This window comes from Poecilia latipinna, unplaced genomic scaffold (assembly GCF_001443285.1).
Source record: "Poecilia latipinna isolate Pla-1442-1.1 unplaced genomic scaffold, P_latipinna-1.0 Scaffold85, whole genome shotgun sequence".
In the NCBI taxonomy this organism is placed as follows: domain Eukaryota; kingdom Metazoa; phylum Chordata; class Actinopteri; order Cyprinodontiformes; family Poeciliidae; genus Poecilia; species Poecilia latipinna.
The window spans coordinates 105,528-165,634 of NW_015112701.1; the positions used below are offsets into that span (position 1 = coordinate 105,528).

The 60,107-nt window shown below is 40.1% G+C and overlaps 4 protein-coding genes across 4 annotated transcripts in view; all 4 read left to right on the forward strand.

The window, feature by feature from the left end:
* The first annotated feature begins 3,935 nt into the window (after nucleotides 1–3,935).
* Nucleotides 3,936–4,659, forward strand: LOC106939169 (late histone H2A.2.2-like). The gene is made up of 2 exons (XM_015021477.1): nucleotides 3,936–4,033; nucleotides 4,144–4,659. Exon 2 carries the CDS (start codon nucleotides 4,151–4,153, stop codon nucleotides 4,565–4,567), a length of 417 nt encoding a protein of 138 aa, XP_014876963.1. The 5' UTR covers nucleotides 3,936–4,033; nucleotides 4,144–4,150; the 3' UTR covers nucleotides 4,568–4,659.
* A 2,271-nt stretch (nucleotides 4,660–6,930) lies between these two features.
* ppp1r37 (protein phosphatase 1, regulatory subunit 37) lies at nucleotides 6,931–44,874 on the forward strand. Its single transcript, XM_015021488.1, has 13 exons — nucleotides 6,931–8,695; nucleotides 24,359–24,456; nucleotides 31,953–31,998; nucleotides 33,572–33,672; nucleotides 36,712–36,831; nucleotides 38,476–38,626; nucleotides 38,777–38,932; nucleotides 39,575–39,687; nucleotides 40,494–40,635; nucleotides 40,735–40,901; nucleotides 41,807–43,166; nucleotides 43,249–43,329; nucleotides 44,165–44,874. Exons 1-12 carry the CDS (start codon nucleotides 7,942–7,944, stop codon nucleotides 43,323–43,325), a joined length of 3,285 nt encoding a protein of 1,094 aa, XP_014876974.1. The 5' UTR covers nucleotides 6,931–7,941; the 3' UTR covers nucleotides 43,326–43,329; nucleotides 44,165–44,874.
* A 5,336-nt stretch (nucleotides 44,875–50,210) lies between these two features.
* LOC106939185 (zinc transporter 1) lies at nucleotides 50,211–56,613 on the forward strand. Its single transcript, XM_015021502.1, has 6 exons — nucleotides 50,211–50,430; nucleotides 51,667–52,332; nucleotides 53,637–53,882; nucleotides 53,974–54,233; nucleotides 54,966–55,153; nucleotides 56,099–56,613. The coding sequence occupies exons 2-6, from the start codon at nucleotides 51,675–51,677 to the stop codon at nucleotides 56,412–56,414; spliced, it is 1,668 nt and encodes a 555-aa protein (XP_014876988.1). The 5' UTR covers nucleotides 50,211–50,430; nucleotides 51,667–51,674; the 3' UTR covers nucleotides 56,415–56,613.
* A 3,178-nt stretch (nucleotides 56,614–59,791) lies between these two features.
* mrpl28 (mitochondrial ribosomal protein L28) overlaps nucleotides 59,792–60,107 on the forward strand; it is a 6,313-nt gene continuing 5,997 nt past the window's right edge. The window contains exon 1 of the mRNA XM_015021512.1: nucleotides 59,792–59,947. The gene's annotated coding sequence lies outside the window, so the exon portion shown is untranslated. The remainder of the gene's footprint in view (nucleotides 59,948–60,107) is intronic.

A 60,107-nucleotide genomic window follows, 5' to 3' on the forward strand; every position in this document is an offset into this window, starting at 1 on the left:
CTCCACCCCCCTAGGGGGCGCGCCCCACAGTTTGGGAACCTCTGCTCTATCATAACTTTTATATTAAATTCAAGTTGTGAAAGGGACCAGATAGGTTCTTGTCATAATTTGTATGATTTGGCGGTGAGGAAGCAAAGCAGACAGGACCCAGGATGAAGGTGATGATGAAGAATTTTAATGAACAGCTCGACAGTCCAGTAAACAGGCAGCATGGCAGAGAACCAAACAACTGTAGAGTTAAGACTGAATACTTGGAGCTGACGCCGACACAGGACATAACCAGTTCTACTGTGACGACTAACACTGACAGACTAACGCTGACAAAGACGAGGACCCGACAAGAGACAGAGACAACAGGTGGGCTTAAATACACACGGGGGTAATCAAGGGAACGAGAAACACCTGGGAACAATCGAGGGCTGACAGGACAACAGAGACTCGCAAGAAACAGAAGCCAAAATAAACGCAGCGAAAACCCAAATCCTCACAGTTCTTCCCTCTAATACTTTTATATCTTAGAGTGTTAATGGTATCGGTGTAAATTAAGAGTAAATTGTTTATGAACAAAAGAGTGTTAAAAGGCGGCTGAGTCATTCATTGTTGAAAGACGTTAATAGCCACAGTGAATTTCCATCATGATGTTGTCACCTTCTGTGTAATATCACCCAAGAAAATTGGTCGTAACTCATAGATCTACAAAGGCTGTAATATGGAGTAGCCTGCAGTCACTGAAGCAACTGTTGACCCTGGATGGAGCTAAACTGAGTTTGTGGAACAGCTTGTTACATTGTAGACGACCCTAGAAAGCACATCCACAGATGAGAAATACTCTGCTGCTGTGTTGACCAAGTCTAAATGTCTAAAACTTGAAGTCTGCAATCAGTTTTAATGAAGCAGTCGCGAAGTGGTGCTTGTTTTAGCTCAACTGTTTCCTTAGCGAAGGGCTTTAGTTGGAAGTCGTGGCGTCTGGTTTTGCCTTCAGTATCTGACTTTAATGATAATTTTTGGCTCAATTCTTTGTCCTCCTCTGTTCTTGCTTTCATCTTCAGTCTGCTCTCAGCAGCAGAACGTAGGCCTCAGTGTTAGTAGCTACTGTTGCTAATAAATACAGAAGGCCTTCAGGCTTTATCCAGACACAAACCCTCAGGAGAACTGTGTGAAAACAAGTGGTTTCCCTCAACGATGGCGACTGCCACGATGAAAAACTGCAGCTTGCAGTCTAATTCACAGGTCTGGTCCCTCAGCTGGGTGCAAATAAATTCTGTCAGGAAACAGTTCAATGTGTGTGCTGGCAATATCCGTTTCATAGTTGAAAGTCAGGCCGATGTGCGCCGGTAGCTAGCAGCTCGTGAGTCCCGTCCCGTCCCGTCCTCCTCGTGTGAAGAGGATGTTGAGAGGTTAAACAGAATCACATTCAGTCTGTCCAAGGACGACCTGCTGGGAAGGTCTTTGCTTAATTTGTCTTCCTGCTGCTTTGTGATTGGCTCCTTGCCATACTTTAAAGCGAACACAAACACTGAGAATGTCTCAGGCTTTCTCCTCTCCGCCTCTCTGTTGCAGGCCACTGGGCGCAGAAGACAAATGAAGCATCGGCTTCGATAAGAGCCCCTGTTGTTGCACGGTTGGGAAAATAACTTGATTTACTTTTTTACCTTGCTCTGCTTCACATTTTCAAATGACATTTCAACGTGTTTTGTGCGACAAATTAACACAATGTAGTGCATAACTGTGAAGTGGAGAGAGAATGATGAATAGTTTTTCGCAAACTTCCCCAAGGCTGAAAAACTCGATGATGCTACTTGGTCAGGCTGGAAGGAGAGCATCTATGAACATCCGTTTTTATGTCCTGAAGTGGTTTAAGTTTTAGACTTTCTTCGATCTAAACCTTCCCATTGCTGATCTGGCTGTATGTTTAGGATTATTGCTCAACTGGGATGTCAAACCCAATCCCAGACTCACATCTATTGCAGCTATCATTCCCATTAAGGGTGATGTGTTTCATTTGGTTTCTGCCTCCTGTAACCTTTTTAATTTGGGGGTTTTGTCCATAGAGTTCAGATTTGATCTTATCTGATACATGGTTTGTGGCTGAAAGAAAGATGTTTTAAACTTTCCTTTAACAATGGTTTTCTTATTTGGACTCTTGGGGAAAAAGGTCTGATTTTGTGAGTGTGCAGCGTAGTTTTCTTAAAATATATCACAATCAAGAATAAAAGCTGTCCTGCTTATATTCTGCCACCTGAGCTGTATGCCTGTGCAGCTCCTCCAGAGCTGCAGTGGGTTGCAGAGCAGCAACATTTCCTGTGATGATCTACTCAGTTAAAATAAATAAACTGTTCTATAAATATTAACTCGACAAAAACAAGCTGCGGCCTACTCATTTGCTTTTTTGGATATCTTTGCTGAGTTGAATTTACTTTTTTAATTAAGTCAAACTGATATGAACCTCAACTAAAACAAACATTATCTGAGGAAGCTTCAAATTGAAGTATATGATTATATATGAGGATTGTTTTAAAACAGCGACTAGAGTAACCCTAAACAAAAGGATTCCAATGAGGTTTTCTGATAGATTATGAACAGTTTTTGAAAATAACAGCCTTTAAGCAGATATTAAACATACTTTTTATTAAGCTCATATTTCTGTTGTGAAATGTTTTGATGCAATGTTCTAATCTTAAACGTCGTGGTTTTGTTGGCTGCACGCTGAAAATCATTGTTGTTAACATAATTAAAAGACTTAAAACATCAGTCTGTGTTTAATTAATCTATATGATGGGCTTCACTTTGCGAATTGTGTTACTGGAATAAATTAACTTTTCCATAACGTCAAATTTATTGAATTAGCCTGTGTACTACACTGCGCAGGAGATGACTCATCTTTGCAGCAAACAGCTGATCAGTAAGTATATCACATACTCAGACACAGCAGACCCAAAGTCCAGGCTCATGACATCAATGAGTGTAAATTTATAAGTGATCAATCTTTAAAGCAAGACAGATGTAACAGAATAAAATAAAGAGAGTGGACTCGGTTAAAGATATGCGGCTCAATGCTGCCATCTACTGTTGGTTCAATCTGTAATTACCTGATTGCACATGTAAAAGTCAACAGATCCAAGCAGTTTATTCTGCAACGGACTGTTTTGTGATGTTTGTTTGAGTCAATAATGATAGAAGTCTGAAGATACAATTGGCAAATTAACAATTTATTAACTTAGCAATTTACTAATTGCGTTAAGTTGAAGTTGTTACAGAGTTGTGTTGGTCACTCTGGAACAACAGCAAGCCAAAACTGACCCAACAAGCGTTCACAGGGGTCAAAGTCAGGACTTCGAGGACGTCCTTCCACCCTCTCCATTCCTAAATTCTGGAGCTGGCCTCTGATAAGGGTCAATGACATCTTGCAGGGTGGAATCTGGTCCTTAAATGGGGTGGCCACAGGCTGCAAAATAGCAGGATTACTTCACTCTGGACTGAAACTTTCTCTTATAACAAGAATCTTTAGTTTTCCAGTGATGGGGATGCCGTCCCACGCCATCAAACTGCCTCTACCAATAGTTTTTTGGCTCTGGCAGAGAGGATTTTGCAAGATTTTCTCGGGTACAGCTCACATACTTAGCTGTGCTGCCCTTTCCACCAATACATTTTCCTTAAACTTTCCCCTGATTAGTTTTTATCGTGCCAACAACAAAAACTAATCAGCCTAACACAGTTTTCCTTAATTTATGTCCAGAGTTAAGATGCATTTCAGACAATACTAAAAACCAATGAAAGTACAAAAACTAAATAACATAAATGTGAAACATCTCAGCGTCTGATTTGCATCAGCTGAGTTACATACAGTTTCTGTTCACACTGTTGGCGAGAATGCGCAGCTTTTATGAATTCAGGTTCTGTCAGTTTGAATTGATTTTTTTAAATCACCTTCTTTAAGTTTGCACAGGTGTCAACAATCAACTCATTAACTTGGTTGAGATAAAAGGCACTTTCTGGGTTCAGTCTGTAGTTGAGTTCTGTGGAAGTGATCCTGGTGAGTGAGTTGAGTATGAGTGAATGATTTATAATAGGATCTTAAAGTTGTTGAAGAAACAGTTTGAGGTGTGTTTTGATTTCTGAGCTCTTGTTGTGCTTTGAATCCAGCTTAACGATGTCCGGCCGAGGAAAGAAAGCTGCGCCCAAACCGAAATCTGCGGTGTCCCGTTCCTCCAGGTCAGGACTCACTTTCCCAGTGGGTCGCATTCAAAGGCTGCTCAGAAACGGCAACTACGCGGAGAGGGTTGGCGTCGGCTCTGCCGTGTACCTCTCGGCCGTCCTGGAGTATCTCTGCGCTGAAATCCTGGAGCTGGCTGGAAACGCCAGCCGTGACAACAATAAGCGGCGCATCGCGCCACGCCACATCTTGCTGGCTGTGAAGAACGACGAGGAGCTCAAAAACCTGCTGGCTGGGGTCACCATCTCAGAGGGCGGCGTGGTGCCGAACATTCAGGCGGTCCTCCTACCAAAGAAGACCACAGGTCCAAAGGAAGACGCAACCGCCAAAGCTGTCCAATCTCAAGAATTTTAACTGTGGCAGCCTGGGAGTTTTATTTTAATCAAATTTGTAATGTTCTTAAATTTTATATTTGAACTTATTAAAGCTTAACCTGTTAAACCTCAGTTTGAAGAGCTATGTCCAAAATATTAAGCCTGAACTAGAAATGACTCAAACTAGTTGCATATGTTCTAATATAATCCAGCCCACAGTGAGATGCATAGTGTTCAGAAACTTGAATTGTTAATGTGTTGTGGCCTGTATGACTTTAAGCATGATCGACTCCAGCCCATACGCCCTCCACCATGGGAGGCGATGTGGCTATTGAACAGTGTGCTACAGCTAACCTTGTGAAAAGGTGACTAGGGCACAGACTGCTTATGAGGTCTGGAGGTGCTGCATTAAGTGCCAGGGTTTGAGCTACAGAAAACAGATTGCTCAGTGGTTAAATATGGGTGGAGGGCTATTGTGCATTTCATTTGGCACTCGGTGTCCCAGAGTAAGGAGCAGTGGGGCTGCTTGTGGTCCAATGTGACCTTTTCACAGTCTGCTTTAAACTGCCATGACTCTTGCTGGTGTCTTTCAACTCTGAGTACTCTTTGTAATTTTTAGCACTTTGTACGCTCTGATGAGCTTTATGGGAATACTCATTTCATTTTCCAGCAGGACTAGGGACCTGCACCTCCCCCTGACAAAATTACCAAAACGTTTGCCCATATCATATATTGGCCTAAAAAGGCATGAAATTTCATAGTGAGGTGTGAGACTCTGTCTTCTAGGGACCGTTAGATGCACCAAAAAGGAAAAAACACATTTGGTAAGCAGCTGATAGAAATGAAACACAATCTAGACTGGAGTAAGAAAAGTGTCATAAAATGATGCTACATTTAATTGCCACACTGCATGTGTCTTACATACCCATCATTGTTTTTGTCAAAGCTTCTCACTATTCTGGACAGTTTACTCATCTATTTCTGAGGTCACCAACTTTTTTGCAGCTGAGTTGTACTTCATGGGCACCAACTAAGTAATATGAAAGGCTGCCAGTTTTGAGTTTAACTTTTGAATTGAATTATTGGAATAAATTTTTTAAAAAATTGCTGCATCAGTACATCCCTCATCTGGTTAATGAAGTTTATATTCCTTGGAAGATTTCTAAAGTCATATTGTCGTCTTTCATTCTGAAGGAGAAAAACAAACCTTGCAGGTCATTAAACTTAACAGGTGTTTTGCATCAGCGATCTAATACGGCAAGTCATTGTAACATATAATCAGCCCAGGCAGCTCTCCTTTTTTTCACTTATCAATGTTTCTTTTTTTAATGTGGTACTAAAATTTTACATTTATTCTTTGAATGGGTTTCTTTTTAAAAGCTTATTTCTTACATTTTTGTCCTTTATTTTCCTGTGAAGAACGTTGAATTTGCCATGTGCTTGTGTGAAGTTACACAAACTTTTTGTCAGATGTGGGTATTCACTAGTTCAGTAATATTTTCGGAAAAAAATAAGTACTTTTGGGAATGATCTTTTTACTGTTACTTGAGAATTAATGTTATACAATGTTTACTTTAGCAAAAGTTCTGGCTACTTTACTCACTGCAGGTAATTACAATGAATGGAAAACAAAGATATTTTAGCCAACAATGCACCAGACACAAAAACACACTGACACTTTATGTTCATTGAGTTTTGTTGATTTTACTGAAGCTTCGTTGTTATTTGCCACCTGCAGAGCGTCTTTGGAGATAAGGTGAAAGAAAACAGTACATATTGACACTGGAACTACCTTACCCTATCACTAGCTGTTATAATAATTTGTTTTGAAGAGTTTATGCTAACAATACCATAATTACAAAATAACAAATTCAAGCTGAAGTAATATGTTTGCAAATCAAATAATTTGTCCTGTTTGAATTTATTTTGTAATTTTGTTATTTATACGTTCTATTTTCTTACTAGTTTAGTCATTAAAATATCAGAATTTGCACACAAATGTATATTTTTCTGACTGATTATATATTGTTTAAATATTCAGCCAAGTGTTATAATCAGTTGGCTGAATATACAAAAATAACATTTTGTACATGTTATTTTCATGTACAAAATAACATGAAGAACATGTTTTTTAAGTGTATTTCTTACATTTTTGTCAATGTTATTTCTTACATTTTTGTAAGAAACACAAAAATGTAAAATTGCATTCTTACATTCTTACAAAAAGGTAAGAATGCTATCTTTCTCCTAGATAGCATTCTACTAGAAGCATGGCGTCTGGATAATTTGATATTTTTTGTTGAAAGTTGAAACGTTTTTAACTTAGAGGAGCATTATTATGTGATACAATTGCATGCCATAACTAGTGCGTGAGCTAATCGTACCTTGTGTACGTGCGGCTACGTGCTGACGTATGACGAGTGCACAACAAACAGTTGTTGGACTTCAACAGGCTAGCGAAGGAGAACGTTGGACAAAAAAAAAAAAAAAAACAGGCTCAGCTGACTCCTCCCGGAGTTGGAGATACAGCCGAGAGCTAAATGGTGGGAATATAGCGGCCATAGTCTTCCAACCGTAAGCACCGGTAGTCCCGGCGCGTTTCCTGAGCGCTGAGCTTAGCCACCGAGGCATGTTCATTGCTCGGAGTGTGACGCCTGTTTTTTCCGTCGCTGCTACCGCCGCCGCTGGCTGAGGGTTGTGATGCGAGCAGAGAGAGTTGCGCCACGACAGAGGGTGAGACCAAGATCTGCGGAGGGAATATATTTCATCTTCTTGTCACGGAAGAATGAACTTGGAGAAACTGTCGGGTCGGTGTAAAGAAGCAGGCATGCTACCCTACTCGGGCCTGGACGTCATTGTTGGACAACAACTTTAGCAAGCTAGCAACGCGTTAGCTCGCTTTAATTCACGTTGATGACTTGGCTCCGTAAGCTCCCTGAGCGACCTGTTCGTTTTAGTAGATTGGCCTGGCCCTGTTTGTTCCTGCTAGTAATATGCTGACGACCAGGGAGACATTATTCGCCCTCCAAACGAAGCAATAAGATAGGACTGCCAGAAATTTAGCGCTTACCTGTGCGTTCATAGTTAGGCTTTATAGTTTGGTTTATGAACAAGTGCAGACAACAGTAGCGTTTTGCACGGAAACAAACGATTTCTTGTTAAATGACATTTCAACAAAATTGCACTTTATTTAGTTGGCTTCTGACATCATTTGACGGTTGTTTGTTGAAGTATATTATTTCCACATCGAAAACAAAATACAAGCATAGATGGATGGATGTTTCTCACGCACTTGAATGACCAAAACGGGGACTCATCAGCTTTAAAGTAGAGAAAAGCTTGTCTGTTCCAGGTGGTCACTGTCTTACCTGCTGACCATACGGTGCGCCACAGTTTCCAAGCTGAAATGTAAACATGAATTTCGAAGAGCAGCGTCTAGATTTGTGTAATGTCAAGACAAAGGCCAACGTGGATGATGACCATAACACTACCAACAACACAGAAGCAGTCACCCCTCGTATTTCTGAACTGATGACAGACAGCGACTTCGAGAAACAAACCAGTGTTCCCACAGAGGCCTCTGAAACCTACCTTATGCCTCAACTCACTGACAATCTCCAGACAGCTGAGGAGGACAACCAAGACACACTGGAAATTGATGAAGTCAATGGAAATAAAAAGAGCTGTGCCCAGGACACCCCTGCTGTAGATAATCCCACTGACTTGATCTCGTCTAACGATGAGCAGCACAAGATTGTTATAGAGGAGGTGGAGGAGGTGAACATGAAGGAGGACAGGGACAGCAACTCTGCACACACTGCTGTGGAGGCAGGGGACGATGGCGTGGACATGGACATCGGGGTGGATCTGAGCCTGGATGAGAGCGGGGTGCTGGAGGCCGAGTCTGCGAACGCCACGTCCGTCTCAGACAACGCTTTGGACTCTAAGTCCAGTCCTCAGGACGTCCCAGCCGGCAGGACAGCGGAAGGCCAGGCAAATGCAATCCAGACGTGCAGCACCGAGGCGTCTGCCGCTGATCAAGCGGGACTGTATCCCTTGGTGGAGGAGGGGGAAGAGAAACACAAACAGAGTGGAAAAAGGGTGACATTTCCTTCAGGCGACGACATCGTTTCTGGAGCGGTGGAGCCGAAGGACCCCTGGAGACATGGTAGTACTTGTCATTTTCTGCGTGTGTGTATGTGTAAATTAACTTTTCTCTTTGCTGTGCTGTCATTAAGGACGTTTGAGACGTGTTGGTTCACCAGGGACGTAACTAAGGCGCACAACTCGGTCTTTTCCTGACTCATGCCTTTGTTGTTGTTGTTCTTGAAGGTTCCTTTTTTCTTTTGGAGACTTTTAAGAGAACATTTTCTCGATTTCAATTTCTAGCTGATTAATTGATTCATTTGTAGCATTTTTTATTATTATTATTATTTAGCTCCAGTGTATTTAGCTATAATCTCTTAGGCATTTTATATTAATATATGCCAAGGATTTTAAGTTAGGATTTGAAAACCACTCAGATAAAAAAAAAAAAAAGTCAGTTTAAGATGGCACCAATGTAGCTGTTTTTTTTTTTTTTAATCCAGTCGAATAGTGCACAGGGTGAAGCGGCTCTCTTCCTTCGTCTCTTTGCTGCACACTGCCAATCAGCAGGCTGAAAGAACACTGCTACACTTTGTCCTTCACAAAAAGAAAAAGTTGGTTGTTTGGGAAAGTTTCCAGTTGTAGAAAAACATTCCTACTTCTATTGTGAAAACTAAAGAAACACTCTATTTAGGATAGCAAAGTTTCAGAGGTACAGTTTTAAAACTAAGAGTAGCTTAGCTTATAAACTAAGCTACATTGCAGCAAACTACAATAATCAGTAGGTTTTATTTTATCAGGAATGAAAATTTAAATAAATAAAAAATTAGGTTATATTACAGATTTCCACTTAAACATTTCATGACTGCACTCTGGGAATCTCAGCTAGAAAGATCCGGTTCAAAACGGATCCACCCAGAGTATAGAACCACAATCATCCACATGTCAACAAAGATTTGATCATGTTAATTTAAGGTCAGATTAGAAAGCTGTTGGGGAGATTGTGGTGGTATAAAAAGATTTATTCATGACCATCATTAGGACTGAAATGGTTAATCAACTGAGTCATGATCAATCAATTGTTGAAGTAAGTGTTTAACTTGTTCTTAACTGGAGTATATACATACTAAAAAAAGGTAATTTGCTGAAAATGACAACATAGTAGTAATTAAGCCAAAACTGGACAAAAATATATAAAATTTGCCTTTAGGTTGAAAAACCTTTTTTTACTGTAAACCTATTCCTCCCAAAACTCCTAAAGTTATATTTTTAGCTTCACCTGGTTCAAATTCTTTAAGAAAAATCTCCTATTAATCTCCTTGTGTTATCCAATTATTAATCCAAATAAAAATAATCATCAGATTAGTAGAAGGCATTTTTTTTAGCTGCACATGCATCCTTTACTACAAATGATCAAACTACACGAGGGCTTTCTATGCATTTTAGGCAATAATATGTTTTTCTTGTATAAAAAAAGAAATTTCAGTATTTGCATCTTCTAATTCGTTGAATTAAAAAAATCTACAGAATGCGCAAACTTTTTTTAACCGATTAATAATCAGAATAATTCCTTAAATAATCTTTAGTTGTAGTTCTAATCAATATTATTGTTGCCCTACTATCACGCAGCACTAGCTTAAGATGCTCTTTCGCATATTTAACATTGTCCGTTAAAATTTTGACGGCTCGATGAATGCAGTAATTCATCCCAAAGAGGTGTGTTAGTGTGTTAGTCTTTGTGTGTTTCGTCAGAGCTGCCGCTGCTTTGTCAATCCGCTGTTTAATCCTCAGGTAGCACCCGAACCCCCACCCCTACTTTAAACAACTTCTAATAGATAAAGAACATAATGGGTTTTCTGGCTTTGCTGCACTCAGAATAGCCAAAGCATAACTCCATATCCAAGTATGGCGGTGCGGCGCAGTGAGCGAATCCCTCCACTCCTTGAGGTGTGCCATTTTACCACAGCAGGTTCCTGTTTGTTCAGCGAATGCACACTTTGGAAAACTCTGAGGATGTGGCACTGCTTTTACTTAGACACATAGGGAACCCAGTGTGTGGTGTTACAATGAAGGAAATCTTCCTAAAAGGTTTTTGGAGGGAATTGCTTTTGTGTGTGTGTGTGTGTGTGTGACTTAATTATTCTCTATCAGAGAAACTATTTTTTTCTAGTCAATTTGTACATTTTGTCTTTATCTTAAGCTGTTACATGCTTTTGTTTACTTCTTTTTTTTTTATATTTCGGACGCTGGGTCCGTACACAGGCAGCAGGACAGGCTTTGTTTTAACAGTAGCTTTACAGTGGCCAAGCTGGAAATTTGTGTGTGTGACTCACATGTTCCTTCATCTGTTGTCAACAAAGGACACCATTTACTAAACAGCCTTCACAGGCCTAATGTGTAAACTGTTGTTTGCTCACGGTAATGTGACTGGCGTTGGCATAGTTACACACTTGGCCGGTTTAAGACGATCGCGTACGGTGTCGAGCTCACCGCTGACCTCACGATTGCAGTGCGTTTGTGACCTCCATCATCTAGAAAACACAGTCAGGATTCGGTTTGAAATGATCAAACAGAGAAATACTTATCCGTTCATCGAATCACACGTAGCTCCGTCTGACTGTGGATTCGGCTGCAGTGAAGAACTTTAGCATGTTGAATACATGCAAATAACCCTGCTGCTTTTGAACGGTTCAGTCCAAATCACGTGGCCGGCTTCGTTTTAAATTAAAATGCCGGTTTCCTGAGTGTGTTGGAGCACAGTTCATCCCTTCACAAGTTTTTCTGGCCTTGTGTAAAACAAGACAGACCGTTAAATATCTCGCACGCTGAGCCGCAGCGCTGGATGTTTTATCAAACACCTTTATCTTGTAGCTGGTTTAAGTTCCAAAGTTCTTTGCGGCCGAGTGTCAGTATGAAGGCAGAGAGTCAGCTGACGGCTGTGAAGTCGGTCACGCAGTGCCTGGCTTGCACTTTTTACTGAATGGAAAATCTATAAAGTTTAGGAAATGTCATGTAAATACAATAAAAGTTGTACTAAGCTCATGGGGAAATCGATTTAAATAGTAAAAGTTGACAAGATGTTATTCAGGGATAGTTTGATAAGTTGTTAAATGCATGTTAAGCTTGGGACGTTTCTACCTTCTTAAATATGCAAATTTCTGCCTTTTTTTGCCGTGAAGTGAACTGAACAGAACATTTCTGTAGGGGAATATGTCGACCAGGATTAGTTTCTTTTACCCGGTACCAGTTCAAGTCATTTAAGAACAGGCATTGTTACAAAGCAAAGGTTTTAATAAGCGACGTTACTTGCTCATGCTGTTGATGTTTTTCTGTTTGTCAGTCTGCTGAAGCGTTTGGCTAATGCTAGCACACGTCTCCTTTCTGCTTTGATGCGACTTGGACAATAACTCGGCTCATATCATATTTCACTGCCGTTTCAGTTAAAAGTTACAGGAAGAGTTGTTCCGCCTGATGGTTTCTTTACTTTGTTAGTTTTGTCGTAAAATTGTGAGTCTAGTGTTTCAGCTGCTCTCTCTGTCAGAGGACGGTTAGCAAAGTAGGTCGAATGACAGACAGGAAGATGCAGGAGCCTCCCTCGTTCATTCACTCCAAACACTTAGATTGTTAGATAAAAACAAGACTTGTTTGGTCAATAAGATGTGATTGGCCTACAATAAAGCTTTTAAAATTTGTGCACGTGGGAAAAACTCTGTCACATTTTAAAAAATTGTAAAAAATAAAAAGCAGAATCAACAGGATCCACCGGGGTCTTGATATCCATTTGAAAATGGATTAATTGGTACATCAGATCTGGACTTCCCTACTTTTCTGAGTTCTTGCCTTTATGTGTCTGAGAAAACCTCGCACACTTTGTCATAATTTGCAGCCATCTCACAAAGTGTATGGAGCTAACTCAGAAAATATTAGACTTATTAGCAACCAGTTACTGCTAACAGCTGGAAAATCACTTTAATGTTGTCTTTGTATGTTAAAACAGGAATGGAGAGGACAGTAGCTCAGATTAAAGGAATAAAATCTCTTTTATGCACCAAAAGGAAAATTAGGGCAGCTATCAATTTCCAAAATTTATATTCCTTTTATGGCTAAGTGCCAATATTTTTATAATCAATACACTGAAAAAAACCGACCAGACTTCTGGCACAACATCTGTGATTCAGGAAACAAAACCCCATCCCGTCGGCGTCACTGTCACATGTCCAAACGCATAACAGTGGGTTTCCCACAGCCTGAATCATGCACACAAACAACTACAACAACTACAACATGTACATAAACAACACCTGGTAATATCAGCCTGGTTTTACTTATCGTACCAATATGTCACAAACATGACTAAGTAATTTTATCAAATGAAATGTTTTCTTCTTTTGTTAAGGCTCTTTTAAATGCTACCTAGCTATGCTAGTTTTTGATATGGTTTAACTGGTTTCTCCTCTGTATTAATCTTCAGCTAATGTGATGCATTTTGATCGGGTTGTCACCAACAGACTGACTTTTGCAGAGTTTTACCAATCTTTATTTCTCCAGCTTTACGTTCTACATCTGGAGGATGTCCTGCTTTTATTACAGATGGGTTTGCTATGTAACTTCAGAAGAATTTCACTAAAATAGCTTCTACAGTCATCTACTCCAGTTAAATATTTAAAGAGGGTTTTTTTTAATGATTTTAATANTTTTTAATGATCCCAAATCTTTTTTTAATGGTTTAAAAAACCATTAAATTTAGAGTTTAAATAATCCTAAATAATCATTAGGATTATCTAAACTCTCTGAAAGCTTCTGTGGTGTCAGTATACTTTAGCACAGTGGCACAATAGACCCGTTTCAGATCCAGCTTCGTTGGCTCCCTTCACTATAAGATCCTAGTAAAACATAGCAAGTTTCTGCTGCGAATTCTGGTTAAAGAATTAGATTGGTATGAAGAAGCTGATGAAAAGCAGATATCTTGCTTTATCTGAGCCATAAAAGGAGTTTCTGGATGGACTAAACTTCATCTGGGTTGCCATTTAAAATAAACACTTGGTTTAGCATCTCAGGGGAGCAGAAGGAAGCAGCTGGGGTGTTGAATTTCCATGCCCTCTTGGTACTCTTGTTTCCTGCTTTGTTGTCAGGGTTTGTGTTATCAACAAGCTTAACATGTGGGTGTACAAGGGGTAAAGACTAACAAACAGCGCCACAGGTAGCATTTGTTCCCATTCGCTCCCTAAAAAGGTGAAATATGTGCGGTTATTTTCTTCTGAGTTGCTTTATATTCTAGAGGTTTCTTTTTGTTGTTGTTTTTTTCCCCAGTCTTCTTCAGTGGAGATCTGAGGGCTGTTTGTTCCCCAGGCCAGGGCAAATACTGCATCATATCCTGAGATTCCTAGAATTCCCTTCGCTGTTTAGTTCCCCGTCCTTTTCCACTTCTCTTCCCAGGTTCTTTCACCGCTTAAAACAGCTTTAGTTTGCAGTGCTAGTTCAAACCATAAAGGCCTTAACCGCAATGTTTCCTTGTGAAAATGCAAAATCATTTCTTTTTTTATAGCACAAAGTTTATTGTGTTTGATCTCGATTAAGTCTCGTTATTTGCAATCAAAGCAAAGCTTTCACATTGATAGCTGATTGTTTTACAAGCAGCAAAACTCTCGGGCCGACATCCTCCCTACATGCCATGTAGGAGCAAGAATTCAACTTTTTACTCATGAAATGTTATGTCCCTTAAATGTGATTTGGTATAATATAGCTTGAAGCAACACAGCGTCCCTCCACCTGTAGCAGCACATTGCTAAATAATCTGTAGAAACATCCTGGAGGTCGACTGGATAATCCATGACAACATAAATGCACGGAGGAAGTGAGAACCATTAATGTAAGCTGCTTTTGCTGCTTAAAATAAATAATTCCTAACTCAACTTCTGCAACATATTGCAGCAAACTGTTGATAAATTACCTGCAAGCTTGAAACAAAGTGTTTGTCTGCCAATGTTTGAGGAACAAAAGCGCCTGCTGATGATATCAGCAGAGCTGTTCCTCTTATTTGCACCTTACGTCTATTAGGCTTATTTAACTAACCAAACAGCACACGCATCTCTGTTTGTCTTCTAAATGAAAGAAGTGAGCATGTGTGTTTGCTTTCTGCTGAAACCTGCCCTTTGACTCCAGGTTCTTCAATGGAAAGTTAAAAATGCAGTTTGACACAGAAGGAGGCCGCTTGTTGTTTACCGATGGAGCTGCCTTCACGTCTGAACTTTCTGTCCTTGTCAAACAGGAATACCTTGCTCTTCTCTTCCCTCATTCCAGCTCCTGTGGAAAGCTGGAAACTACTGCAAACTGAACAAAAACACTTTAACACTGGAAAATAATGTCAAGCAAACTGTTGGAAGTCACTGAAGAGAGTTGTTTAATCTAGTAAAAACACTTATGAGATGTAAAGGGTTTTTTATGCTAATATTGCACATGCATGTTTTAACCCTTAATACCCACCTGTAACGTCTGTGTCTAGATTCGTCCTGAAACAATTAATCATGATGAATCAATTATTAAAACAATAGTCAATCAATTAAGTCATCCATTACTCGGAGTATACAGACTCAAAAAGGGCATTATGCTGAAAAAGAAAAACGGTAATTAAACCAAAACTGTACAAATATGTTTTACCCAAGACTCTTCAAGTGGCACAGTTTTAACTTCACCCAGTTCAAATTCACTAAATGTTATTTCCCTTTAGGCAATAAAAAGTTTATTTTCTTATTTAAAAAAGGAATTGCATTTTAATATATTTCTAATGCATAAAAAAGGTTTAAATGATTAAATGAAAAAACTGTAGAATGTACCAATTTTTTTTTATCAGATTGTCAGAATAATTGATAGAATATACAATTATAAATATATATTTGTTAGTTGCAGTTCTATTCTAGATATTAAATGCAAGAAGCCAAATCCAGTGTGGTCCATGCTGAACATGAGTTTTTCTCAGTTTATATATCAATCCTTTATTTCTCTACTGTAAGCTGAAATTACAATCCAGGGTTTGTATTTAATTACTCTGATTACGCAGTTTTAATCAGCATCTCTCCTGGACACAAACCATCACTGCATCCTTTTGTTTATTTATTTTTATCTGACTCTCAGTCCGACTCTCATTTTGCATGCTGGTACAAATTCTCAGCTCAGTTTTTTTCCCACACTTCTGACAAACCAGTCAGCTGGCTGCTACGTGTTAATGGCGCTGCTGCCACAACACGCGCCACAACAAAGAGGTGCGAAATGACAGCAAACAGGGCTGGAGCATAGGACGGCTAGGCTTTTTATTCCCGCTTTGAGGTCAGAGGCTTTTACTGCTTTTGTTTTAGTCCCAACTCTTCCATAGTTTTGATAAAAACATGTCGAACCAGGCTGCACTTTTTAGTAGAGAAAATTGAAATGACTGCATATCCATTGAGAGGCAGATATAAATACAACCTTTGTGTTCTTTTCTTTCACTAGGGAACAGTCTAATTTACTTAAAATGCACAATGGCACAATTACTGATTCCCCTGTTGATACTTTATGCAGCCTCCCTTTGCCAATAGACCAGCTCTGATCCATCTCTCATAACATTTCACAAAGTTGGAGCATACGAACAGGGGTATTTGACTATTTCTGTTTTCATAATCTCTAGGTTGTCCAAAATCCTGGTTCCTCTTTTTGTGTCTGAACTGTTTCTGTCTTGGCTTGGACATATGTTTTGGATCATTATCTTTCTGAAGACAGTAATTATTACCCTGCTGACATGTCACCGTTCCAGCCTGCGCTCTGTATCTGATCTTCCTTGGTGGTGCAAAATTCTTTGAATTGTTGGAAAATCTTTTAACACCGTTTCCTGTCATCATGGTTTTATAAATGCAGTAATCAACTCAAGGCAATCCCCTTAATATAGCCTCACTAGAAACAGGTGGTCATACTAGCTGGTTAGCAAATCACTGTTTGTTTTACCCCAACAATATTCTCTGCTGACACCTCAACTGTTTATCTGCACAGACTGCAAGTGTTACCTCCGGGAGCGTGTCTGAGTTCACCACATTTTACGTCACTACTTGAGTTTATGAGCAAGTCCATGCAGGATTTAGGACTGCAGCATACAGTGGGGTGAAGAAGTGTCAATGTTTCACAACATCAGACCAATTAACATATTAGTCGAGTACTAAATGGAGCTTTTAAATGACAGTGTTTGTTAAAGTTGCAGTGTGTAGCTTTTATTAAGGATATTTTTGACATATTTGTTAAAACTCTCACCATAGTGTGACTGCATAATATGAGACAGATAATCTGTGAATAGCGCAGTCTTTCTCCTCGTTGTGCTGCTTTTGCCGTATGAAGAAATGCAGCCAACTCGCAGTCAAAAGCAACCAATCAGAGCCAGGAGGAGGGTCTTGGCACTGTCAAACAACATTATGAACGAGATGCTACGTGTGTTAATGGCGGCAAAACAACTCGCCGTTACTCGAGTTGCTAAGTATGCTAACTATGTTAACTGTTTATAGCATTTATGATGGGCTTTGGTGAAGTGGAGAAGCTGCATCAGAGCAGGGAACTGGGGGTTTAGGGTCAATCAGGCATGTGTGCCTGTCAATCAGGCACACATGCCTGATTGACAGCGTTCAGTTCCTACTCCTAACTTTGGTTGTTTCTAGTTAGCACTGGGTGACCTTTTTTTTTTTTTTTGTTTTTCCACAAATGATCTGTCTCATAGTATACAGTCACAACGGTGTGAGTTCTAACAAATATGTAAAAAAAAAAAATAAAAAGCTTAACGTTACATACCTTAGCTTTAATGGTGCCTACATGGCTCTGTGTGATAAAGTGCCTCTGAAACCTAACAACTGGTTGGGCCACCTTTAGCATCAATAACCCCAGGCAAATATTTGTAATAACTAAAACTAAAGGTATCCAACACTTTTTAAATTTTACTCTAAATGCGCACAAACATTTTTGCTGTGAAATACTGGGAACTATTTGTTTTGGTCCCCGTAATCAGTAGGAAATATCTGAATATGTGCAGTCAGAGCCAATTAAACAATGATCATTCGAATCAGTCTCTGACCAATTAACCTGTGCATGACAAGTCGACCTTTATCAGTGAAGCAAAAAATAATCCGTAATAGATTTTAAAATAGTCCACTGTGTGAGTCAAAGTCAAGTCAAAGAATTTGATCAATCTCCCTCGGGAGAAATCTGTTTGTCAAGGAACAACACGAACGTAGCATTTACTGAATCTTTCCACAGGATGACCATTGTCTTTATGTACAGGTGGTGTCTGAAAATAAGTAGACTTTTACCTTTGCTTGTTTGCTCTGTGTTGCTCAAGTGAAAGAACAAATTGTTTTCCTGTCTGTTAAGCAAAGGGAACGAATGAGTGATGAAGGTAGAAAAAGGAGGTCGAGATGAAGAGACTAACAAACGTGCTGAAACTGGGTCAAAATGCAAGCTCAACATTTAGGAAAACCCAGGTGTGATTTGTTTTTCTTTAAGAAACTGGTTTTAGATTGAGTTGTCTAAGATGTTGGAGGTCTGAAGGATGGCAGTGCCTTCATTTGACAGCTTCCTTGAGGGAAAGCAGATTGTTAGCTCTGCTTTCTTATGTGAAAAGTTACGAATTTCATGCTTACACAGGCCCCCGAGGTTTGGCTTAAACATCAAGCGCCTTTGAAGAACTTCATAATGGAGTAATTAGGCCCCTTAGGTGTTCTAACACTTCTTTAGATGTTTTTTTCATAAATGCCTCTGTTCGGCATCCTGGGGAGGGAGATGTTTCTTTCTATTAATTTGTACTTTGCACACATTGATGTTTCTTTGTGTAACATTTGATCACATATCAAACACTCCTCTCTTTTTTCACTGGAAGTGTTCTTCTTAAGAGTAGATATTAAGACCTTTTCTATTAAAAGGCGTTTAATTAACAAAGTTAGGCTTAAACTTGTACGTCTTCTTTTGATCTTCAACTTTAAAAGATATGTATAGACGTAGAATAAATGCATTCGTTGCCCTCTTTTCAGCTAGTTTATGCTTTTTGTGTGTGTGATAATTTCAAAAAGGTAAGCATTCCCTATGAATTGCCCCGGCAGCACAGCCTTCGCTTCCACTGTTGTCTGACACTGCAGGGCAGTGGGATGTGATGAAGACTTTGAGCCTGTCTTACAGAGTTGTCAGGTTTTGAAGGAGATGTTTAGCATTTTTATCTGACAGGCTCTTAAGTTTGCTGTTTGATTACTTGTACCTGCTTGACAAGAGTTGAACATCATGATTTAAGACGTAAAGTGTAAAAAAAACTAAAATAAAGTAAAAATATTGATACTTTTAATCTAGTGAAAATCCTAACAAACCGGGACAAAAGGTTCTAGTGACAACATAAAATAATAAAATGAGTATAAAACTTGTGCTTATAATCTTAATGAAAAGTTAATAATGGGGATATTTGGGCAGTAGCTTGCTTGATACTATGCTAAACTTTATTTTAATAATAAAATAAAGTTTATGGGACTCCCATGTGGGTGCATGACCATTTTTATAATAAAAAAAAAACACCTAGCTCGTTTTATTGGTAACTTTTCAACAGAAAACAGTTTTATAAGCCTGGCGGGCCACCAGGCTTTATTTGTGCTCCCACCAGGCTTAGCATTGCTTATTTTCTTACGTTTTGTTTTAATGGTTGCAATTTTTTAAGACTTTATAGTTGGTGTTCAGATATTAATCTTCCGATTTTTCAATGACACATAATTATCAAGTGATACTTTCAAATTTCCTGTCAACTTTAAACATTTTTTAACTCAAAAACATGACAGGCCGCTGGATGAATGACTGCTGAGCGCCCCAACCACCGGCCTTAGCAAGTTTTCTTGCAGTGTCTTCATGGATAAGCTTCAGCAGTCACAATAGTGTAGTTCAGTGAAAACAAACGGATGAATACGTTACTCGGTCGCAGTTTTCTGAGGGCAAAATATCCATATCAATAACATAAGTGTGTTAGCATACAGTGACTACCTCCTCTGAAATTAGCATGATCTCACTGGAGGAGTTATGCAAGCGAGTTGAGGTGTGGAAGGTCAAAGGATGGGCTTTCTAGGTCACATTGTTGGTTCAGCGCTCTGCCTCCTGAACATGTGCTTGTACTTGTTGCAGCTCTGCCTGTTATTCAGGTTGAGTAATTGATTTAAAATTTACGACTGTTAAACCTCCCCTGTCGCTGGCTGTTTTTTCCTCGCCCTGGGACATCAGCCCAGCTGGTTCTGGTTTCATACAGGTGCGGTAACTGAAGTAGCTTACTTTTACTACGCTGTTCTGACAAGGAAGTATTACAGTCAAGTACAAGAGTCAAAACACACAAACACAGCGCATCAGAGAATGAACATGTTGTTTATACATGTTCATTCTCAGAATCTGAGGGAGCAGATTATTTTTAGGAAACAGGTGAGCCACGATGCCCTCAGTTCAAATTTAAGCATGAGTGGATTGATAAAAAGCTGGCTTTGTTTTCATACTTAGGTTTGTTTGTGCCCCAATTTGTCTCTGAAGAGAGAGGAAAGAAGTGTTATAAAATGCTTCTACCCCCATATGCACTGAATTGCAAGGAATATTTCAGATTTATTGGGTTTTTGCTTTATTTTCGCAGCAAAACACTTTGGATGAAACTAGTTGTTGCATAAGGAATATGGCAATTATAACCAGAAAATCACAAATGAGACTGTGCACTTCAAAGAAGAGTGGCCCAAAATATCCCTATGGGGATTTAATCATCATTTAAATTAAGTCATCATTTAATAATTACAAAAATTCAAAATAATATTGAGTCAATTTTATCTATTTTTTTCTGTACTCCTCAGTAGGAATGTATGATATAAACCTAAAGTTTTATCAAAATATTTTTGTGATATTTCTTGAAATTACTCTTAAGCATCACAAGAAATTGTAACTTTTTTTTTTTTGCTTATTACATTAAGCTTTTTAACATTAAGCTGCTGATAACATTTCATATGTTGGATCTTAAAACCAGAGTTGTTTTTGCCTCCCATTGAACCAAAAAGAGGAAACTTTAAAATAACTAAAGTAACAACCTTTGGTCTTTGCAGCCGTCATTAAAAATGGTCATCACTTCATAACTCACTTTTATCACATGACTTTTTTTCTCTCCCCACCGTGGTTTATAATAATTACACATTTAAAAACATCTTCACTGTCGGTGTGTCCTAATTTACTCGGCACTATAAGCCCTACGCTTCAGGACTTGCTCAAATTAAACACCATTACCCACAATCCCACATTAAATTTCACTCTCTAAGGAGTTTAGTGGAATTACTCTCAGACGTTGACCTTTGTGTGAAGCAGATAGTCGGTGTGTTGCCAGCTGGAGACTGTGTCCCTTCTGCTACCTCTGAAGCAGAGGTTTGGCCATCTGTAGTCGTCTGTCTGCAGGAGTACATCATTTGGCACATTTGCATTGCTCCATCTTTAGTTTGTGTCTCTGGATTTAATCTCACTAATTTCCTTACTACATCTACACGTGTCTGTGTTTGCTGGCAGTAATTCTCCACGTCAGGATACGAAGGGAGAAACATTTGTGTAAGTTTTGCCTGTTCGTTTCCCGTCGCAGTGAAAATTCCTCGATTTTTTTTTTTTTTTTTCCCAACAAACATTGTGGGAGCTCAAAATGTTTGTGGGTACGTTTGTGCCAAACTGGCCAGCCCTCGTCAGAAAAGCAGCGGTTCTAGCCGTTAGCCCTGCACAACCCAGTTCACCTCTGTTGCACAGACCGCGGTTCAGGCAGCTGCTGCTGTAGCGCTGTGGAGAGCTGCCAGCAGCAATCGCAAACACAAACAAGATGTAAAGATGTGGCCTGTCGGAGGTTTTTCTGGGTTAGAGCGGAGTCGTCTCTTCTTCGGTGTCCTCCGAACCGGAAATACCAATGTGGCGAAACATCTGACCTTGAATCTTTTACAGACACAGATTTTATGTGTTTTGCTTGGTTGAACTTTTTGTTTCAGATGGAGAGAATATATGCATATTTGCCTCAGTTTGTTTTATTTATCACATGCTTAATGAAAAGTAGAAACTATATAGAGTTTGGGTACAGATCATAAAGGTCAAGAGGTCGTCCTTTACTCAATTTCCAAAACCATGATTTTAAAAGGGTGAAATAAATGCTAGTTTAACTATTCTGTGACCTCCTTCTCTTACAGTCACTTAAACAAGACCAATACTGTGCAACCTTCTTGGTCTGTGAACTTGTTTCCTGTCTAGATCAGGAGTCTGCTTCCTGTGCTGTTCGTTCTTTCAGCCTCGTTTTTGTTTCATTTTCTGATGTGGAGTTTATTTCCTGACTCATTGTTGTGTTACCTTTTAATCTCTCTGCCTCTGCGTGTCGCCGGCTCTCGATCTGTGTTTCTAACGACATAACCTGGCTCGGTAATTCGGCCTTCCTTCCCTCTCTGCGTGCCTCATCACCACTCCCCTCCATGCATGTAGCAGCAGCTCTGAGCAGAGTGCAATAAAACAAAGGCAGAGCCAGCAGAAATGCAGACAGCAGTTGTAGCTCAGGCTTTACTGATTCTGCACTCTTTCAGCTCTTATCACTGACTTCGGTTGGCGGTGATGTTTGCTTTTTCTTTGTTTTTAAATTTGGAGGAATGGTCATACGCCACGCTCCTTGCACTCTTTTAACATGGTGGCGATGAATCATTTTTAGATTAAATGATCTGTGCTCTTTGCTTCTATCCTTCTCTAATTAATAAGCTGCATGAAAGTTACAGTCTAGTGAGCATCACACACACTCCACCTCCGAACCCCACCCCGTCTCAGGAAATGTTTACTCACACGCTTGCTCCACAGCGACGCTGCACAATAACACTTTTCCAAGGACACTTTGTTCGCTGGAACGCATGAACTGTACAGAACAAATTTAATAGACTGCTTTCTCGCGCCACAGAGCTCGCTCTGTATGTATTTCAGAGGTAAAATACTAACGCAGATTGGCATTAATCTGGTATGTCCTGCCAAATGCCCATTTGAGTGAAACATAACTGCCACAATTAAGCACATATTTAAACTGTTAATGTGGCATTCAGTGATTAAACCCATGTTATACCTCTGTACTGCACAAAAAGACACAAAAATTTAGAGTCTTGTCTCCTAGTGAAGCATTTCGTTGAAGATTACAGTGACTTGCAAAGGTTTTCCTTCTGAATTCCTACATGCATCAAGTTGTGGCTTTAGGTGACAGACAAAGGAGCATTCATGGCAAGTTTTCTTTTTTTATAGCAAAAATATGAAATCTGTAAATCTCTTCTTCAGTGGGAAGAGTTGATGTGAACATGGCTGGAGCTAAATACTGAGAATCTCTGAAAGAAAAACCTGGAAGAGGATTAAAATAGTGGGCAATGGTCCTAAAAATGCAACCAGCTCTACGGTCTATCTTCCCAAAACCAATCTGGAGTATCGCAGCGTTACTGGATATAACTGACTAATCCTTTTCTTTTTTACATCACCACCAAATTCAGCAGCTTTCTCATTTGTGTGCCAACTAATTATGATTTTCCTAGAACACAGAAAACCAGAGTACAAATGCGGGTCTTGTGTTTCCCCGATTTCACGCACTGCAGCATTTTTTCCAGAATTTGCTTTTAACCAAAGCGCTGGGTGATGAACTTAACGAGAGCCGCTGCAGGAGAGCAAGGAAACCAGTGATGAATGCTGCTGAACAGTGAAGGAGACAAGTTTCTCACCTCTGTGAAATCAGATTGCTGACTGCAGCAAAAGTAAGATGCACGCACACACACACACACACACACACACACACACACGCAGTCAGTGCTGAGTGTGTGTGCACGCGTGTGTGTGTGTGGAGCGTGCTCAAGGAAACAAAGACCATAATTATTCTCCTGTTTTTGTCAATCAGCTCAATTGGCCTCATGTTTTTAAATTTATGTGTATGGATTTGGGCTTTCATGTCTGTCTGTCGTGGGCTTTTATTTCTTCTTTCTTTTATTTTTTTTTCCCTCCTCTGCATGAGAGCCTCGCTTCATCCATCAGCAGAGCCTCTCAGCCAGAACAGTAGCTTTGAATGTTGCCCAGTCATCTGACTGGAGTTAGCCTCTGCAACAGTCTGGGATGGCAACTGCACTTAACCCACACAAAAACCAAGAACAATACCTCCTTTTTGCAGCTTTAAGTAGGGGGCACCCTGAGGTGGGGGGTGTGAGGAAGGGGAGGGTCGTGTTTTCTGATCTGTGTCAGAGCGGAGTGCTCCCTCAGGCTCAGACACAAACAAGTCGCAGTAAAACAAAGTATTTTCTTTGTGTCTCAGTCCCACACTTTATTTTAGGGAAGCTTTGGTCGAACAGGAGTTGATGATGATGATGATGAGTAGCATCAGGGTGTGCTTGGTGCTGTTCAGAGGCTACATAAATGTTTCCTAGATCTTTCTCACTTAATTAAAAAAAAAAGTGAATAAAATACAGTCATAGTAACACTTATTTGTATTTGAAGCACAGCTTTATAACTAAAAGGCATTAGATGTCCTAATGGTGTCTCCACAGCCATGTTTCTGTTTCAGTACGTTAGTCTGAGCTCAGTGTTTCTGTGACTTTCACAACTGTTAAACATTTTAAACACTCAAATGTGTGCAGAGAATCCAGCCATCCTTATTCACTTTTCTGCCTTCTTGTTAAACTTTTTAAAAAATATATTTTTTTTACCTTCTTGTTGTGTTTTTCAGCTCAGAATGTGACGGTGGAGGAAATCCTCTCTTCCTACAAGCAGGCCTGTCAGAAACTGAACTGTAAACCTGTCCCCAAAGTGCTCAAACAAATACAGGTAAGATGCAACAAAAGGACATTTAGTGAATGGCTTTTTATGTACAAATGTTTACTAAATAAATTGTAAATGGGGGGGTGGGATCTAAATGGTCTAGTTCGACTAACTTATTTTGTCGCTTGCACTTGTCTTGCAAAAAAAAAAACTCACCTAGGAACTAGTAACCTTTTTATTTTATTATTTTGTGAGCTGTTCACCTTTGTTTTTTGCAGTCCTTCACGCTGCAGACGGAGCAGCTATAAAATGAGCTTTTCCTTGGAAACATAATGAGCTCAAACATCTAATCTTGCTCTGTAGGTTGTTTTGCATGTGATCCCGTCAAGCCGGGTCCGCTTTGTGCAATTGTTGCAGGCAAAAATCATTCATGGTGAGCGAATCAAAAGAAGCTCTTCAGTCAACCAAGAGCAGATTTAGACCCAAGACAACCGATAACAAATATGAGGCGACATCAGAAAATGTTGCTTTCTTTTAATCCGTAATAAACACAAAACAATCCCCACCATAATAAATACTACTGCATCAGTACATCTCCATAACAAATGTAAACTTTAACTAGTTTTTTCATTTATTTATTTTATTTTGCCTGTTGGCTTGCTTTGTTTTCCAAAACACAGACTACAGAAAATATTTTTAAAAAGTAGTTTTTATTTCACTTATCCCGTCTGTTGTACGACAGAGCTTTAGAGCCAGGCTACGAGAAAATGTCCGGTCTTAAAGATTATTTTGTTATTTTGACACTTAATAACAAGTGTGTCACAGTTGACATCTGTAATGAAGTGAACGGAAATATGTCGGGTATATCTGAAGAGACATAGAAGATGACTAACAAAAGAATCTTTACGACTGTATTTTCCTGAATTTCTGTTACCAGAAAATGGTCATAATATCGGCAGAAAAAGGATGCAATTTTACCAGAAGAAAATGTCTTAAAATTACTGGAAAATTTTTTTATTTTTTCTAGGAAATATTATGAGGATCTGATCTTTCTGCAAAATAAAATTAACGTATTTTTCACACTAAAAGGCGCATCTTCAATGAGTGGCCTATTTTAAAACTTTTTTCATATACAAGGCACACCGCATTATAAGGCTCATAGAATAGACGCTACAGTCCGAGTTGCCACCCGTCCCGACGCGATTTGTTCCGTACTCTACAAATGTGGATGTGTAATAAAAAAGAAATGGTCCCTGAGTGCTTTATATAGTAGGTTTCACTCACGGTGTTGCGATATTGTGTCCAACTGCTTTCTGGGTAACACAGACCATCCTCCGCCTTATAGTGCGGAAAATACAGTAATTGTTTGCACAATCGTTTCAAAATCCTGCTAGTGATAATTTTGTTTGTGTTGGATGTCTATTAAATATTATCTATAAAGCTTATACCAAAGAATGATTTCATAAGATGCTCCACATTCCTCATTGAATTTTTTGTTGTTTTAGTAGTTCTCATAAAATTACAACTTTATCCTGTTAGTATTATAAATGTATTCTCCTAATTAAAATAGTTAAGCTTTAGTCTGGCCCTAATATTCTGTCGCAGCGTTGACCTGAATTCAAAGTCTAAATACTTAAAAGCTGTAAAACATGTTTGTCAAACAAGATGGCGGCCATAGGTGTGCTGACATCACTCTGAACTATAAAAACCAGAATTGCATGGGAGAGAAAAAAATCCTAATTTTTCCAAAAATTAAATCTCCATAAAGCAAAAATAGTGATTAATTGACCAAATCTATTTATCACCCAGCTCTACTGATTGCATTGTACAGTTTTTAAAGTCAGACGCTGTAAATCGGCCTTTACAGTCCCACATGGGGACCATCATCCCAGTCCTCCCAGTCCTAAAGTTTCTGCAGCATACAGTCAGTTTTTTCACAGGTAGCAGGATACTCTTTTTGTCTTTTTCTTTTTTTTTAACTGTTTGATGAATGCAGTTTTACTAGTCTGTGTGAAGAAAACAGCAGATTATAAATCACCAGTAAATAAATTGACAGAACTGAGGGTTTTTAAAGCGGGGGGAAAAAAAATAAAAAATTCAGTCATCAGGACCAGTTGTTTGTTTTTAGTTGCTTGGTTGCAGACTTCAGTCTCGTCATGTCAGACCTTCAGCTCTTCGTCTTCCTCGGAGGAAGCCTAAAGTATCGGTATTGTTCTGCAGATATTCTGCCTTTGTGTGTGGACTGACGCACAAACTTCATTTCTATTACTGTATTGGAGTTTCCTCATTTGGGAGTCGTTTCCTCTGAACGTCAGATGTGTTTTTATAACAGCGCTAGAGGAAATGGGGAATATATAGCCAGCCTGAGGGGGAAAAAACTGTTGTCTTTCAGCAATTTATATCACGCTGGAAATTTGACAAATAGTCCTGAAGTGTGTAAATGTACTCCCGCAATGTACCCATGTGATTTTATTTGATTTTATTTTCTTTACAACAGCAGCTTAGCAATGTGAATATCCACACGAGGCTGAGATCCCAGACTCTCAGCTGACCGGTCTCCTCGCAGCGCGGAACATATTTTCATCTGGACCTCTTTCTTGTTTGACACCATCATTCAAAAAGCCGGTCGCGATAAATGTGCAAAGCCCGTAAAGCGGGGACAGTAAACGGTTTACAGTGCGTGCTCTGCAGTGGCACAACAATCAGGAGGAATTAATAATGCATCCCTGCTCCCAAGCTCAGCACTCACATCTCCTGTGGGGGTGGTAAACACCGCATCCCCAGAGTCTGACAGGAGATAAATTGATTTAGTAAAAACACAAAGGGAACGGCAGGAAACCCACAAGTTTGGATACATGCCACGCCAGGGTTTTTAGGGTTTGGAAATGTCCACCTTAATTATTAGAGAAAGTAAATTCAAGGTCCATATCCTCTTAACTTATTAAAATGTTGTCATCGACAACAGCTGCATCTTGAGTTTCAGTCACATCCAGTGGAAATTTTACCAGCCTGTGTCCGACGTTGACCGTTGCGGTTTCAATTTTATGGTCTACCAGCAGAGCTCCTGTCCGGTAAAGAGACCATCCATTTCTGCTGAGTCATCCTTGCGGTAACTGGTCACATAAGCATGACTGGCCAGTGAGAGGCGTTTGGCAAGAGCTGCTCAGATATTTACTGTTTTCTTTTTCTCTCTAAATGCTTTCTTTATTAAGTACTGCTGGATTGCTCATGTGGCGACCTGCCAGTCGTCTTACAGGTGATTTTCCATATTGCCATTGGCGCGTGCGTTCGTTCGTGCGTTCGTTCGTGCGTTCGTTCGTTCATGCGTGCGTGCGTGCGAGCGAGACTATTTAGTAGCTGCATGTTGAATGTCTGCTGCACAGTTCCTCCCACCGGGGTCCTAAAACTTGGACACTTGGTAGCTTTGTGTCACATTTCTCTTGATTGCATTTTCCATCTGCAGCAGGAGTGTTTTTCCGTTATTTTTTAAATGCTTGTTTGTGTAGACATATGTTCTCCCTGAATGCTGTTGCTATAAAGAAAAAAAAAACTGGCAAATGTTTGTAAATGAGATGTAAAATTATAGGCTGCTTTCAGCTTTTTAATGTACAGATAAACATGCAGGAGCCCTTTTTACATGGAATTACTGCCTTAAGTCCATTATCATTTACAAGCTGCATATCAGAGCTATATGTTAGAGGACGTGTCATTTATTTTGCAGAACATCCACTGTGTATGTTTAAAGCTGAAGGAGGTAGTAAATGCGCTCTTATGTTAAGATGGTAAGCATTGCATCATGCAGATTAATATGGCTCTTTGGACAAATTAGTTTTATTTTAAACTGGCTGCTGTTAATTTGTGATCGACTAAAATACATTTTAGGTTACTTAAAAATCTGCTTTGTAGACATTGTTACTTTTTAATGGCTAGTTAAAGCTCCGAATGCTAACTTTTATAAAAAATATAGTGCTTTTTTCTTTACATATTTATTAAAACTTTAAGTATGTCGAGACTATGTAACAGATAATCAGGGGAAAATTGAGCTATTCTCCCTCCTCCTTGTGGTCCTGCTGCCATCTGCAGAAATACTCTGCTCCTGGTCAGAAATGACCAATCAGTGCCAGGAGGAGGGTCATAGTGCCGACTATCATGCTCACACCTACTGCCGTGAATGCGTAAGCTAATTAGCATGGCTACAGACGTCGACAGATAAACAGTTTTTTTGTAATGGTGAGTTGTTTCTCTGCCCTTTGCACAGCTGCGGCAAACCAGCAATTTTGAGCTTTTACACACAATCTCGCTGTTTCCACCCAGCAGCGCGTACACCAGAATGATTGACACTAGCAAGACCTTCCTCCTGACTGACTGACTGTTTCTGTTTGTTTTTCTGACAAATTATGTACTTTGTGTTATAATGTCATAACATAGTGACAGTTTTATGTTTAAATATGTTTATGTAACTATGTAACATAGTGACAGTTGTAGTAAATATGAAAAAATATTTGTATAAAAGCTATATGCTGTAGCTGTAATATGCTGTCCAGTTTAACATGTATACCAGGTTTCTACATAAGGAGGTTTAGAAAAGTGTTTCATGTTTAAATGGGTAAACAAAAAGAGAATTGTCAAAATATTTACATTTCAAAAATATTCTCAATTTAATTCTGTAAAAGTTGTATGCACCCTTCTCTTTGTCTGTCCGTCCATCCGTCCGTCCGTCCGTCCGTCCATCCATCCATCCATCCATCCATCCATCACGCACCTTTCCCTCCTTCACCTTCTACGTTTAAATCGTGACCCCCTTTGGAAAGATCTATCCGAAGTCACTGTGAATTAAAAATATGTTGAAACTCTGCACATAGCAACAATGAGAAATGAAAATGGTCAGAAATTAAAACTCTCGGTCTTTGAAAGTCCACCCACAGCACAAACACTCATGAAGTGATCCATGATGTGTCATGCTTTATTTTGGGTTCTGGCAGAGCTTAGAGAGAGGAACTTGCTCTGATCTGGTCAGCATTCCTGACGTGCCCATTTTCATCGCAGCTAAGCACAGACCTATTGAAAAATCCCCCAAGAGATCCGTCTCCTTCCCTCAACGGAGTCTAGTTTGATTTCACAAAATGTCACCAGAGACTGTTAACGCTCGTGTCTGTTTCTCCCTTGAATACACAAACTCCGTTATCTCAAGCACTTCATGTCGCTCTGTTAGTGCAACAATGGCTCAGCTTCTTGCATGTGGTATTTGTACCATAACATCATGTTTTTGAAACCAGCCGAGTCATGCAAGAGGCCATGAACTCTGTCATCGTTACATTCAGCCACAGCAGTGAGGCAGTAGGGCAGGGGTTGCGGAGTTCACCCTGAATGGATGGGGCAATCATCTAGAGACTGGGATTTGCTGGTGCATAGTTTTGAGGAGAGCATGCTGTGTGTTTTTGTGTTTGTGTGGCCTGGTTGGATGTTTTACCAGGGCAGGAGGTTAAATACCAGCCTTCAATCTGCGGTGCCGTTACAGTCAGTCAGTGGTCAAGGTGAACATACACGAGGAGCTCTGGATGTGAAAATTTGAAGAACTAACTTTTTCAGTGAAGAGGCTGGTTTCACGTGGGAACCAGCAGGTGCAGCACACCGCCTCTAAAACCCTCATTACGTTTATGTTTCACAGGATCATAGCCGGGCTGAGCCGAGTTGCAGGAATAATTTAAATTTTATTTCAGTTCGCTGTGATGAAGTGTTTGCATGTCCAATTAAAAAGAATTATCTACATTAAATTCATGTCTGTGTGCTGGACGACATGGCCAAAAAACATACCACAATATTAGACGTTTGATATTGGTCGATGTCGGTTAATTGTTTTTTTTTTGTTTTTTGTTTTTTTTATATTTGAAATTCTGCCAAACTGGTGGTGTGACCTTTACTGTTTTGTCCACAGTTTTCACTCCACTCCGTTGTTTATTTTTATTTTTAAGCACTTCTGAGACACGATGGCAAAACCTGAATCTGCTGCTGCGCAAGTTACTTAGCAGATTGTTGCTAGGCAACCAAAGGGTGAGGGTGAGGCAAATCACCAAGCTTAGCTTGATCAGCTAAAATCTTTTTTCTCTGCCTACATCCCCCAGAATCCTGTGCAGTTCTGGATTGGCATATATATTGATATTGGGGCTCTACATATTTAAAAAAGTTTGTTTAAAAAAATAAAATAAAATTGACCATACATCGTTGAAATGGTGTTTATATCACAGATCTTAGCATATTGTTTATTAAGATTGGAGAATGTTTATGTCTACAGTGGTTAAGGACAAAATGGTTTGTTTTAGGGCTACACAATGTATTGCGACTATACAGTCATAGCATTATCATTGTGTGCAGTATTCATTTTGTGAAGGACTATTTGGAACCCAATAATTGTTGGCTAATATATTCCAAGTGTAACGAACAAGCATTTGCATGCAAATGTCATATGTAGCACGTTGGACAGTCTCACAGCAGCAGATGCTCACACTGGATACAAGTGGATCTGTCCAAAAGGTCACCGGGTGATGAAAACCCAGATGAGAAAGAAAGGAAAGAATAAATTAGGCTGTTTCCAGGAATAAATAATAATAAAGATTGGGTACCAAATGGCAAAGCTGAATTGATCCAGTATGGTTCTGCTTTGATTTCATCAGTATTCGTTTTATTGCCGCCACCTTTTAGTGTAAAGAAGGTAGTTATTGTTTTTTTTTAGTTTGGGTAAAGATGTTTCACCTCAAATGGAGAATAAAATACATTTTTGAAGAAATAAGTGGCACTCTAATCAAGGCCGAAAGCAGCATTTTTTTTAAAGGTGTTAGGTTTTGCTTTCATGTTGCTTTCATTTTCCTCAAAATGTCCCTCAGGGCTGCATCAAAACCTGAAATTAAGAGATACTTCTCCTTTTTTACTCTACAACCCATTTGTCTAGGTTTTCATAGCATGACTTTGTGGTTTGAAGTTTAGTTTCACTTTCACATTGTTGTTGCTGTTCCTGTTTAAAAGACTCCTCAAGCTGCGTCTAAACTGTGCAAAGCTGTAGCTGAGGGAAGCCAAGGAATGCCACCCTTAGTCTCCATATAAGTCGTGTTCTTCTAATGGGAAGCTTTTAATCTTATAGTCGCCAAAAGATCGTTAACTACTCCTTCTTTTACTCTTTTTTTTTTTTTTTTAACTGTGGTAAAGCAGCAGATACAGAGACTTTAAGGCGTATGATTTATAAGAACACAATAGAGAATAGAGAAAAGGAAATGATCTGTCCTGAGTATCCCACCTGTACTGACCAATGATGTCGCTCCGCTGGCGACACGCTGTTCCTTTTAAACTTATCACTGGGACTCAGTCAGCAGCTTCAGCCGTCTTGAAACCAATGTTTGTACCGAAGGTTTATCTCGGTTTGCACAAGCTCTGTGATGCAAATGGCTCGTACAGATTTTATTGAATTTCCTCTGTGACGTGAAAGTTTCATCATGGTGAAAAGCAAAGTCTGCTGCAGACTGGTGGACAAAACGAACTCGTTCTGACCATGTTTCTTTCTGTTTCTGTAGGAACTGAAAGACCTGACTCAGCGAAACGAATGCTTGGATCTGAAGGGTGAGCACAAAAATAACACGGCAGTCGCAGGCAGTGCTGTACATTCAACTTGTGTGTTTTTGTCTGCCTTTAATAGGTTAATTTAAACAAGCTCAGATGAACAACACGCAGCATTTTAGACCTCATTTACTTGGCCAAAACAAAGAAGCGTTGTCAGACAAGCAAAGTGTTGGCCATTTGCTGAAAGAACAACACAGTCAGAGCCTTAATTAAGCCAAAATTGTAAAAGAAAAAAAAAATTAAACATTTTGTCTTTTCTTTGTCTGTTCTACCCAGGACTCCTTCAGTGGCATTTTCCCAAAAAGTAGTTGAATTATTTCCTTATTTGCATCTTTTGATGCACTTCCACAAATGTGCTTTAGTAGTTAAATAAAAAATATGCAGATTGTGCTATTTCTTTATCGTCAGAATAATCGATTACTAAAATAATCATTAGGTGCAACCCTAATCCAGAGGAAATGTCTCTTATCGTCTTTATATTCAGTAAAAAGAAATTTGCAGGCTTTTGTTAAGTCACACCAGGGGCCTTAAAATCAGGATGAGGTTCTCACTTTGCAAGACTCCAGATTTTATTGTTCCAAAATCCTGTGCTTGGTTATTATTATTATTATTATTTTAGTTCCAGATACAACTTTTCCAATATAAGGCGCTTCGCTCTGGTCTTTTTAATGTTTTCTCATCATGAACTTCTACCTTTTTCCCCTCTGAGACGTGCAGAGTCTGAGATCTGACTTTTGCATTCTTGTGCAAGTTCTTTGAACACAGCACAGTTTGAACTTGAGGTGAACCTGCTGGAACAGCCACTGTGGGGATAACTGGAAACTGTGCCGAATGTTTTCTACCCCTGAGTTATGATGTGCTCCATATTATTTGGAAATGACTGTTTTGACCTTTCAGAAGAAATGTGCAGAAACCAGAGACGCTCCATTAAGAATGCTGTGGCTGATTTATGGTCACCTTTTTTTTAAAATAAAAAATTAAAAACTTCGACCTGCTGATTTCAAATTTCTCTTTAACAACTACATTAAAAGAAACTGTGATTGCGTATCTTCCTGCTGTAAGTGTTCATTAATTATTCATTTTAAGAGCAGAGATGATGCAACACCAGGGCAGTAGTTGCTACCAAAAGTGTTAGCTAAGATTTTAAAAGTTTCATTCTCGACAGCAGACTCCTGTCTGTATCAAAACAGAAACGATCTCCATGTCGATTTTCTGGTGTCAACTAAAGGTCTCGCTCACTCCAACTCCAGATACGCCTCAAAACGTTGTAGAAAATACTGCATTGGTATAAATGTATATGTCTGCTCTTCCTCCAACTTTATGTTCAACAGCTGAAAATCTCTTCATTATTCAGTAACGTCTTCCACTCCAGAGTGTTTTTGTCAGTTTATCTTTATAGGGCATAGTGTGGTGTGTTTACTGACTGGAAAAAAAAAGTTAAAAATCAGGATTTAGATTCTTTTTTTTTCTTTTTTTTTGTCCCTACTGACTCCGGTTTGCTTTACAGTATTTTTGACCTTGTTTCTTCTCCTGCTTCACATAAATACTCAAATGTGTGTGTTTGTGTGCTCAGGTGAGAAGCTGGACTACAAAGCGTGCGAGTCTCTGGAGGAGATTCTGAAGAGAGTCCAGTTTAAAGTGATAGACCTGGAGCAGACCAACCTGGATGAAGATGTAAGATAACTTGAAATGATCTCTCCATCTGTGTTTTTGTTTCCTCTTTCCAAATCCAGTCTGTGATCGTCCTCTCCAGGATTCAGAGGGGTCGTCATGGGTTTGTCTGATTGTCCCAGATGTTGATTTGTGAAAAAATAAATAAAGAAACTACTGGAAATGTTGGGGTTGAGCACATGTTCTGGTGTACGGAGAACTGGGATCCAGGTTCTGACTGTAGAAACTCTCATTCCAAAGCCACAGGATGTTGTTGTACAATACAGACAAGAGACAGACACACAACCCGAGTGCATAAAGTTGATGTGATTGATTGATTTTCCACTCAATTTCTAACAATGAACTGGCTTCTAAGGACAAACCTACTTTTTTATTTAACTATTATTTTTTTTACCAGACGTCCCTTTTTTGAAGGACTCTCGATGTCTTTAGTCTTCATTAAACATCTCTGACATTATTCAAACAAAAAACAAAAACAAGCTGTTTTTATTTTTTACTAGTTGTAGTGGAAAATTTGACTCTAAAAGTGCTCGGCTATAAATCTTTTAACCTCAGTAAATCAAGCTCAGGCTTGAACTCAAACAAGAAATCAGAGTTTTGTCCATAAATGCTTAAAATTTCTGTTAGTAGTTAAATCTCTTTGCTCTTATCTTTACAGCACCATCTTGTTTCAGTTCAAATGGCACAGTAGCAAAAGTTATAAGAGCACTTACTAATGCTAATTTAACCACCATCTCCAATCTTGCTTTCATTTTCAGTCACAAACTCTACCTTCAGATATCTGCAGATAAAAAACTAAATCTGAAGCTAAATCAGAGACTAACGATGTCTCTGTCTTTTATTTATTTCTTTCACATGATGTGGCCTAATTGAACCTCCGATACTGAACTGAGATGATTTTCTCTTGGTTGCAGAAATAAATAAAAAGCCATTTTACTGTTGGAAACCATTTCACACTGAAACTAAACAAAACAGACGTCTTGATTTCCTGGATCCAATGAATTCAGCCTGATTTGATGCTGGGGGAAGATTTTGAAAGAAATTGTTTGCTGGACTTTCTTTAAAATATGATTTTGGAGAAACTATTCGCTTTTTTGCTGCTAATCTGAATCATTTGCTTGTTCTTTTTTTTTTTTTTTTTTATTCCCTGAGAGGGTCCTAAAGGTTACAGATACTTTGTCTCAGTTTTATCCTAAATATTTGTTGTTTACCTTATATATTGTGGCATTTTTTTCTAATCTGTCCCCTTGAAGGGAAAAGCCATCAGGCCTTAATATTTGGATGAATCATGCTGCTTATACATGTGCGTTCTAGAAGATACGACCTTCACAGTATTCAAACAAATGCAGCTCGACATTTAAAGGTTTTTCTTTTCTTTTTTTTTTTTTTACTGATTTGGAGCAGTTTTCCGGAAAAATGAATGAATTAGCTCAGTGAGTCATTAACTGAGTCACTGCAGACGAGTGTCTCGCTTTGGGCTCCGATGAAACAGAAGTTTGAAAGGACGAATTATGGAAGAGGCTCGGCTGGTTTGTCTGATTTTCTAAAGGAACGGGGATAAATCGCGCATCGACTTGTTTTTGAGGACGGATTCGTTTTCTGAAGTGGGCGGGAGAGAAATGCAGAAGATGGTTTACACTTGGCAGAGAGTCGCATCTGCATCGCGGCCTCATGTCGGGACGGTTTTGGGAGGATGAAAGCAGAGAAGTGGTTCGGTGGAGAAGTGTTTTGAGAAATATGTGGAGAAGCAGGCATGAAGAGTGCGATCACAGGGTGGCTTTTATTAGACTGAATGTGACTCATCTTCCCCCGCCCTGAAGATAAACACGCGTGTGTACACTCTGCAACGTCTCCCAGTACGCACACGCACGAGAAGGCGAAAGGTCAGAGGACGTTATGCGTTATCTGGCTCATCTGGTTTTCGTTTTCTTCTACATTTCTGTCCTCAGAGGGAAAATACAAATCACACTCATGTTTTGCCCCAAACTTTGCTGCTATTTCATTTGTAGGCAAGGAAAACTCAAGTAACTAAACATCTTTATTTCTCTTTACATTTGATGATTATACTTAAACCTAATCTAGTGGTTGAGGGACGAGTTACTGTGATGGCAGTCAGCTAATTTACCGATCAGCATACTAGAAGATCAGAGTTTATTTTACCAATAATCTTGAAGACTAACAGCTTATACTTTTTTTTTTTTTTTGCACTTTGAGTTTAATTAAATCAGATAAATGTTAGGGACTCATGATGTGATGCATAAATATTGATGATTCCTTAATTTATTCCCAGACTCAACACTACTACCCCTATAAGACGAGCTCTAACACAAATGTCCATTATTATGTTTTAAAATCTAAATTTGCAGATCAGACTGTAAAGAAAAGCAGAAGTCTTTAATAGACAGGAAAACCCTCACCAGTGAATTAAAATATTTTATCATAAACCTGTTTAATAAGAAAGTAATCTTTTAAGATGAAATCATTGCCCCTGACTTGTTCAGATTTTAATATTAATTTAATTTTATTACATGTATTTCTTTGATATTTTCTGCTCTCAAGTAGCTTTATTTATGGTAAGGAGGAGAACTAATTGATTTCATATTAGTCTTGTATAATAAACAGGAACAAAGACTTCAACCAAGTTTTCTTTATAATTGAACTTTTTTTCTACAAATGGTTGTATATTGAATGTGTAAAAGCGAACTTTTATATTCAGAGAACACACTTAAAGTCATCTTTATGTGTTAATTGTGTTGAATTCATGTGAGTTTTTTTGTTTGTTTCTTGTTTTCATAATAAATAAATAAATAAAAATACCATAACCAGAGGAACTCTTAAAAAAGAAAGTCCCAAACACTTCAAAAGGTATCATGCAAACGCCTCTAATTTCTCACCTGTCCCGAAGAACCGTTCATAAATCCTCTGATATTTCTTAAGATGTTCTGACATAATAAACAACTTGGAACTTGTGTATTTTTTATTTTATTTTTTTCCCTTTGTGATGTTTTTAAAAGTCCATCCTCGTGTTGTTGTCGTCCTCAGGGTGCGTCGGCCCTCTTTGACATGATCGAGTACTACGAATCAGCCACACATCTCAACATCTCCTTCAACAAGCATATCGGCACACGGGGATGGCAGGCCGCCGCTCACATGATGAGAAAGGTGAGAGATCGATTGTTTTGTTTTTTTCTGACTCGGAGATTCAAATCCTCCCACCTTAAAATGAATTTTTTCCCAGTTTTAACCATGTGCAAATGGAAAATACACAATCAGATTTACAGCACATGATGTCTCGGAGGTTTTGCGAAAACGAAACTAATTAAAACCAATTTGGTGTTTAGATCAATGTTTGAAAAAAAGCTTGGTGGGGAAAAAAATCGTATAAAGTATGAGATTATTTTTTTCAGACATTTTTAAACACAAAAAAAGTCACATTATTTGCAGCGTTCAGGAAAAACTATTTACACAAATGTTATTAACTTGTATTAATAAAATGTTCTTTATATCAACACATTCCCATAGGAGTGATTATTATTATTATTGAGTTTTTAAGCTTTGCCAACAAAATACATAATTTTTAAAAAAAAATGTGTCATAAGCCACAGGATGATGTTGTATAATACAGACAAGAGAATATGTACGTAATTCATGTTCTGCTGGTTTTGTGTAATATTTTATAACTTTATTTTTTATAACAAGTAGTAGTGCTTTCTCATACTTTCTTGGGGAATCGAATCACAAGTTGTTTCCTCCGAGACGAATACTGATTCCAAATATTTGCATGATTTTGTAAAATACCAGCTAAGATTGGGCGACGTGTAACATTTCCCTAATCGATTTTCATCGGTCCGACAAATGACGATGTGCGAAATATTCAAACAGAGACATTTGCACTTTTTTTGTGGGCAAAAACACGTAAACATGCACAGACTGATTTGACAAAAATCCATTAATTGATTGCCGTATAAAACTACAACTCGCCTATTTGGGATTACTTTAGCTTACTGTGATTATTTAAATAAATGTATTTTCTGAACATAGGATGCTCTCCTTCTGTACAGAGTTTGACTAAATAAATCACAGATGCATTTGGAGTCTCTCTGGGGAAAACAAAGGCTTTGCTTGCAGCAGAAGAGTTAAAACAGCATTAGGTTAAAACAGCATTAGGTCAAGCATCGTTATCAAGTCAGAAAGCACTTCATAGCCAAAAAGATGTATCTATCCAATCATCCAACCTTAATACCAATCCATGCTTATTAAGGCTCAATAACAAGTAATATAGACAAAGCAAAAGTTGCTGAAATTACAGCTTTCTTCAGGTGAGCAGCTAATTTGTCATCTGATCAGCTCCGTTTGCCTAAATGAAGTCATTTGATCTCAAAGTGATTCAGTGGTAGAGCAGAAACGCACTGTGGGATGCTGGTGCCACAAAAACTTTTAAGAAAAAAAACCCAATGGATTATTAATGGGGACCTTCCTGAAGACTACACACACACACACACACACATTTCCTTAGGACTCTTAAATTTTAATCGACTAATGTTTTGGCAAATTGCTGCGCATGAATGAATGAGATTAAACCTAAACAGAAAACAATTCAAATCACTTATGTAGAAAAAAAAAACTGACATCAGTATGTTGATTTGATTCACACAAATAACTAAGATTATAAATGTAATGTCATCTGCTGAGCAGCTGCAACTGCAGAGGTATGAATGTAGATTAGTTTATATCAGCTGCTTTATGAAAGGAGCCTGATTTGGTTTTGTGTTTGAAGCTGAGCCTCTGTCGTCGTTTCCCCCGCAGACGAGCTCCCTGCAGTATCTGGAGGCCCGTAACACTCCTCTGCTGGACCACTCGGCTCCGTTCGTAGCCCGGGCGCTCAGGATCAGCGGCGGCTTGGCAGTCCTCCACCTGGAGAACGCCGGTCTCTCTGGCAGGCCGCTCATGTTACTAGGTCAGACATGCAAAGGACAGGCAGCCTCTTTCTGTCCTCTCTGCTGGGTTTTTTTGCTTTGTTTTTTTTTCTCAGAAGGAAATGAAATCTGATCTCTCTGTGTATCCCTCCGGCGACTCGCTGTGCTTCAACCGCCCTCTCCTCTGTCAGCCACGGCGCTGAAGATGAACATGAACCTTCGAGAGCTGTACCTGGCAGACAACAAGCTCAACAGCCTGCAGGACTCAGCTCAGCTCGGAAACCTGCTCAAGTTCAACTACAACATCCAGATTCTGGACCTGCGCAATAACCACATCCTAGACTCAGGTACGCGAGAAAAGATGAAATACCTTGTGATGTCTTTTGCTGCGAGGTGATGCCACATGAATAAAGTGAAATGAATTAAATTGGAAGAAAACTTAAGAGGCGGAGCAGATTTGAGCCTTAAGCAGCGGTTCACCTTCCAGCAGGAAGACGACCTTAAACGTGCAGCCAGAGCTCCAATAACATGGTTTGCATCAGCCATATTTATACTCTAAAATGCTCCAGACCTATAATTACTGTTGAAAATATTTGGCAGCTGATGTTCACAGATGCTCCCCATCAGATGAGCTGTCCTGCAAAATGACTGAACAGAAACAACCTAAACAAACGTAGCCAATACAAAGTAATGGCCAGAAAAGCTGAAATAAATGTACACTCCGCTTTTTAGTTATTTCTAAAAGGTTTAAAAACTATTTATTTTTTGCCTTCTGCTTCATAGTTATCCATCAGTTCAGTGTTTGTCCCTTAAAATCAAACTTTACCACATTGACGCTTTTGGTTGTAACTTGACAAAATGTGAACATTGCTAAAGAGCAAGAACTGTTTTTGCAAGGCGCTGTACTTAACATTCAGATGATGCACACTCTTCATTATTATTATTATTATTGTTGTTGTTCTTATATTGGTATGTGTTTGTCGTCTCAGGTCTGGCCTACCTGTGTGAAGGACTAAAGGAGCAAAGGAAAGGTCTCGTCACTTTGGTGCTATGGAACAACCAGCTAACACACAATGGCATGGGCTACCTCGCTGCTGCACTGGTACACACACACACACTGTCTCCACCACACATATGATATGTAAATGCTTTTTCCCAAAATATAGTTTTCTTTCTTACTTAACTCAGTTTTTTAGCATCTAACCACATTTCTCTAAGAATAATGAAGAGTGAAAAGTGGGACTTTAGTTAGAATAAACAGACTCTAAAGATTATTAAATGGGTCCATATTCAGCTGTGCATTGAGAAAAACTGTGCAGTGTAAAATTATTAAGCCTCCACTGCACATAGAGTTTAAAGGTAAGATATACAAACTAGCAGCTGTCTTTTTTTGTTTTAAAGGACAGAAAAAAATAAATTCCACAGAGATTCGCGATTCCTTGTCCTGGCAATTCTGAATCCATTCATTATGATCAAAAATCTGATTCATTTTTATGTAAAATTATATTTTGAAATCATTCTTTGATATGTAAGAAAAATCGAACCTGTTCTAACCTAAGTCTATTTTTGTTCAAATATAATCTGGTGGTATTTGATGCAGTATGGAGTCTTATTAAATTTATTTTAAACAAACATTATCTTTGTTTCTACTGTCTTTTCTTCTTGTCAGTCACATAATTTAAACATTATCTACAGAAAATTGGTTTCTGAATCAAAAAACCTTTCAGAATCAAAACATGGATCAAATCGCTCGATGCAGAAACATTTGCATCTCTTTGTCTTTTTAATGCCTCTTCAGCGTCAGAGAATATGATTCAGGGTTCCAACCACCGCATTAAAAATATGTCTTATTTTATATCTTATTTTGTTCGTGAGCTTGAGGATGAATGTGTGTTTCACGTCTCTCAGCCATGCACCCAGAGTCTGGAGACTCTGAACCTCGGCCACAATTCGGTGGGTAACGAAGGAGTCCACAAGCTGAAGGACGGACTGATTGGCAACCGGTCTGTGCTCCGGCTGGGCCTGGCTTCCACCAAGCTGTCCTGTGAAGGTGGGAGCTAAAGCTGTGTGTGTGCGTGCGTGTGTGTGTGTGTGTCTTCTGCAGTGTTTGGGGTCTTAACTATCTGACTGCATTAACGTTGCCGTACAGGAGCCGTCGCTGTGGCTGAGTTCATCGCAGAGAGCCCCAGGCTGCTGCGCCTGGACCTGCGGGAGAATGAGATCAAGACCGGAGGCCTGATGGCGCTGTCGCTCGCGCTGAAGGTCAACAACTCGCTGCTGCGCCTCGACCTCGACCGAGAACCCAAGAAAGAAAGTGTAAGCATCAACTGCATTTAAAAATAAAGGAAAGGAAAAGTTTTTTTTTCATTCTCTCAGTTTGACCCCATGGTTTTAAAAGGAAGGTGAAGGTAGAGGCTCATCTAGACACAGGAGAATGTCTGACGAGACATTTTGGTCAATGTCACCGCTTTGTTTTAGCATGAACTACAGTAATGTTACATTTAAAGATGAAGTCACTGTGAAGCACAACTCAAACGAGACACTGGAAATCATAAGGGCTGCAGACCTCCACCTGTCTGCTGTTGGTCTAAAGGTCCAGTTCATCAAAGGTCTTATATCCTTCATCGTCATCATATTTATCACTGTCCTCTTCAGAAGCTGTAACCATAACAACAGCTGCAGCCTCTCCCGCCAGACCCTGAATGCATCACGTTTTAATTCTCAGCGACATTTCAGTGTTTGCAGGAAATCAATTCAATTTACGTCGAATCACGTCGTCTCAAGGCCCTTTATTTAAAAAAAGTCATTTAAATTTAATCACACATACATTCCAGTCGATCCGAGTCGTGAAACAAGTTTGGTTTATTATTCAAGTTGAAAAGTTTTTTAATAAAACCCAGCAGATTGCATCGAGTCATTGCGGCATCCACTCTTCCTGGATGAGCATGTAGTGACATCTTGTCATGCATGTAGCGACAGTAGAGAGGAAAAACTTTCCAAATTGCAATTGATGTCGTCGTCACAATATTTAACAATAGCAGCACAATTTGATCTCTTTCTAATGTAATGGAGCCCTAATATTAAAACAATTTGTTAAATGCCGCCTTACTCAACACACTACACTACCAAGCCTCAGGTTTTTAAGAACAACTTAAACTCCTGACCAAAGAAGGGAAGTGCTGCCTGACTAACTTCCTCCGGTCTCCGCTCTTGTGTTTCAGGTGAAGAGCTTCATCGAGACGCAGCGCGCCCTGCTGACTGAAATCCAGAACGGCTGTAAGAGAAACTTCATCCTTGCGAAGGAAAAAGAGGAAACCGAGGAGAAGATGAAGCTGTCGGCCTCCATGGCTGAAATAGCCACAGAAGACGGAACGAGGGAGGAGGAGGAAGACGAACCGGCTTCAGCTGAGGGAAAGGAAGGCGAGGAGGAAGGCGAACCGACTGAGAATGCATCACAAACGGACAGCGTGTCAGAAACGAGCCCCGATACGACCGCTCCTCCTGGAAATCTGGACTCCGACTCGGACACCGAGGACGAGGGGGAGGTGGTGACCAAGTCTTCTCCCGTTGTGTCGAACCAGGGTGCTCCAGTCAGTCAGCCCCCCCTTAGTGCCTCACATACCCCCTTACCCCCCTCTGCCTCCCCTGCAAGAGCACCAGCTTTGATTTCGGGAATAACGGTCACAGAGTCCATGGTCCCAGCGCCTCCGGGGACGCCTCCCTCGCCCGGCCGCTGCATCTCCGTGTCGAGTCCCGGAAGGGGCCACAAGATATTTATGGTGACACGGGTGGAGAGCCCACCGGAGCAACTGCAGAAAGCCGCAGCTCCTCCAGCCCTCTGCCCGCCGAAAGACTCGACGACAGTAACACCCGCACAAACACAACTGACACCGGGGGGCGCCAACGAGAGCCCGCCTGCTTCATCTACGGATGACAAAACGACAGAGGAGAGACCAGGAGCTGCTCAGAGTCCCAAACTAGACCCGCTGTCGTCGGAGGACGCGAAAGCCAGAACTTTAGATCCAGCAAGATTGATGGATCCAAGTCTGCCAACACCAGCATTGCCTTCAAACTCCTCTCCTCTGCCGGAGGTGGCTTTGAAGCCAACGAGCCCCCCGGCCGGCCCCCTTCAGGGGCCCGACGCCGCAGAGGGAAGCAATACAATAGAGGAACACGAGGGACAAGACGGCGGGCAGGGACCCTCCACAAATGAACTGGCTCAGCCGACACCTGCGCAGGAAGAGCCAAACGCTGACCAGACAGCAGGACCAGAAGAGTCCCCTCCCCCAAACCCAACGGACGACGAGCCAAGCCGAGAGGAAGCGAGTCCTGACCCGGTCCGGACCGGCCAGCAGGCTCCGTCGTCCTCCAATCCGCCTGAAGACGGCGCTGACGTGAATCCAGGCTCACAAGTTAAAGACCAAGAGTCGACTGACGAGAACTCGGCCGATGAGTGTTTTGAGGAGGCGCTGGACGGAGAGGTGGTCGCTTCGGCTCTGCCCAACGGCCTGAAGACGGAGTTCTCCCTCCACCTGCTGGACGGCGAAACCCCGAAGCCCGGCAGCTGTGTGATGGAGCACGGTGAGTCGCTGCTCCTCCTCAGAGGACTCGCCCTCCACGTTGTTTTATTTGTTGTAAACATCTGTTCTGCATCGCCTTGCAGTCAGTTCCAGCTGTGCACTGGAGCTGGAGGAGCTGCTGCTGGAGGCCAGCATGGACAACGGGAGAGACGCGCCGTAAACTGGTGAATATCTGCATCTTACGACCCGCTGGCCAAACGTCGTCTTCACGCTTCCAAGTGCTGATGAATCTACTGCTGAATACACCATATTCATATCATACAAATATGGATATTTTAAAGGGAGAAGCTAAAAGATAAATGAGCTTAGAGAGAGAAATAGAAAAGTTTCAGACTTTCTAAGCATCGTTGAGTACGACTGTCTTATCGTTTTCCAACTACATTTTTTATCACAAAAGGAATTTTGATTTATCGTTGTCATGATAAATTCCAGTTAATGTTTGAAAAAAAATAATAATAATAATAAGTAATAATAATAATAATTTAAAAAAACTTCCATAATGTTGGAATTGTTAGTTTTACTATTTTATCCACTATTTGTTCAATGAAAGAATCAGTAAATTTTAAAATATGATTAAATTGACTTGCCGTGTGCAGTTTAGTGATACAAATCACACTTCCTGACTGACTGCTGTCCTAAAAAAGCGTATAACAAATGCATATTTTTCAAAAGCAGTATTTGTATTTGTTCTGTCATGCAGGCTCAGCCATACACTTACCTAAAGTAGAAATAATAGTTCTTATCATTTTTATCATCATCACAGTCGTACCACTAAACGCAGCACTACAAATTGAAGTCCATATTCTCCAACCCGTACGTTGAGTTATTAATGTTTCTGTTGGTGTCGGATAATAAAGTATTTATGCTCAATGATGCCATTCCCATTAATTTCGCGTTACAACCACAAACGTCAGTTTTTCCATCAAATCGTGGTTTAGTTGAATCGCACTCTCTGCTGCTTTCAGGACTGATTTGTCTCCGCTTCTGGTTTCCCTGCAGGGACTGCCAGGACAGATGGAAGCAACACTAAGACGATTCGTCAAGCTCTGCAACACGACCGGCTGTCCCACAATATCTTTGTCGTTTCTTCACGTTATCCAACAACAAACAAACAAACAAACAACAACGCTTCCTGCGAAGGGACGGATGACGCAGTGTTAAAGTCAAAAGCTCCCAACATGAAAAATACAAAGAGGACAGCATCACACGGAGCGCAACCTGTGACACATAGGAAGTCTTTCTACATCCATAGCTACATCACCCACGTAAAAGCTCGGGGGAGGCGTAGGGATCCCCCCGCCGTTATCACTACATTTTCCCGTTCTGTGACGTTTCCGTGAGCCTCGATGAGTCGCAGACTGATCAGGGACAGAGAAGCGGAGGGTAAAACACTAACCAAAGACCTTTCTGACAGCCCTTGCTCGCTCTCCGTAGATTGTCGTCAGGCAAATCGATTCACAGTTTTTCACGACTCAGACGTAAGGGCGACGACGAGAAACACAGTGGCCCCCTGCTGAGCAGACCTACTGGCTTTAAAACACTCGAGGTTGGGAGTAAGTTGCTGTTAAAGGCTTTTGTATCCAAGAAACCTGAGGATGTTTATCCATCTGTGTAAATGTAAACTTTGTGTGTGTCTCCTGGTCTCCTCTCTCTCTCTCTCTCTTGCTCCCCACCAGAAATAAAACTCTAAGGGACCTCTGCCAAAGTGACTTTTTTTTCCCCTGTGTTTTCTCGTCTTCTGCTCTGTTTGGCCCCTCAGGAATCCGCGTCCTCTTACTTGCTGTCCAGATCTGACACGGAGAACATTGAAACACGTTTTGCACGATCGAAACCTCCGTTTTGTGTTTGGCATAAGGAATTTAATCCCAAATTACAGAATTGCACAAATCATAACTCAGAACTTGTCAATTTGAAGAGAAGTCGGATTAGATATGTTTTTTTGTTTTGTTTTTATTCCCCTGAGTTTATTCAGCTCCAAACTCCTCGCACCTTCTTCTGTTTCCCTCAGTCTTTCACCTTTTACTCATAACTCTCACCCATTCAGCTGCTTTGAGAAATGACTTATTTTTGTATTTTTGGACATCTTTTTGGTTTAAAATGTTTCCATCTCTCCTTCTGCTTGTTTTACCCAAGGGGTTGCTTTTAAAGCCGACGCCCTTTTCGATGTATATTTCATATGCAAACTAGAGAAAATATTTAGATGAAAGGACGTTTTTCGGGACGGGATAATCTATTATAGGAGTAAATGGTGGGTTTAATTGGTTGACTACTGGGGTGCAGAAAGCTGTAAACATGTCGAGGTTCTTGTTCTGCAGCAGCCCTGCAAAGCGAATCATTGGCCACAAGGGGGCGCTGATGGCTGTTTTATCTTTCATTCGGACTTGAAGAAGAATTATGAGCTCAACAGCTAAATATTTTTAGATCAAGAGACTTGAACATTAAAACATCCATTTAATGTTTCTGTGAAGAGGTCCAGCTCTCTCTGCCTTCACATTTTTTGCTTTTTGTTCCCCAGAAGCAGAAACAGGCAGGTTGTGTTTTCTTTTCTCCTCCACGGAAACAGCGATCGGTCCCACAGCGATTCTCCACCCAAATGGTAGTTTTCCCCGCACCCCGCCGCCCACACTGTTTGTAATGCTTTAATTTTTAGACATTTTTAATAATGATTTGTTAACTTAATTGAAATGTGCTGGTAATCACAAAGATATGTATGGCGAAATTTGTTTCTCTCAAATAAATGCATGTAATGATTAATGAAACGACTCCGTGGTGAATTAGTCAGTTTGAGGTTCTGGGATTCGTCCCGTGAGAAAGCGAGATGTAAACAGGTTAAAGCAGGAAGTATTGAAACTTGAAGTTCTTCCGAGTCGGTTCTGTTTTTGCAGTTCATCCATCCTTGGTCTCTACCTAAAGGTGCGAGTGTGACCAGGATGGGAATCTCTAGCCGTCACACTGGAAGAAGACTGGTTCTCTGTCCCAGAGATGAACGTGTTTGGGTACCAAATGTGCACATCGACCCAAAAAAAAAAAAAAAGACCTTGTGAAAATGTTGGGTGGGGCTGATAGGTTTCGTTATCCACATTGAGAGGAAAAATACTTAAAAAAAAAAAATAGTTTTCAGGTGCATTCTGGGACAAATACTTGAGGTGATGTGATGAAGCTAATATCCAAGGTTTTGGTAATGGCTACCAGTGTTGTATTTGGAAAAGGTGAGAAGCTTGGATCCTACAAAACACCGTGCCAAATGTTAAGTATGGGGGGATAGTAGCATGATGTTTAGGTGTTTTTCTTCAGGAGGGATTGGTACACTTCACAAGAACGATTACATCATGAAGGAAGGTCATTATGAAGAAATAAAACATTTTAAGGTGTCCTTGAAGCTGAAACTTGAGTTGAAATGGGCCTTCCAGATGGACAATGACCCGATACGTGGATCTCTGTGTCGTAGAAAATTTATGGGCAAAGCTAAAAATGATCTGCAGGTTTATCTACAAACCTGATTCAGTTAGAGCGTTTCTGTAAAGAGGCATGGGTCAAAATCCCAGCAAACATCTGTCATGTTAATCTCCTGTTCCACCTCAAAGGTGCATTATTGGATTAAGATCTGGTGACTGGAAAACACTGGAGGACTTTTTGTGCAGTGGTGCTTCATCTTGTTGGAAGTAGCCATCAGGAGACTGGTATTCTGTAGGAATAATAGTTCAAGTCACAACAAACATTGTCTAAAGCCTCTTTATTAAAGAGATCCTATACAAAGATACAACATGTGATCAGCTCAGTCCAGTCCTATAGACAAACTCAAATGTGTTTCTTACTGTCCTCCTCAACACACCTGGAGCTAAAGCCCTGACTCCCAATTAGTACTTTCTCTTCTGCAATTGCTCATTTTCCAGTGTGATCTGGGACCATCACATCAGTCCTATGAGAGGAAAGCAAGTCAAAAATATCCCTCGGACTGAACGTCACGTGGATGCGCCTCTTTGTGCCCACTGAACAGATTCACAGACGATGACTCGCAAAAAAACCCCCGGATCTTTAGCCCTCGAGAGAACCCGTTCGGCCCCTCATCACGAGGGAAACGCGGAGGCACTCTGAGGGTCAGGGTGTGGAGCGCCGGGTGGGAACACGGCTCAGGATTCCTCCAGGAATGCCAGACTAATCCATACAATCCAGTTCTGATCCAATAGAGGAAGGGTTGTGAGAAAAATGAACAGATTTACAATATCATTAGAGAAAGGTTACATTAGAGTTGACTGAAGTATTGCCAAGAAGCTGGTTTATTTTAGTGTTTAGTGAGGTTTTTTTTTTTTTTTTTTTTAAAGAAACTACTGCTGACTTTGGTCTTATTTCAGGACTGATTAGTTCATTGAATGAATGAACTAATCATTCAACAAATGATTAGTTCATTGAATGATGAACTAATCATTCAGTGATTAGTTCATTGGCAAAAGTCTCTTTAGCTGCTGAAAGTAAGAAGAAAACATAAAAATGAAGTACTTATTCAAGAATAACTGCAAAATGGTTACATGTAGCTAACTGAACAGCTATGTAATGTCTTCATCTAAAACGAAAATAAAAATAGCAACCACTGATTTTGAGTTTTATTTCTCAAACGCCAAACTAAGTCATGTGTAAGACTTTGTTTGCTGCAGTGCTTTAGTTCTGCTGCCCTTTAAAAACATGCTTACCTTAAACTCAGAGCAATCAGTATATATACCACCTTCTTCAAACTGGAGATCATTTGTTTCCCTTCTTGATCTGATAATTTAGAGAAAGCAGAAAGGTTGTGTTGAAGTGGAAAACAAAGGTTGATTGGTTTTGTCTGGTATTTATTTATTAATTAGTTGTTTGTCTTGTGGGTTTTTTTGTGACGCTCTCTGAGTGTGGTTTCAAAACTATGCTTGAGGTAAAATATTTCCTCATGTTCAGCTGCTGTTTTCAGTCATACGACCAGAAGAATTCCTAGAGTGTCTCTTCGGTCCACATTGGTGAGAAACTGTGAGCCAGAGGAGGAATAAATGAAAAGTTCATCAGTTTTATGTCAGATGTTTAATCTCTTCCATGTAAATGGATGGGACACACTGCTGCATCCCCCCACTGTATGCTGAAATTTCCACATAAAGAATGGAGGTTTCACAAATCAAAAAACTTTATAGCGTTTTTTTACACACATTTCTTTGAACTGAGGATGTAACACACCCCCAGGTCAAATAGCCCTGGGTGGAGAGCCTCATCACTCATTTGAAAAACTGCCACTGTTTCTAATGTCTAAAGTTGAGTGAAAATTAAGATGTGAACTGTGAAAGTTTACTTTTCAATCTACCTCCTGATACTGTGACTTAAACATAAAACTTTTTAGACTGTTCTTGTAGTCTTTGACACAACAAATCCAGTAAAAGAACATCATTTAGAACCGACGGCTGGGAAAACATTTAAACTTAAAAGCTTTGACTTCAAGCTGACCCCATTTTAATTTCTTGGTTTGTCAAATTAGCAACTGGAGCTAGCATTAGCATAGAAAAAGGTTTTAGTTGAAGCTCCGTCCTTCAACAACAAACTGTTCCAGTTCTTCAAAGACACAGTTTTGGTTCAAATATCATCAAAAATATTGATTATCGAGCAACATGCATGTTGCTGTTTATTTAATACAAAAAAAAATTGAGGCTAATGCTACACATGCTAGGCTGAATATGAATATGAAGTTATGCTAGCATGTATCTCTGCCATTTGAATGACGGGTTTATGAACAAGACTAAGTTGATTCTTCTTCTTTAGATTTTAATGGCAGCTTGCATCCATTATTGTTGCACTACTGCCATCTGTTGGATCCTAATACTTATTCCTGAAACTCTGCTAATGAGCCCAGTATTTTTTAAGAAACAAAATAGCTTCTCTTTTCCTTACTATTTAACTGAGCAACCACATTCTCAAATTTCAATTCCCTAGTAAAACCTGTTTCCGTTTTCAGTAATCTTTGATTCACATATTTCCTACAGCTAATAAAAACATGTTCCATCGTTTCTACAGCATCACACCAAGTCCATAAACCAGTAAGATGTTTCCCCATCTTTAAAAGAGTGCCATATGAATTTAAATCAGAGCAGTGACAGATTTCACCACCTATATGGTGACCAAAGCAGAACAAATATCAGCAAAAACATTGTTTCCCCCCCGAGCTAAAGGTCTAACCTCAACTGTGCTTCCTGAAATGACGAAATCTAGCCAAGCTGTTGTGTCTGCAGTTTGGGTACGGTGACGATCAAATGCTTCCTTGCCTGGGCTTTCTTTGGGCTTGGCCATGCCTCAGGAATGTGCTGGCATGCTGGTGGGGATAGTAGGGATTTATCTGTAGTGTCAGCCCGTATCTGTCCTGTTGATCCACGACCCAGTGGACTGAAACAAACGGGGCCAACGACCGATCGAGGAAGGAACAAGTTCATCGTGTTCAGAAAAACTGAGAGCGCTACAGAAGCAAAGTGTTAATTTGCACAATTGTGTTTTAATTATAAAACTATTTATCAGAGATTCTTAACATTTTTGCTTTCTTGTCAAACAAGGATAACCAGAGTGAATACAAAGTATGTGAGTTCAGGTGTTTTAGCCCATTTTCTCTACTGAATTGTTTTAATTAGTCACACCGAAGCCTCACAATCAGATTTAGGCCCATACTTTGACTAGGGCCCTTTTGGTCTACTTCATGTTGTCAGACAGTTTCTTTTTAAATGATTTCCTGATTGCAGTTGTTTGGCAGCTGACTGTCAAGCCTGAAGGAAACTTGTAAACCTGTAAAACTGAACACCTGTTGCCAAAGAAATATGTTTAATTACAGCTAATTCATGTTTTAACAAGAAATGAATTAAACAGTTTTAAAACCTTTGTGTTTTCTCAGGTCATTTTTAACTTATCTTAATCTTTCTCCAAGGCCTCCATGATGCGGTTCTTGATGTGATCTGGTCCTAGTTTCTAACCTTGACAGTCCAATGGGGATTTTGAGTGCAAACAGTTTTGTGTGAAGTGTGGGCTTGACTGTGTGTGTTGGTAGGTTTGCATTGTGTCCCTCCAAAATGCTGAGGAGGGGAATGCAAACAGGGACGACTGAGAGAGTAACAGCGCCCATCCTCCTCTCCTGCTCACATGACTGTGATTAGAGCCAAGGAGGAGGAGGAGGAGGAGGAGGAGGGTGCACCGAAGAGGGAGCAACATCCATGCGTTACACAGATTCTATCCAGGAGTTAAGCTCGTCTTCCCTCGTCTGCTTCTTTGGGGTAAATACATTTTAAATTTGTTACTTTGTGTACGTTTCATGGAGAGAAAAAAAAGTTCTACATAGAACTCTGGTTAGTTAGTTACCTAAAATCAGGAGTATATTTTAATTCCCTCAATTGAAAGAATGTTTCTTTTTTTTTTTTTTTCTCCATAAATGCTTCGTCCTGTGGGAGACTGATCTCAACGTTCTTCCCTTCGACTTTGAAACAATGTCCATCTACTGCCTAAATGAATACATGTCAATATGTTTAGCTAAATAATCCATGCATATGAAACGTACCGTCAGGGACGTTTGACTAAAACAGAGACATTCAAATTAGTTTTCACTCAACTAAAACATTTATTTCTAATAGAAGTACTCCAAATAAAACTTTTAAGCATTTCCAAAACCATTTGCTGAATTTTCATTACAGCAATCAAAGTCGTCTTATATTTGCTGGCCAGGTTTTTGCTTGTTTTCAATGTTTGTTTGTTTGTTTGTTTGTTTTGACAGCTCATTTTAGTTCACAGATACTCTGTCAGATTTAAGTCAGGACTCTTACTGGCCCACTCCTGTTAACGTGAACATACTACTTCCTGTCAGAAGAAACATGTGACAGGGGTATGAATAATTTTGGGCTTCACTGTAAGAACTTAATTGACATCTTATTCATCATCCAGAGGGTTTAATGTGATCAGTCCTCCCTTTTATAAGTAAAGTTTTCAACTCTTTTGGGAGGGTTTTGGTTTAGGAGAGTGTCCAAGGGCATCTGTGAGGTCAGACACTGATGTTGGACAGGAGGGTCTGGTTCTCAGTCTCTGCTCTAATAAACTGAAAAAGGTTTTTGTTTTGTTTTTTTGTATTGTCTTGCATTTATTCCCTCATCAATTCTGAGCAGCTTCCTTGTCCCTACTGAAGAAAAGTAATCCCACAGCATGATGCTTCCACCACCGTGGTCATTGTTGGGAGAGTTTTTAATAGGGTGATTTGCAGGGTAAACTTTCTGCCAAGCATACAACTTAGTGTTTTTGTAAAAGTAAAATTATCAAACATGTGTGTATATTACAAAGCCATTTATAATTTTCCTTCCAACTCACAATCATAAACTTACTTTATGTTGTTCTGTCCCAGTAAAACACGTAGGTGGTTGTAGCAGGACGAAATGAGGCACAGTGTTGTGCTCTTTTAAACTTTACATTTATTTATTTATTTATTTATTTATTTATTTATTTATTTTTCTTAATTTGTCTCCCAGTGTCAGGTATGAGGCTGCGACAGTGGTGCATTATGGGGCTGACTGTGCTGCTGCTGCTGTGTGAGATCGCCGTCAGTCAGCTGTGTAAGTCTCTCATCACCATGGTGGACGGCTTCCATACACTTTTCATCCTTTTCCACATGGTTCTCCACCAGACTGAGGGCTTCGACAAACCTTGCACCCGCTCCTCTGCGCTTGCCTTCTCCTCCTCCTCCTCCTTCTCCTCATCTTCATCCTCTTCCTCGGGGGCTCTTCCTCCTCCTTCACTGTCAGGTCCACCTGCCGAACTTCCACCCAGAGCCCAGTCTGCGGGAGAACAGCCCCGCCAAGACCCGGCTGCACCGATTGACTCACAAAAACATTTTTCCCCAGCAGCTCCGAGCTGCGGCCTGTCGTTCCCCGACAGCCGGAAGCGGGCTCTGGGTGTTTTCATTTCCCACCTCCTCCTGGTCTCTCTGTGCGTCGCCTACTTCTTGGAAATCATGGGCTTCATGGTGAAGCCCCACCCGGTTCACCACCCCCTGCTGCCAGTGGTGGTTGGAGCTGGCAGTCTGCTCCATAAGATGCTGCTGTTTGTCCTGGACTGGGATGAGCTGCTGGATAAGAAGGCGGGAAGCTGCAGGCGGCGGGCGGAGACTCAACCTCCCCTTGAAATGAACTACAAAGGTGATGGCAGCACAGACACCTCAAAACCTCTCCAACAATGAAACAAAACTAATCCATTAACTTGCAGCTTTTTTTTTTTTCATCACACATAGAACATGTTCAGAATACCAGTTCTTCTACGTGGAATTTATAAAACGAATCGTTTTATTTAGCATCGCCGACAAAAGTGTGGAAAGCGTGATATATACATATTATTGAGCCTTCTGAATCAATATTTTTGCATACTTTGATTGCAACATCGAGTTTTTCCGCAAACATCAATTTCCAGGTCTTGCCAAAGAATCTAAAGTGGATCTAAGAAGAATATAACCTTGTCTTCAGAATCACATATGTGGCTGTAAGCTGAAGGTTGTTGTTTTGAAGGTGAACCTCCATCACAGTGTTAAATGTTCTGCAGCCTCTAACCAGGTTTTACTTGCAGGCTTGCCTTGTTTCTTTCCGTCCCCCCTCGCCCCCCCCCCAAAAAAAAATAAAAATAACACCACAGTTTAATACTGGCATCATCACGTTTCACCATTGTCCCGCTGCATTCATGATGAAGTTTTGTGTTAGGTTTCAGCCACACATAGGCCAAAACCTTTTAAAGAGGCGGCGTTACATATTTTACAGGCACATTGTGCTAATGTATAGCACAGTCAAGTAACTGTGTTACCTCAGATTGCTATAAAAATGCTCAATGTATCAAACACAACAACAAAAGAAATTTGATTTTGTAATTTAACACCGTGAAATCGGGCCTCTAACTCTTTAAGAAGCTCCTACTCTTTCCGACACTCTGCCTTCGACATCTCACCATGACGTTTCTCTATTCAGCGTTTATCAACGTTTTTGCCAGCGTTGCGCTGAGAAGTAGCTCGCATAATTAGCTCAGTGGATGTGCAGAGTGGGTGCTGTTCTGTGAGGCAGGAGCTCGGCTGGAAGCTGCAGCTCCCAGGAGGAGCTTCATCCTTCATCGGTTTCTTAAGTTTGTTGGTTGCACTGTTTTTAATTAACTAATAACTTCACTTCCTCGGTCTGTCTCTTGAAATCCCAGTTTGGGTACATTTTATCTTGTGGCTGTAACTGAACAAAGTGTGAAAAACACTGAAACATTATAAATTCTTTTGCTAGAAATTATGAACCTCAGAGTAGCATTTTTTATTATTTTTTTTTTTTAAGAAAGATCAAACAATTACGTGGCAAACATAAAAGAAACTTTATTATTCAATTTAAAAATCTCCGCTAAGAGAACGGTGTGTATGTTCAGCTGGAACACAGATAACACGTGGGGCCTTGTTTTCCATTCCTCTGCTCCACTCCCACAGTCTACGCTGCCGAGGAGTCCCAAGGCCAAGACGAAGAGGAGCTCTCTGTCCCGTCCAAAGTTCAAACTGCAGCACACCACTGTCTCCACAGCGGGGCACTTGTCCTCTGTAATCCAGGAACTCCCAACCTGCCTCAACACGACTGCAGAACGGAGCTTCAGCTGCAGGAAACCGCTGACTCAGAGAGCAGTGCTGCGCATTCAAAGAGAGAGAGTCTGAACTACCACCTGGGCACGGGGCATCCTGGTAACAGAGTTCAGATAATTGACGTTTTCCTCCAAAATGCTCGTGGACGTTGCTTTATTTTTGTAACTATTTCTGTTTCCTCCGATCGCAGACAGCCAGAATACACATGAACCCTCTTCAGCGGACAAGCCATCGTCTGGATGGAGCTGCCGCTGGGCCCTCTGCCTCCTGTCCTTCGTCTTCGTCATCCAGGGACTCTTCACGTCCCTCCTGGCTCTGATCAACAGCCTGGTGACACTCGTCGTTCCACGGCTCCTGCACGGCTCCGGAGCCTGCAGCGTCCTGGTTTATCTGGACCCGGGCCTCTCCATGCTGGCTGTCATCACGCTGATTGCAACGTCTGTGCCGCAGGTCACTCTGTCAACTTTTATGTCCTTAAAGAGACGTTGTAGGTAGTGGTGGCGCTGGGCAGGGAAGATCCCCTGTAGCAGTCTGTATTGCAACAAATGTGAAGAAGTCACTGACTGAAGATGCCCTGCTTTTCTACAGCCATTACAAAGGAACACAAATCCTTGCAATTGCGGTGTTTCCGTTAAATAAGAAATAAATTAAAATCACACGTTAATAAGCTTGTTCACGAGATAGCGACTAATGTAAACAGTTACATGAGATACATTCATAATTCAGCTGTAGCGCTAACGCTCGTCATCTAGCAATCAGCCATCGGGGGAAACGTCTGCGTCTTATCCAGGCGTTGTTCCCGAATCGTTCGGACAGATCTAAGAACCGACCCAGCCAACAAAATTTTCATGTGGGGCCAATATGGGTTGGAAATGGGCTGAAAAATGGGCCCCATGTAGGATTGTCTCCATAATGGCCCCATTTTATTAACCCATATAGGTAATATGTTGGGAAAATCTGGGCCCTAACTGGGCAAAGAACCCATCCAGGCCCCATCTTCTTATGGTCACCCAGTAACATATCACTGGGTAAGCATAAGGTGCCCAGAATGTTTATCGTTTTTATTTGTTTTACTTTTTTTTTTTTTTTTTTTTTTTAACTCACCTTTCAGGGTGCCAACCAACGAGGCCTGCTCTAAATTACGCAGCTTGGTTTTTGTGTTTCTGCATTGCATCCCTTCAGGTGTACAGGTACGGCATGCTGCTCCTTCAGGTCTCGCCTCCACACATGTGCGTGTCTGATGTCGGCCGGAGGCTGGCCGGCGTTCCCGGGGTGCAGGATGTGCACGAGCTCCATGTCTGGCAGCTGACCGAGTCGCTCACAGTGGCCTCTGTCCACATCCACTGCCACGCCGGGTTTACGTCCAACAGGTGAAGTCAAATTCTGCCGTGACAATTGATTCTGCAGACATTGTGTTTGAAGCGATATGAACGGGCTGAAATGTATTTATTGATTAAACATGGTGGAGTTGGGCTTTAAAAAGTTTGAAGGCTGCTTCGAGGCCGTGAAGATGTGCTTGGTTAACAGTCTACTTTCATTTTATAAAATATTACATTCAGGCAAGTTTTCTCTGGATTTAACTTTTCTGAATATGTCTCACAGACAGCATTGGTGCAAACATTTCACTGATTGTTGTTTCGGTTAAGTATGTTCTTATTTCAGAGTACCAACCCCAAAGCAAAACAGGAAACCATGAAAAGGGTTTCTGTTTGCTGTTATTGTCTCCATGTTGAACTTAGAGGAAAGTTGCATTTTTGTTTTTTTTTTTCTTTTTTTGAACAACAGCCTTTTAAAAAACTGTCCTCATCTCAAGATGCCCCATTCACCAACAGAATCATGAGTTAACCTCCAGTCATAAGGCAACAAACTCACTTCACTTATTTAACTTCTCTATGTGAGATTATGTTTGGGATTTAATCCCTACTTTAATTAATTCAGCGTCGCTCTTTGCCTTCCAGTCTGTATCGCGTTTTAAAGGAATAGTTCGGTTTTCCCAGTGAGATTCTCGTATTTTTACCTGCAGTTAGTACCAACCAGAGGTCAAAGTTTATTTCAAGTCAAAGAGGACAAAATGCCAAAGCGGACTTTAATCGTGTTAAAACAATCTGTAAGTCATCCGAGTGGATTACCCCAGCGTTTTCACCTTTGTCATGTTGGCACGCCGGCGATTATTTACATGGGGAAGAAGAGAGGCCGTGCACCACCATTAAAACAAAACAAAAAACAAAATTTATATAACGTATGATTCATAAGAATTCAACATAATTTTATTTATAGATGCCTTATGTATATCTAATGTATTTTTATTTGTCCAGCTATGCCGATGTGATGTCAGGAGTCACCAAAGTGCTGCAGAATGAGGGTGTGAGCTGCAGCACTATTCAGCCAGAGTTCACTTCCTCCTCTTCCGCGATCAGAGGAGATGAAGCCGCCACCTTCGTCCACAGAGAGGACCCCTGCTCTCGTCCTCTCCCACAATGCAGCCTGGCCTGTGGGAAAGCCTGTGCTGCCAGCATGTGCTGCTCCCTCCTGGAACGGACAGAGGAGCAGACCCAGAGCGTTCAGAGATCAGGAACTGGAGAGAGCAAGGAGGATCCTCAGACTCTGGTCATCGAGAACACGTTCCTCTGACTCTCTGTTTTTACCTGACATAAGAAGGTGAAGGCGGAAAATAGCACGATGTTTATCTCTGTTAGTTTTATTATATAAACAGGTGTTATTCCAAAGATTTTCTATCCATTTTTGTTTCTTTATTTGATTATGGAAAAACTTTACTTTTTCAATTTCATATGGGTGATGTTAAATAAATTCCAGTATTATGTAAAATCAACTTTTTGGGTGTTACATTATGTTATAATGTTATTCCCTCATCAAAAACATACTTGGAGTGTTGCTTTGACTGTTTCATGCATGTTTGAAAAATCCTTTGAGCTGTGCTAAAGGCCTGGGTGGACTTAGCCCCATCTTTGAGACAAAGCCCCTCCTCGGAGCTGCAGCCTCCAGAAACAACCCTCTCCTGGGGGTCCCCCACTGAGTTCCTTCAGACTAGCCAGCAGCAATTAGCAAACACCTGGTGGAGCTAAGCATCAGCTGAGCTCATTACACAAGCTGCTTCTCAGTGCAGTGCCGGTAAAATCGCTGTTAAAGGGTTAATAGAGGAGCGGTGTTTGGACAACTTCCTGAAGACAGAGTTTCAAAAAGAGCAGGAGTTTTTAAAGACACAGAGACCCAATTTCAAGGCCTTAAGTTGCCAAGTAAAATTTCTTTTAAGTTGTTTTCAGGCTTAGGGTTAGGGGTATTAGGGGTTAGGGTTATGTCCAATCGAGCCTTTGCTTTCCAAACATGGAGCAGAATAAACAGATGGAACAAACAAGCGAAACACCCCATAGATTGAGAATATTAAAATGAACATGGACTCGTTTTATAGAAAATGGTGCAGTTTTTCTTTTTTAATAAAAAGCACTGTAGAGATGCAGCAACAATCAAGACCCTGATCACTCTGATGATATAAAACTCTCCAAACACCTAATATATATGCATCAACAGATAAGCATAGCAACAGAGAGAGAACATAGTCTGTGAAATTAAAAGGTTTATTGGATTTTCTTGTCCTCCCAAGGCCACAGATTTCATTCCCTCTGCTTCGTTGCACTCAGGCTTCCTCAGCACCAGACACTTCCACACTTCCTCCAGCCAGATGGCCTCCGTCCCCCACAGCATCTGTATGCTGAAGCTTTCACCAGCAGACTGCGTTCTCATCATCAGGAGTGTGGGATGCAAACCAATGACCTCAAGTCATCTCTGATCCCGCAGAATAGAGTTTGGCGAGAGTGGGGACTTTGACCATAGTCTGAAAATTCCCCCAAATTGGTTGATTTGGTGGTATGGCTTGGACATTAATTATTTACTTCAGTTTAAAATCCAATTATTTTCTTTTAAATCTTTTAAAATCAAGATTAATTTTCTGAAACTAATAGATGAGAGAAAAAAAAATCTAAAAGCCATGGATGATGAAGAGTGGGGCCAGACTGCATGTCAGCTGTTTGAGCATAACAGCTGATTTAACTTGTTCAAAATAAAGTTATCAAACAGACAAAAATATAAAGCTATGTGGAAATTCTTGTACTTTACAGAATAATGTAAATAATTAGTAAAGATAAATGATATAAATGATATAAGATAAATGATATATAAGATAAATGAAATAATTAGTAAAGATAAATGATATAGCAGAAGAAACAATTATTTCCAACCTATTTTTCATAAGACTAACTTACAGTAGGTATTGTATAATAGTGCTGTCATTCCAATAACAATATCATATTATACAATACAACAACATACAATATTTAGGTTGTTGCACTTTTCAGTTCATGGACAGTTCTACTATATAAGTAGGGTTGCCACCTTTCAGAAATAAAAATAAGGGACGCCCACCGCGGCGTTTTAAAAAGACCCGGGTTGATAGCACCTTACCGCGGCTGCGTAGTGTCCGTTTCTAGGAAACCGTGACAACAGCGTCGGTCCGTAGCGTTCTGGGGTCCTTTAGCTCCCGCCACCAGTATTTTATTTTGGTCATTATTGTTGCACTTAATGTTGATATGTGTGTGATAGGCGTGTCTATCGGACATTTATAGAAATACAGAACGCATCGCGTCCCGTATAGGTTCAATACGGGACGCAACATTTAACAGCCAAATACGGGACGATTCCGTATTTTACGGGACGTGTGTAATTACTATATATGAATAATTACAACCTTGGCCAAAATTTCATTGTTTCTTCATGAAAAGCATAAATAAATTTACCAAACATGGGTTTCTATGTTGATCCTTGCTAAAGATTTTACACAGTAGTCGTTGACAAAACAGAACCACGATGATACTATTTCACTTGATTCATTCCGTCTCCACCCTCAGAATATAAACCAACCAATCAAATCGCGTCTGCTTTGCATAACACATAGCAGAGCTGAAAACATCCCTGTTTTCGGGTTTATTAAGAGAGAATTCAGATCTAAGATAAGTAAGATGTAGTTGTGGTAGGTGTAAATTGTTTTATAAAAGGTTTACATGAAAAATGAAAGGCATAAAGGTAACACCGTGAGTGAAAGTGATATTAATCTGAGTAGTAATAAAAGCGCTGTTCGGACAGCTTAAAAATGCCCGGATGAGCCTCGGTGGTCCGGGGTGCGGGCTTCAAACCCGTAGCTGCTTAGCGGCAGAGTGGTTCAATTCCACCTTTCGGGCGGCCACTTAGGAGCAAAAGATATGAAAACCAGTTTATTGTCGAGAAATTTTGATTTCCGTTATGTTTTCTGGTATTTCAAAATAAAAGCCGAATCGGAGACTTCCTCTTCCTTATAAATACTGAATGATATTTTCGTTGTGAAATATAACTTTTTGTGATTTTTTTTGTTACATATTGACAGGATATTTCTCACATTACAGTTTGGATTCACTTTGTGTTTTTTGTTCCCAAGTTCAAATCTCTTTAAATTCATCTTTTAATTAATCTCTTCAGATTAAAGGTGAAGAAATATATTTTTTGGGTAAAATAATTTTCACAATTTGTACATATGAGGAAAACTTTAAGAGCCACTCACTTAGAGACACAATTTTAAATCAAAAACAACCCAAAAAGCTATTTAATTTTCAGCTGACACTAGTCCAATTCTAGAGATTCCAGACATGGTAGCTGGTAAATAATCCTCAAGATTAGACACAGTGGGATTATTAATTACAAATGGCTGCCCTAAAATTTAGACACTCTAATCTTTAAAAGAGGAATAGAAAAAAATAGTTTTCTGACTGTGTCCAAACATAAAAAAGTCCAAATTTGTCGCCAATACAGACTTTTTGAGGCAGTGAAGTATTTTAACCTTTTCACCTCAGTATATTCATTTTATTTTATTTTATTTTATTTTATTTTATTTTATTTTATTTTATTATCGGAAGAGAACGAGAGCCGCAGTAACATTGATTTGACAGGAGGTGGCAGCACTGTAATTGCACTCTTCTCACTTCTCCGGAGAAGAAGAACAAGAGGAAAAGTCAACCAGTGTGATGGTTGCTGCACGATGTCCTTGCTGGCTTGAATTTTGGAATAAAGCGAATTAAAAACGGACCTGTTTTAAGTGGAGCTGTCTGATTTCTAAGTTCCCGGTAAGAACCTTGAAATTATCTCAGTCGAAGATTTCGTAAAGCTTCATTTTTGTTGCGGAGTAACCTGTGTAGCTGTCTTAATCTGTATTAGCTTCCTGCTAACCTGCATCATTATGAAATGTCTGACTATGTCTATTATAGTCTTCTTTCAAATATGTTT

Excerpts from the sequence above, each read along its gene's own strand:
- LOC106939169 (XM_015021477.1), top strand. The coding sequence starts at position 4,151 with ATGTCCGGCCGAGGAAAGAAAGCTGCGCCCAAACCGAAATCTGCGGTG.
- ppp1r37 (XM_015021488.1), top strand. The coding sequence starts at position 7,942 with ATGAATTTCGAAGAGCAGCGTCTAGATTTGTGTAATGTCAAGACAAAG. Across the intron at positions 33,673-36,711 it reads AGACCAACCTGGATGAAGAT|GGTGCGTCGGCCCTCTTTGA; the intron begins GTAAGATAACTT and ends TGTCGTCCTCAG. Across the intron at positions 38,627-38,776 it reads CAGGCCGCTCATGTTACTAG|CCACGGCGCTGAAGATGAAC; the intron begins GTCAGACATGCA and ends CTCCTCTGTCAG.
- LOC106939185 (XM_015021502.1), top strand. The coding sequence starts at position 51,675 with ATGAGGCTGCGACAGTGGTGCATTATGGGGCTGACTGTGCTGCTGCTG. Across the intron at positions 52,333-53,636 it reads CCTTGAAATGAACTACAAAG|TCTACGCTGCCGAGGAGTCC; the intron begins GTGATGGCAGCA and ends CCACTCCCACAG. Across the intron at positions 54,234-54,965 it reads TTGCAACGTCTGTGCCGCAG|GTGTACAGGTACGGCATGCT; the intron begins GTCACTCTGTCA and ends GCATCCCTTCAG.